Source organism: Lynx rufus, unplaced genomic scaffold (genome assembly GCF_022079265.1).
Source record: "Lynx rufus isolate CCGP_SWC_20201006 ecotype Redwood Valley unplaced genomic scaffold, mLynRuf1.p SCAF_20, whole genome shotgun sequence".
NCBI classification, from domain to species: Eukaryota; Metazoa; Chordata; class Mammalia; order Carnivora; family Felidae; genus Lynx; species Lynx rufus.
In genome coordinates this window covers 4,660,730-4,731,646 of record NW_025814835.1, presented here as the reverse complement: position 1 = coordinate 4,731,646, position 70,917 = coordinate 4,660,730, and the positions used below count along the sequence as shown (strand labels likewise).

Genomic DNA, 70,917 nt, shown 5'->3' with positions numbered 1-70,917 from the left:
CGAATGTGGAAGAATGACTTGAGGCCCCACGGGACACACTTGGTGCACAATTGGTGGTCTTGTCGTACTCAGCAGATGGCTAAGCTAGAGTGTTTAGGTTGACGAAACTTTGAGGGTGGGCTGGGGAAGAGAGGGGCTGATTAAGCTTAAAGGATTTGGAGGGAGTGAGAGAATAAATAGGGATGAAACAGCAGCTGTAGGGAAAAGAATCTTGAAGAAGGAACAGAAATGTTTTAAAGGGGATTTTAGGAATTCATGTGATTTGCAATATAACATCCTTCTCCAGCATTCAGTAAAAGGAACATCACTCATCCATCCTTCTGGAATTTGTGGGAGAATTTTGAGGTGCAAAGATGTGCAGGTTAACCACCTAACACTCATTTGGGCAGCGCAGAATGGAAATACCCAAGATAATAGTGGCTTAAATGAAATACATATGTATTCTTCTCTCATGTAAAGGAAGTCCGTAAGCTGTCCAAGGCTGGTCCGTGATGGTCCATGATGATAAGATCCAAGGACCTTGCAATCTTCTGCTCCATTTTTCAAGTGGTGGCTTCCATACTCAAGAACACTTTGTTATCCAAAATAGCTGCTGGAACTCCGTTCATCACATCAGCCTTCCAGGCAGCTGGAACCTGGGAGGTGCGAAGGGCCAAAAAAATGTACCAGTTCTTTTCAATAAAATTAGGATTCTATTATTAAGGAAGAAGAGAATGGCCGTTGCACACCAGCGGAGCAGTCTCTCACACACTTACTCTGGCCCGAGGTCGGGAGTGGAGTGAAAAACAAGAATCTCTGTGAGTTCCTAATGTGACAAAGCTGCCGTGAGGAGATACAGAAAGGTCCATGAGCCATAGCGGTAAGTGGGCTGGATTCTGTCTGGGCAAGCGCCGAGGGGTTCCCCAGGGGCTCCCATTGGAATTGAGTCTTGACGCATGAACAAGAGTGTGCGGGCAAGAGGGGGGTGGCACTGCGGCAGGGAAAACGGGACGCCCCCACTGTTCAGACTGGCATCCCTCCGGCTCTGACTCCACCTCTGTCCTCTTCCTCCCGGCACATTTCCGGGAGGGGAGACTCGTGCACCACCGGCCCCTGCCCCAGCGCCCTCAGAAGCGACCACAGCTTTCTCCGTCCAGCTCTGCAGGCGCCGGGGTGCGTGCTGCCCTCCCATCCTCTCCCCACCTCCATCACTGCTGCCTCTCCTTCTGAAGAGGGGCCAACTCCCATTTTTCACTCCCAGACGCTTCTGGAAATTCCGCCCCAAGTGATCAAGGATTCGAACCAACCTGCTCAGTGGAACCCACGGACCCTTGGCTACCCAAGAGCTCTCACTTAGAAAATTAGGCTCTACGTGTATGAAATAAAGCTTTGGTTTCTGTTTTGGGGTGGTGGGGGTTGTATTTTTTGTTTGGTTTTGTTTGGCATGAGGCACAGCAGCAGGGTCTCTGCGCTCTGGTCCAGAAGTTGTAGCCGGATTCTCGCACAGGGAGTCGTGACATGAGGCTTTTCTTTCCGGGAAGCGACTTTATTCCCGCCGGTAATGCCCAGATGGGTTCGTACCCAAAGAGCTGAGCCCCGAATGCCACCTGGCGTAGTTTTTCAATATATTTTTTACTTCTTTGTCTCCCATATCTGGTAACACGCAAACATGGAGTCTGATTAAGTGGTCTCATGTTACAAGGTCATGAGGGATGTTGTCACGTGGGCATATAGCCAGGTTGCCTTGAGGTTTGTTTTTATTTCTTTCCTTAAGGAGGGGATCCTACCACATTCCCCCCTTTGATGCTCGGACCCCTCTATTTAGGGTCCAAGAGCATGATCTTGGTTTAGAGGTTTATATTTCTATAACATCATTACACGAGTGGCCCTCTTTTTTTAAATTATGGCCTCAGTGAGACTGGAGGCAGACCGTACCACCAGAGGACCAAAGGAGGGTGAGATTAAGCAGCCTCCTAAATGAGGAGGAGCATTGACTTCCATGAGGGTTTTGGATCCCCGGAGAGTTGAAAAACATCCTCCAGATAACTTGCCGGGGTTCCAACCGGTCCAGGTCCGGACGGGGACATGAGCAACTTTTTTCTTTGATCTGTGATCTCCTCTAGGACTCTCCCGTCATCATCTCTCTGTGGGCAACAGTTGCTCAGGTTAAGTTTTCCACAAACACCTCTCTCAGAAGCAATCAGGTAATCTAAGGCCAAGCAATCTTGATAGATGGCGTTGAACATTTGGGTTTGCTGCTTGGCTGGTAAGTTAAGGGTTCTGGCAGTTTCGTTGGTTATAATTTCTATTAACTGCTTGCAGTCTGATTACGCAGTTTAGCACGTAAATGGGGGTGCGGCCATCCTCTGCCGAGGTGGCGGGCCCATAATACTGGATTATATGCTCAGGAGGCCATTTATTATCTTTTTAATTGTTCACTTTTAAGGCACGCTGCTTTCTTTGAGTCTCCCTGTGCCCATACATTTGGACTCCCAGATGTTTCCCTCTGGCAAGTGGGAGCAGGAAGAAAGATGGACGAAGAGTTCCCAGCACATATGACCCTGACCAGACTGAGGGAAGTACCGCATAGACTGTCCTTTCATACATCCAGCATAGTTCACCTGGGACCCGCCATTTGATGGCTGCATTGACATTGTCTCAGGCCTCTCGGAGATGATAGAAGTCAGACAAGGAGTGGGGATCTGGTTCAAGGTGATCTGGGGGTCCCCCACCATTGGGTTTTCTGGGCAGTCGAGTTATAAAATCTTTGGCCTAGGCATGTTAAGTTTTTAACAAAGGCGACGATGAACTTTTTCCCCACAAGGCAAGACGGTTTTTCCCAACAATTGAGTTTTTGAGAAGCCAAACCCCGGTAGTAGAACTGGGGTATTTTGCTTTAGTATAAGGTTTGTGGGAATCTAATTTTCTAGTCTCTTATTGCCACTGTTTCCCCGTGTTGGTACCAACAAAGCATCCTGTCCACAAAAGGAGGGTGAGTGTTAACAGCCAAGGCGGTCTCGGCCAATCCTATGACAAAGAGTAGAGCAAGAATCACAATAATAGTGGTCAACAAGGCGTGACAGCGCCTCACAGCAAGGAAACCTATAAAAATACGGACCGTCTTTTGTTTCATTGGACCGTCCGTTCCTCAAGCTTCTGCCGTGCGTAGATCAGTCAGCTTCCGGAGGGACTGAAGCAGGGCTGTGGTCTCCTGGAGCCTCTGGAGTTGCAGAACCTTCCGTGTGGTCAGCTTGCACGGCGTGGATGGATCAGGAAGGCACTCCCAGTTTCGAAATGCCGGCTTCACTCTGCCGTAGTGAACCCAGGGACCCGCTTCGGCTACTTTCCTGCATAGGGGTGGACAAAATGACAGTGAACGGTCCTCTCCAGAGGGGTTTTAGGGGTTGGACACTCCGCTCCTTCACCCATACAGCATCTCCTGGTTTAAAGGGGTGAGCGTCTGTGGTCAGACTCACAGGTAATCGCTCCCTGACCCAGCGGTATAAGGTGGTTAGGGTAGAGGCAAGGGCTCACATCTGTTGTGTTAGGGTTAGATTGCCTGTCTCATTTAGATCCCCCCCCTTATGCCCTTGATAATGGGGGGAGGGTGCCCATAAAGGATCTCATAAGGGGAGAACCCCATCTGCTTCTTCAGCCTCCCACCTGCAGCTGTAGTCTGCCTCCCTGAAGGCCCCTTGTCTCTCCCTGCCTAATGTTCACCCTTTCCCTATTTATTTCTCCCCTGGAACAGGGCCTGTGTCTGCTGTTAGGGAACAGGGACGAAGAAGCCCTCTTCTGGCTTCTTCAAGCTGATAAGGGACGGTGTAAGGGTACAGCAGTTAGAGTCTACCCAGGGGTCGGTCGAGTGGTCCCCCATGTGGTTTTACAGGAAGGCTGGCGGGCATGAGGCGGCATAAACATCAGCAGACACAAAGGGAAAAACACAAAGTGAAGATTATACTGACCAACAAGATGGCATCTTAAGATAATGTCTACAGTTTGCAAACCTGTCAAACAACCTAGGAGAGACCCTGACTTCGCAAACAACATATGTCAAGGAATCTCTCGTTAACCCAGGTGATGGAGAAGCAGGCGAGCAGTAAGTAATCAATGGTGGCTCTATTTCTGAGAGTTTGGCCCTAACTTAATTAAAAAAAATTTTTTAAGCATCTGATGTTTGTGAGGTGTTATTTAGAGTTTTGATGAGTATAAGCAGACAGTCTGCTTTATTTTGATGTATAAAACTTTTAGGTAAATTTTTAGCAAGCCAAACCTGGGTATTATTTTACAAAGCAGCATTTGTGTTACGTTTTGTGCCTTTTCTGTCTTGTAGAGGAAGGCCTTTACCCAATTAGTAAAAGTATTAACCCCTACAGATGTTGGAATGTTTTGTTTTGTTTTGTTTTTTTACCTTGGCATCTGAGTGAGACCTAATTGTTAGTCTTTCCTGGATAGTCTCCAGTTTCTTGATTGTCTGGGAGAGCAAGTTTGTGGTTGGAAGGATTATTTCTAAGACATACTTCACAGCCTGATTACTACGTGCAGAACTGTCCTTGACGAATTTTTTTAGTAAACATCCTTTGGGCCATTTGATAAATTTTGTCCCTCCCTAAATGAAAGGCCTGATGCTGTGTTTTAACAATCTTTTAGCTCTGTGAGCTTGGTAATGGTAATTGCCCTGCTCTGTTTGTAACCATTCCAGGGGCTGGAGACAGTGTCTAGAAGTCAGACCCCAGTTTATTTGGGGGGAGAGAGTAGGTGGGATTGAGTCTCCTTTAATAATTGATATAGCAGCAACTATTTTCCTGAGCCCAGGTACCTATAGCCTACAATGTCCAGTAATTTTCAAAAATTCATATAGGGGCGCCTGGGTGGCGCAGTTGGTTAAGCGTCCGACTTCAGCCAGGTCACGATCTCGCGGTCCGGGAGTTCGAGCCCCGCGTCAGGCTCTGGGCTGATGGCTCAGAGCCTGGAGCCTGTTTCCGATTCTGTGTCTCCCTCTCTCTCTGCCCCTCCCCCGTTCGTGCTCTGTCTCTCTCTGTCCCAAAAATAAATAAACGTTGAAAAAAAAAATTAAAAAAAAAAAACTCATATAATTGTTTATCTGTCCTGGAGTTAGTAGCACCATAGTCCTCATTTCATTATACTGTTCCTTTCTAGCAAGGGCGTAAGGCTCTCTGGCATTATCAGGAAAGAACGAGAAAAAATTAGGTTTCCCCATATACATCCCAAGGGCTGAGAGAAAAATTTAGTTAGAAGTTTTTCGAAGATGCCTCTAATCATCATGCTGGATTTGGATAGTTGGCTTGGAGTGGAAAGGGTGACAGAAAAGGTAGCTCTGGTGTTAAGAAGGAAATCAGCCAGTTTTCCTTCTATATTTAGAGTTACCCGAGGCTCTGGGTTTGATATACAGTTGGTTTAGGGGTGGTTTAACCATGCAGAGGCCCAGGCCCCAGTTAGTCCCTTCCAGGGACATTGGTTATCTGAGCCGTGGCAGATAGAGGTCCCCGAGGGCATTCAGATCTCCAGCGATTGTCTCCACAAAAGGGGCAGGGTTTACGCGGTTTTCATTTTGGTTGTCCCCTCTGAGGAAGTTCTCATTTTAGTGCTCTGAATGGCCATATAAATGGCACTTGGTGCCAGGACCTCGGGAAGTCCCATCTGAAATGGTATATATATAAGGCCACAGCTGAGGCCTCAGATTTTTTTTTAAGCTTCCTTTTCTGTTTTGTTTGTAATATACCCAACTGGCAGCTCGAAAGCTCTCCTCCAGGGTCCCTTCAAGGCCAACAGCCAAGTTTTGCATTTTCTCTTAGTGTCTAGGGCTGATTGACAAATTTGTCCTTTAAAATCATCTCAGGGGCGCCTGGGTGGCGCAGTCGGTTAAGCGTCCGACTTCAGCCAGGTCACGATCTCGCGGTCCGTGAGTTCGAGCCCCGCGTCGGGCTCTGGGCTGATGGCTCGGAGCCTGGAGCCTGTTTCCGATTCTGTGTCGCCCTCTCTCTCTGCCCCTCCCCCGTTCATGCTCTGTCTCTCTCTGTCCCAAAAATAAATACAAAACGTTGAAAAAAAAATTAAAAAAAAAAATCATCTCAGCCGTAGGGGTGCCAGGGTAGTAGCCATATATTTAATGAGAACCTCCCTCAACCTCTCCAGCAAGGCCATTGGGCTTTCATTTTGTGTTTGTAAAATAGTGGCTAATTTGGCATAATTTAAGGGTTAAATCTTAGATGTCCTTAATTTTTTTTTTAAATATATAGATTGAGGACCCAAGGAGGAAGAGGTTGTGGTGGGAGACTTCCTTTCCTCCTTTTCTAGGTCTGTTTTGGGTACAGGTATGGGGCCCTTAATTTCATCCCCTCCTGATTCCTGGACTTTAGAAAGGGTTGCCATTAAATTAGGATCCACCTTACATTGCTCACATATATCTCGCTTTTTTTTCTTAAGGCCCCAAAACAACGAACAGAGGGGAATTCTCCCCCATTTCCCTTCACATTTGCAAAACACGTCCAATTGTAGGATAGTACTGTCGTTGATAATTTCCTCTGGCAGTCAGGTTCCCTCTTCCAATTTGTATTGGGGCCAAGCCTTTGGGCAAAAGCAGATGAATTATAATGCATTCCAAAGGAGTAATGGCCTTGGCTGGGGAATTACCCATCTATAGGAAAAAGGAAGAAATTGTCCCTTATCTCAGTTTCCTATAGCTGGCCAGGAGAAACCTCATCTCCTAGCCCTTCATTTTGGCTGGCTATGTGACTGGCAGCCAGAAGCCCTGTCAGTCTCATGAGGTGCTGGGAGCAGTCATTCTTACCCAGGCTTCACCTACCTCTGAGAGCTGGCCTGGTCTTTCCTGTTTTTTCTTCTTACCCCTTCTTTTCTGGCCTGTAGGACCTTGGGGGTATGGACTGTGACCAAGCAAGATTTTCCTGGTTGTCGTAGGATGCACTAATTTTATTTTGGTCCAACAGAAACTTACATATTGATCATTGGCTGTTGAGGGAGGGGGTTAAAGAGCCAGAGTCAAGGTCTATTCTATTCCCCTGCCTTTCTCAACAATGCCCACATAAATATGTTTCATCTATGTGGGTATCCATTTTTGGCATACAGTGGGCTAAGTTTAGTAAAATGGCTCCCATGTATCTTAGTAAAAGCTCTTTATATATTATCTATCCCTCCTACGGCAGAGGCATCCAGTCCTCTGCTGAACAGGAACAACACAAAAGTCAAGGATTTGGAGGCCAGCACCAAGGGTATTGCCATCATTTTCCCAGCCTTTGGACCAAAGGGTGAGGAATTTTAATCTTAACCCCGTGTATTTTTAAAATCCATTTATTTTAACCTTAGTCCGCCCTGACTACACATAAAATTTCTTTTTAAAGATTTTCCTTCACGAACCTTCCACAGCTTTTCTTTGCATTTAGATTTGGTCCCAAGCCATTTCTCTCCAAATAACTAGTCTCATTTAGGACAAAATTACTTTCTTTTACCTTCAACAAAAATATATCTCCAGTTCTTATACCGTTCATATATCCTACTTTTTTACATACAGAGTTATTTTTCTTATTTTTATCAGTTTTAACTATAGTTAGCAGAATTTTAACTCTTAGAAGCCTTAGTCTCCTGTGAAAACTAAGTAGTAACCAGTTGTGAACTCTATGTTACTTTAGAATTTTTTAAATGGCAAACTTATGAATCCATTAAGCACAAAGCATGTTTTTCAACAGTTCCAAATATTCTTAGTTTTTTGCAACAAATCAAAAGCACAGACCCACATCTAGTAATTAGTGCTTTAGCCTCTTATCTCATTAGATACCCAATGAATTTAATCTCAATTTATCATGCAGGCAAAACTTTAACCTTTTAGGTTACCAAGGACTTTGAAAGCTATCTGAACAATTACCCATGACTTTGAGACAGACACAATTAGCCATCACTTTAAGTCCTCCTTTCGTTAACAAATTGAAACGGAGGTAACTTGAGCTCATTTGACCTTCAGCAAATCTAGGTAGAATAAAAGGGTTTTTTTTCAATGTTGATAAACATTGTCTATCTCAAATCAGCAAACTTAAATTAGCTTAAATACGTTTTACTTGAGTCCACCTAAGACCGTTTGTTCCCCATGATTAATTTTTACCTGGAACATTGGTGGGTAAATCTGACTTTGGGGGACTTCACTCCTCAACATCTAGGGGGCAAGGAGGAGCTGGTTCTGCAGGCCGCCCCCCAGGTGGTGCAGAAACAGGAGGGAGGGAAGGAAAGGCAGAAGAGACGAGGTACCAGCAGAAGGCAGAGAAAGAGAATTCCCAGTTTTAAATCTTGTCAGCTCAGACAAAGGAGCAGACTCCAGGTTTCCTTTGTTTTGTTCTCCACTGGTGCAATTAGGCAGTGCATGTCAGTCTGGAGAAGACAGGGAATTTCCCCGAAACAAAAGGAGTTTTGGCACCTGCTTGGGAATGCTGCTTATAGTCCCCGTTCTGAAATAGAGTAACCAGAGACAGTGGCTCTAATTATCATAGTCATTGACCCAGGAAATGAAGGAGAGACAAGTCCCCACACAGTCACATGGCGACTCCAACCTGCTGCCCAGTGCCCAACGCTTTAGAGATGCAGCTTCATCCCTCATCCCTTGTGGAATTACTACGGCAACTCAGGGAGGTGATCAGGCTCCCCTTCTGCCTCTCATGGGCAGGTCCGCCAAAATGAACCGGGTTCTTACCAGTCTGATGGCAGCTCCCTGAGCTGATTCCTGGGCCACACAGGTCCTCGCCCCATGTGCCTGAAGGGTTAATCTCTTGCAGATCAAGCGGTCCACCTCTCCCAGGGCCCTGCAGTTTGAATCCCTGGTGGCAAAGGAGGTGTAAATGCACTGTCTCTGAATCCCGGACGAGCCCCCAAGTAATGTAGCAGGATTCTCACACACAGAGTCGTGACCCTGAGACTTTTCTTTCTAGGAAGCAACTTTATTCATGTTGGCATTGCTCAGTTGGTTTTGTACCCAAAGAACTGAGCCCCGAATGCCATGTGGCATAGTTTTTTTTATATGTTTTTAACTTCTGTGTCTCCCATATAGGGTAACACACAAACATGTAGTCTGATTAAGTGATCTCGTGTTACAAGGTTGTGAGGGATGTTGTCTCATACACATATAGCCAGGTTACCTTGAAGTTTCTTTTTTTCTTTCCTTAGGAAGGGGACTCTACCACAAAGTAGTCCAGTGTCCCATGCCTAGCCAGAGGGCAACCGTCTCCAGGGGAAGCCTGCCCAGGGAACTTTGTCTACCCTGAGTTGCCTAATGGAAAAATACTGCATCTCTGCTTTCTGATCTGCAATTATTTTATTGTAGCAAAATACACACTACATAAAATGTACCCTCTGAACCACTTAAAGTGTATAATTCGGTGGCATTCAGGGCACTCACTACCTAGTTCCAGAACGTCTTCGTCACCCCACAACAAAACCCCTACCCATTCAGCAGTCACTCCCCTTCTCCCTGTCACACCCCCCTCACCCCCAACTGCAGCTACTGGTCTGTTCTCTGTCTCCCCGGATCTGCTGGCTCTGGACATATCCCAAAGGAGGAATCACTACAGCATGTGGCCATTGGGATCTGGTGGGATCTGGCTTCTTTCACGTAGCAGAGTGGCTTTGAGATTCATCCACATGGTAGCGTACGTCAGTGTCTCATTCCCTTTTCATGGCTGAGTGATATTCCGCTTTTGGAGAGACCACACTGGGTTTACCTACCCACCCGCTGATGGACATTTTGGTTGTTTCTGCCTCCGGGAGATTGTTCACAGAGCTGCTAAGAACATCTGTGTGCAAGTGTTTGTTTGAACACCTGTTTCCAATTCTTTTCAGTACATACCTAGGAGTGGAATGGCTGGAGCATATGTTAAGTCTTGTTTCATTTTGTGACGAGCTGCCAAACCATTTTACACAGAAGCTGCCCATTTGCAGTCCCCCCAGCAGTGTTATGAGGGGGCCAGGTTTTCCACATCCTTGCCAGCGTTTGTTATTTTCCACTGTGTTGGTGTAAAGTGTATCTCACTGTGCGTGTAAAGTGGTACCTCGCTGTGGTGGTTTGTTTTTTTCTTAAGTAGCCTCCACATGTAACGTGGGGCTTGAGACCCTGAGCTTCAGAGTCGTGTGCTCTACTGACTAAGCCAGGTGGCTGCCCCTCACTGTAGTTTTGACTTGCATTTCCTCACGGCCAGAAGATGTTCCACAACTTCTCCTGTGCTTCTCAGCAATTTTGAAAAGCTGCTGTTTCATCACATTTAAAGGTCATCTGAGAGAAAATTAATTTAATTTGTGCCACTGTTTCTTTTCACTATTTTTTTTCTAAAAGACAAGAAGCGAAGTCCTTTCATGTTGAGGACTTTTTCTCAAAGCAGATACGTATTTATTGTAACCATGAAGGAAAGGTAAGAGAATGCCTTCCACTGAGCAATAGCCAATTTTGTAAAAACCCTGGACATTTTATTACCCGAATAGTTGACTACACATTTTCTCAATTTCCAGGAAAGGAGCAGAAAGGCTTTCTTTTATCGTGTGTTTTCCAGCCTTGTCCTGTGTAGTACCTTCCCCTGCAAGAGAGCAATCAGCAGATCTATAAACTTGTAGTCTATAAACCTGTAATTAGCATGCACGGAAGTCGTCTCTGCCATTCTAGAAATGCCACTGGCATTTTCTCTCCGGTGGCTTCATGCCGTGCCTGTTCTCTGTTTTCCAAGGCAGGGAATAAATGCGCAATTTTACCTTAAATAATAATTGAACAAATCAAGAAGATAAACAGGCCACTTAGGTTTACAACACGCACACATCCACTCATGCTCATCTCTCCCACAATGGAGAGATTGCAGGTGGTACCTGAGCGTGGGTGACCAACCGCCTCGTTGCAGTGCACACGTGTGTGTTATTAATAGGACATTTGCTTTTGCTCCCTAGGACCGCTTCGTTTTTCTTTGAACACTATGGAAGGGATATCAGTAAGAAGAACGTTCTTGCACCAGGAAGACCAAGAACTTTCTACCTTGGGATGAAATGCCACCTGCAGGCTTCTGCTCAGAACACAGTGCAGCTAGGAGAAGGCCAAACCCCGACAAGACCACGTGCAGGTGCCCAGGGCCACACTGAGACCAGGACCAGACCCTGAGCGATGGGGCCAGCTAGGAAGTGGGTCGTCCCGCCTCACAGAAGGCGGGCTTTCCAGATGGTAACGCCCAAGATCTGTGAGTGGGCAGCAGGGTGTGGGGGAGGAGGCAATGGCTCCTTTTTATGCCACCAAGTTCAAGGAGTTTCTAACACACCAGTAGCAACTATGAGGGGAAATTGACATATTTATAATGTCTTTGAATACACAGTCTTTGTAGGTCTTTACACCAAAGTTTTCTTTATGCCCCTAAAATGGTATTTTCTTCATAAAGGATCTACACGTCTCTTACTAAATTTATTGCTAAGTATTTTGTTGCTAGTTTGCTATTATAAACACCATTTCTATCAATTACATTTTCTAATCATTTGTTGCTTCTTGCAAAATGGCTAAATTTTATATTAATTATAATTAATTCTTGATTCTTTTTTGTTCTTTAATCCTCTTGGTTTTCTAAATCCTAAATTCTTTCCAGTTTTCTACATATGTGATCATATTACTAAAAAATAATGACTGTTTTATTACTTGCTTCCCATTTTTACCATTTTTTATTTGTCCCTCTTACATGGTGGCATTGTCTCTGACCTCCGTGCAGTTCGGCGGGGACTCCTTCCGGCCTGGCGTCCTATTCCCCGTTAGCCTGCTGTTTTATTTGGTTCCCTTTTCCTGCATTTCTATTTTCTGTTGGATTTATCAAATTCTCTTCAGTTCCCCTGTCTTTTCTCTCCTGGTTGGGAAGTTACAGTTAGTATTTCTATTCCAGTTTATTATGCATTCTTAAAAAACAGGTTCTTATAAAAGCTCAGAGTGTGAATTCACAATTTATCTGCCCCCCTGGGCCACCCAGCGCCCCACAATACTCTGCTTGGACGGCTCTGGATCAAGCCATTCTGAACTGCAGCTCGTCATGGGTAGCTTCAGCCTTTTCCAATCCAGGGAATTCTGGTTTCAGGGAGCTTTCCACACAGTGACACCACAGACAGCAAATGAGACAGTGGGGAGTCACAGCACCCTGACTGGGGATCTAAGGCTTGCCAGGCGGTTCTGGAAGCTGCCCCTCCCTCTCTCAGTGGTCCCATCTTCCCCAGGAGAGTGAAGGGATTGGCGTCTGGTTAGCCACTGCAAAACTCCACCAAAAAGTCTGTGACACATTCCATTCCCCCCCCCCCACCCCCGGCTTCCACGAAAATCCTGGCGAGTGTGAACACTGATGCTGCAGCCTTCCTAGCTGAGCTAAACCAACACAACTCACATTTCCCTCCAGTTGCCTCCAGGTGGCCAACATCCACTTGAATGTTATTGCCCAAACAGAAGACTGGAATTCTAATTTTCATAACAGGGTGAAGCTTGGCTTTTCTCCCCAGAAAGTCTGGTTGACTTGAACTTCCTGATTTAAGTCCTATAAATTTCAGTAGCTAAAGTAAACGCCACTCTCTCCCCCTCCCTCCTCTCCCCCTCCCCCTCCCTCCTTTCTCCCAAACCTCCCCCTTACTCCCCTCCCTTCTAGCCCTCCTCCCTCCATCCTCCTCGACACCTCCTTCTCTCTCTCTCTTTCTCTCTCTCTCCGCCCCCCTCTCCTAACACAATAGGGTTTTCCATGAAATCTCCCTGCAATTCCTTCTTCACATTCAAAATTAAATTTAGTTCAAATTCCTATTCTTTTCTGGAACAAAATCACTCCCTCTGAATGTCTTCATTCCCCATTCCTTCTCATTTTCCACATTGTTTTTAATTTATTTTAATCCCACCTTGTTTTTAAGTTTCCCCAAATTTGTCCTTTTAACAAATGGTCCCATCGTCCTTCAGGGGGTCCATTCCCTTCTCATCGGACACACCCTTTAGTACTTTTTTCAGAAAGGGCTTGGCCTGGCAAATGCCATAGGGAGAGGTGCTATTTCATGGTTGTTCTTGACAGAGAAAGTCAGCTGAGGCTGACAATTACTTTCTTTCAAAATGGTTGATTGGCATTTATTATTACCGATGAAAAATCTGGGTTTTTTTAGTTTTTTTAAATGTTCATTTATTTTTGAGAAAGAGAGAGAGAGAGAGAGAGAGAGACAGAGCACGAGCGGGGGAGGGGCAGAGAGAGAGAGGGAGACACAGAATCCGAAGCAGGCCCCAGGCTCCAAGCTGTCAGCACAGAGCCCGACGCGGGGCTCGAACTCCTGAACTGTGAGGTCATAACCTGAGCCAAAGTCAGACGCTTAACCAACTGAGCCACCCAGGCACCCCTGAAAAATCTGTTTTTAGTCAAATTGTCATCCCTTTGTAAGGGGATGTTACCTCTCTCTAAAGTTTGTCTTTATCTTTAATATTCACAGTTTCATTGTGATGAATCTGAAAGAGGAGTTGTATTTATTTTTCCTATTTGGGACATTGTGTGCTTCATCAACCTCAAAACTTATCTTCCTTAAATTCTAAAAATGCTCAGGCTTCATTTCTTCAAGTAGTTCACCTTCCCCATACTCTGCACGCCTTCCTTCTGAAGGAAGGGATCCTCACTTGCGGGCCAGTTGACATACCCCGTAGGCGTGCGTTGAAAGTCTTTGTTTTGCCTTGTGGGACGCTCCATTTCCCTCACATTTTCCCTCTCTTTGGCTCTCTGTGCCGGCAGGGGACTTCCCCAGCTCACTCTTCCATTCACCAATGCTCTCTTCCGTGGCATCTAGCTCATTGTGCTGCCATCTGGTGACTCTTCATTAGAATAACCATCCGTCCCATTCCTAGAGTTTCTTCTCATTCCTTGCTAGGTCTTCCTGCGCGTGTTTCAGCGCCTCCTGTGTTGTGAGACGTTGAGCACCCTTACACTGACGTCTCTTCTGGATTTTTCTGTCACTGGTGCTCCCGGGGAGGTTCTCTGTCTTCGCCACTGCATCTGTTTGCTCTCACGCGGCACCTTGTTTCTTTGCGTGCTGCATACTACTTGGCTATGAGGTCAGTTTAGTGTGAGCTGTCTCCACATGCAGTCCTGCACCTGCCCCAGGATGTGGGGGTACTCTTTGGGGCTCCCCGGGTTTCACTATTTCCGGACCAGGCTCACATGCTGATTTCTGCCCCTCACAGGTGGTATGATTCGAACCCTACCTGCAAGTGGCCCAGAACTCTGCTCTTTTCCCCCTTGTGACCCAGAGTGAGAGGCATGCTTCTGAGCCACATCCCCAGGCAGATGGGCAGAATTTTCTTAACTCCTGCTCACAGATGGGACAGCCTTCCCTGGCTCCCCAGGAATGTCAAATTCCAACTCGGCGCTGTACTTGGCGGATGGGGCAGCAGAGAGAGGGCACCTGCGGTCTCATCTCCTTCCTTCCTGCAGGTGAGGCAGATTCAGAGAGCCCGTCAGGCCTCTAAGTTGCCATCCTGCTTCTCAGCTGTATCTTTGAGTTCCCCTGTCTTTGGCCCTGGAGAATTTTCCGCTTGGATCTGCATTTCCAACTGTGTTGTTATGTTATCAAGCATTTCTCTGTGTTTGGAGAGGGGCCACCATTTGGGGGAGAGGGGGTCTCTCATATCAGCTCCACCCACATGTCATGTCGACCAGAAGTCTGAGATCATGGGGCAGAGTTGGAATCTTCAATTAATAAAACAACCAAGTCCAGCTCGAAAAACAAAAACCCAAAGATGCTGTCTGAGTGCCAGCAGCCTACTCGTCAAGCCTGAAGCCAGCTGTGCCCCCCTGGCTGGGAAGGAAATCAGCCTCTGTGCCTCCTTTGAACCCCAGGATCCAACACACCAGGCCCCCCGGGGGCTCAACCGATGGGCAGCTGCTTCCTGCAGGTGCCTCACAGACGCCTCCCACGATTCTCAGAGCTTCTGCAAGGAGGCATGTCTTTAAACCCCACTTAGAAATGCAGAGTAAAAAAAGTCACTTGCCCAGGTCATTCGCTAGAAAACGGCAAAGCTGGGAATTCTGTCTGAGGTCCATCCGGGTCCAAAGTCCACGTTCTCGGCCACTACGGAAGGCACTCTGGGGCCTTCCGAATGTTTGCTGGGCAAACGAGTATGGAAGCAGGAGAATTAGTCTGCGTGGCTTCAGGGGTAAAATAAGATTCACGGGCAGAAGCTAAGGGCAAACGGATTTTGACTCGTGAGAAATTTTTATACCACTTAGAACACCCTTACGGGCCTGCTTGGACGGTATTGAGCTCCGGGCACTAGGAAAGCTCAGGTGGATGGGGCAACCTGGCAGGGGTCCTGCGGACAGAATTCCAACAAGTAGCTGATCTGAGCGATTAGACAGATGGCTTTAGGTCCTTCCGACCCTGGATTCTGGAACGCTGGGACTCTAGCAAAAGCTATTTTCACATCTATTCAGAGCCTGCCATTCACCGGACTATAATGCCTCCTTTGATCTAATTGATGACCCAAATAGCTTGAAGCGGCTCTCGGCGGGTGGCCTATCATGGTGTGGGGTATCCAGTTCCCAGAGCCTCGTACACTGGGTGTGTTTTCTCTCCACCGTGGGCACCGCGATCGGGATAAAGGCGATCTCTCCGGGTGGGCCCCCAGCCGGTCCCCACGTGACAGTCTCACGGCCTCGCTAGGGAGGAAAGGGGAGCAGAACTGAGAAGGGGAGGAGGAGAGAGAAGAAAGGACAGAGGGGTGGGGTAGAGGGTGCGGGGGCCCAGGAAGGAGGGAGAGACAGAGCTTTTTGAACTGTTTCCCAGCAATTGATTTTGATTACCTTCTGCCTCCACCACTGCAGAGGGGAGCTCCATATGCCTGTGCTGACTCAGGGGCTCAGGTGACAGGATTGATGCCCACTCGGTCCCCAATCCAAGGAGACTGATTAGCTCCCTGCTCTGGGGTCCACGAAGCAGGACGTGAGTCACCAGGGTGAGAGGGGGCGAAGCCGCGAGTGTGAATGTCCACGGGGATCATCAGTGAGTAGGGTCGCTACATCAGCTCCAGCAGCCCCTTTCAGCCTTCCAGAGATTTCTGCTCCCGTGTCCACATCGTGCGCGAGCCTGTGGCTGAGCCCAACGGCCAGGGCCCTGGTGGGAACCAGTCCCCCACCAGGCCCGTTGTCCTGTGCTGGCTGTTGCCTTCACCTCCACAGCCCTGCCTTCCCAAGGGCCCTGGGCTCTGTCCCTCCCCCACCCACCAAGGGGCCTCAGCTCTGGGAAAGCACTTCTTCTGCCCTCTCAGAACCCCCAGCTTGGTAACCCCAACACATGGGCACCCTGACCCGCCCCCAGAGGGCTGTGGGTGAAGAACAAGAAAAAAGTAACAGCCACCACCAACAGGTGACAGCACCAAAAGGGCCTCTTCTGCTGGTTATCCATAAAGGAAGAGGACAGATCAGGAATTATTACTAAATCCCTCCTGGGGCTGTTGTTTTCACTATCATGCCCTCCCCCCGCCCAATGCACAGTTCACCCTAGAAGCCGACCGGGAAGCCTGCACTTGAGAGGCCCGGTGGTGACCCCAGGAGCAGTCCTGCTAAACACCCAGCCTCCCAGGGCAGACGGGTGTTCCCTGCTGGGGAGGGGGGAAGGCTGTAAATGGTGCCGCTGTTTCTGTCTTAGGGAGGGGCCTGCACAGGATGGAAGCTTTTTTTTTTTTTTTTTTTTAATTTTTTTTTTTTTCAACGTTTATTTATTTTTGGGACAGAGAGAGACAGAGCATGAACGGGGGAGGGGCAGAGAGAGAGGGAGACACAGAATCGGAAACAGGCTCCAGGCTCTGAGCCATCAGCCCAGAGCCCGACGCGGGGCTCGAACTCACGGACCGCGAGATCGTGACCTGGCTGAAGTCGGACGTGGATGGAAGCTTTGAGCGTTAGCGTTTTAGGGAGGATATCACTACGGTCTGAATGTTCACGTTGGCATTTTGTTTTTATTTTATTTTATTTTATTTTATTTTATTTTATTTTATGGGGGGAGGGGCAGAGGGAAAGGGAGAGAGAGAATCCCAAGCAGGCTCCACACTCAGCGTGGTGCCTGATGTAGGCCTCGATCCCACAATCCCAAGGTTATGACCTGAGCTGAAATCAGGTTGGACACTTAACCGACTGAGCCACCCAGGTGCCCAGTGTCCATTGAGGATTAGCATGTTAACAATTTCTTTTTTTTTTTTTTTTAATGTTTATTCTTTAGAGAGAGACCGAGAGACAGACAGAGCACGAGCAGGGGAGGGGTCGAGAGAGAGGGGGACACAGAATCCGAAGCAGGCCCCAGGCTCTGAGCTGTCAGCACAGAGCCCGACACGGGGCTCGAACTCACGAACGATGAGATCACGACCTGAGCCGAAGTCGGACACCCAGCCAACTGAGCCACCCATGGGCTGTCCCCTCAGAATTCATAACTTGAAGCCTAACCCCCAAGCTGATGGCATTAGCAGCCGGTGCCTTGGGAAGGGGTGAGGCTGTGAGGGTGGAGCCCCATGAACGGATCAGTGCCTTTGCAGGAGGCCCCACAGCACCGCCTCGCCCCTGCCACCATGCGAGGACGCGGCGAGAAGACGGCCAGACGGCCACCATGAACCAGGAAGTGGGTCCTCCCCACACGGAATCTGCCAGATGGTGGGCTGCCAGCCTCCAGAACTGTGGGAAATGAGCGTCGTTTGCAGACCCCCAGCGCGAGGCGTTCTGTGCTGCAGCCCAAGTGGACGCAGACAGGTGTGGAGCCCTGGCCGAGTTTCTTGGGTGCTCATCTTCAGATCTGCGGTATCCCGAGGCCGTCCACAAACACCTAAGTATTTCCTGCTGCTCACTGAGCGCGAGGTCCTGCACAAAACCCAGCTCCTCTGTGGCATCCGATCTGAGCACCGGCCCAGACTAAACAGGAGGAAGCAGGGGACACACGGTGCCAACATGGAGCACGCCCGCCCCCCTTCTACCCTCTACCTGGGCCAACATCATCTCGGCAGAAATCACGTCTGGGCTGCAGGGTTTCCTAGAGAAAAAGGCGCAGGCCGCCCTAGGTCCCCGGGAGGCCCCCAAGGTCAGGGTCAAGGTCCTCTTGGCCTTTGCCGCCCCAGGGCTGGCACGGTGGGCGCCCAGGGGCCCCCATGTGTTGTCCGGCCAATCTGTGTGTTAGAAGAGCTGGCCCGGGTTTGAAATTTGTAGGACGTAAACCCTGTGAGCCCTGCCAGGCCGCTGGGGGCCCCAAGGGTGCGGGTTTCCTGTGTTGATGTGCCCGCTGAGCTCCTGGCAGATGGTGTCGGGCTCACGCTCACGCTCAGGGGCCGGGGGCCGGGTGGAACCCCTAGCATGTTACACACCTGTTCCCTTGCCAAGTACACACCTATGTCCTCCAGGCACGGTATTGTGAACTGCTCGCCATGCGCACTGAGCGAGGCCTTGCATTTTCGTGGGTGAAACCCGTTTGTAACCCAAGGCGGGGCCTCCCCCAAAGCTCTCCAGGCCGCCCGGCAGCTCGGATCGAGGAAGACGCCTCAGTAACGACACAGACGGGATCATCTGTTCTCACGTGTTTTCTCAGTCAGATTCTGTTGGCCCCGCAGACTTGCCTCTCTTTGACCCCACAGCCTGGCCTGTACTTTCCCCTGATTTCTGCCGTTTGACTTGGATGAGGACCAGACCCCAGAGCGTCTCTCCACTGTTGTCATTGGTGTCCAGCCACAGGGCCACTCTCTAGATAAAACCTCCGGAGCACGGAGCCAGGACGTGGAAGGTTCCAGATGGAGTCATTTCACACGGACACAAGAATCTGGGCGACGTCAGCTGTGGGGCCACAGCAGCTTTTCCTCTGGCCAGGGCCCCCTTGCAGGTGCTCTGCAGACAGGAGCCGGCAACTAGAGGAAGGGGCCCCCGGCCCACTTCCCCAGTTTCAGAGCTGGGATCGGCTGGGAGCGTGTCCTACACGATGGCCACATTGAAATGATGGCCTTCACGTTGCCATGTTGGATAAAGACAATAACCATCAATGCAGGCAGGAAACAAGTTGGAGAGGCCATTCCCAAATGGCAAGGTCAAGTCCTGGGATGCTAGGAGCTACCCAAACTGCGGGCCTCACATCAACACTGTCTCTCTGTTCACGGGGGCTCCAGTCTGGAAAACGCTGTTCTCCAAAGCCGCTCAGCATTCATTCGAGTCCCACCTCCATCCGTGCCAGGCTCTGTGTCGTCCTGAGGTGTAGACGGCCGCAAGCCCTGGGGGCCCTGGCTGCGTGACGGGCTCTGTGCTGAGTGCCTCTCGTGGGGACGGCATCTGTAGCCAGACGGAGAGACTGGGGCTCGCATGCATGAGTGGTGACGCGATCTGAATCCACCCGTGTATTTCAGCACGTGCTTTGTTGCCTTCAGGCCCCAGTGAAGTCTGGGAGCGCTAGATCCCATCTCTGTTTGGTTCAAGGGAAACCACCTAGGCAACAGTGGTCTGGGTGTCCTGATCTGCTCCGTGGGCCTCTCATGTGGACACCAGTGCGTGGTCCGGACCCCGAGCCGGCAGCCTCCTTAAGTACTCCGTGCAACGTAGGGTGAATCGTCTCCAGCTGAGAGCAGCTGGAGGAACCGGGATTGTGTTAGCGAGGACTAGGGGCTGCTCCAGGGGCCCAGGGACACACGTCATCATTCCTGCATTTTCCGTTCCGACACAAACACAGACGGCTCCTTGAGAGTCTGCGCCGTCTCCAGAGGCCCTGATGGCGATAACCTCCCTAGGGGTCTCCTCTTGGCTTCATGCCGGTCCCACAGCTTTGCAAAGCTCGCGGAGAAGGAACGCGTTCCCACACACTCAGAGTAGGGGCTACAGACACCCATTTTTAAGCCAGTTCCAAGCATTAGCTGCTCAGAGGAACTTTCCAGCTCAAGTGACTTTATTTGGTCTCGGAGACAAAAACATTATTCACTTCTTGCTTTAAGGAAAAAAAAAATGCTTCTCTTTTTTTAGTTATTTAAGGTCAATGACTTGCTGTTCATAATCTTGAGGTACTTTTAAAAGATACCGCCCTTCTTTCAACCTCACCAACGAGACCTTGCGGAAAGCCTCTTGCTGGGACTTGCCATCTGCTAGTCTCGCTTCGGATCCCTCCCTGCCCGATCACCTTCATGAAATCTGGCTTCGCAGAAGAATGCAGTTTCTCAGGGCAGTGGGGCTTTAGGTGAAAAGGACAACATCGACCAAGTGAAAATCGAGGATTCCCTTTTGGGAACTCACGAGCTCAGCAGAGAACCGACTTCTGTGGACAGGTTGAAGCAATGATGACAGCTGGCGTGGGGCTGCACGTCCCTGTGCCCCCAGCGCTCGCCACCGTCCGTGCCCTTCAGCCTCGCAGTCACTCACAGAGGGGGGCAGGCATGCATGGCGCACTCGCCTCTCCCTCAGACACATCCCTGCAGAAGCAGGTGACGCTTCTCCCTGGAGCTTTCCTGCCCTTGTCCCCCCCCCTCCCCCCACTGCCCTCCCTGGGCTTTGCTTTCTCACACCGGTGGCCCTCGCTTGCATACCCAGTCCTATCCTCCGCTCCAAAGTTCACTTGCTCGTCAAACAGAATGGTCACCACTCTGTGCAGCTGATTTTAGTCACACTTAGGAGGTTAGTGAATTTGTTAAATGCCTGCATTTAGACTGGCGTTATGTTGGGCTGGCTGGTGACCCCCTCGGATGTCCGGGTCTTAACTCCCAGAAGCTGTGAACGCTTCCTTATATGACGGGAGGGGCTTTGCAGGTGTGACCAGACCTTGAGATGGGGAGGTGACCCTGGAGGTTCGGTGGCCTGTAGAGCATCACAGGTGTCCTTCCTTATAAGGGAGGCAGGTCAGCCTGTGGAAGAGAAGGAGGTGCTGTGACCAGGGGAACAGAGGCAGGAGTGGAGAGGCCACAAGCCAAGGGACCCAGCAGCCACCGGAAGCTGGAGGGGGTGAGGAAGGGGCTCCCCCCGGGAACCTCAGGAGGAACCAGCCAACACCTTGACTCCAGCCCAGTGAGGCTGGTTTGGCACCTGTTACAGCGGCCACAGGAGACTAAAGCAGGGTGACATGATGTGTGAGCTCCCTGAAACGAGTGTTTACTTCTCCGGAGGCCAGTCCTTGGGACTGGGAATTAATCTGCACCTTGCGGGGTGTAGAATGCAAGGCAGATTCGTGAGGGGCCCCTCACCCATGCCCAGCAGACCCCGCGTTGGCTGACTTACACAAACGTCACTTCACACTGATTAGCATTAGTCCGTTTCTAAGACGTCCTACTTGATTATCTTCCTGTACCAGCATTTGGCAAACCAACCAGCTGATCGTCAGAATCATGTGGGGAAGTTTTTGTGGGTTTTTTTAGCAGATTCCGGAGTCACCCCTAGGGATCTGATTTGGAAGGTTCGGGGCCTGTGCACTTGCTCTCCGGGGAAGTCTCACGCTGAGCCAGCCTGGGGAAACTCAGCTGCACACGCTTCCGTGGTTACTCACTTCTGACCACCCTGCTCCCTCTGTGTTTAAAGCTAACTGTGTATCTGCTGCTTTCCTAGATTGGATAATATAAGAAACCATTTGTTTACTTCCAAACACCCTGCATTTATAGCTCTGATGAAATCTGTGTTGAATTGGGCCCAGCTCGAGACTTGATTCCCTCCAGAGGTAGGATTTCGTGACCAGTTCCAGAGGCTGGTAACGATCCCGGCTGAGAAAGCCTTCATCACCCTCAACTTAAAGTCCCTGTTCTTTAGGTTAAGTCTGGCTCGTCATCTGACATGTTTATTGAGCACCTACTGTGTGCCAGGCACTGGAATATGAAAGAGAACTCAACACATAAAAAGCCCTGGCCTTTGAATCTACATTTGGCCATCCCATCCTGTCACCCACCAATCTGAAAGGCTCCCGAAAGGTGCCGACCACTGTGTATCGGATTTGTCCTCTCAGGGATGGGGAAATAGAACCCACCCTATCCTCTCCAGTCATTTCTAGCCCACCTCTGACCCTGACCCGCTCGTCAGCCTTTGGCCCTTCTCTGCCTTCCCTGGGAGCTGCCCTCTTCCTACTGGACCAGGCGGCACACGGACGATTTCTGGGGCAGCAAAACTACTACGTGGCTGCATGTCGTTATATATCTGTCCAGACCCGCAGAGTGAACCCTAATACAGCAGCTGGTGGGGGTGTTGATAGCAGTGGGGCTGTGCATGTGTGGGGCAGGGAGTCTTGGAAACTCTGGACTTTCAGTTTTGCTGTGAACCTAAAACTACTCCTAAAAAATAGTCTTTTCTTAAATATTTTTATTTTATTTTATTTTATTTTTTTATTTTTAGAGACAGAGAGAGAGTCAGAGGGAGAGAGAGAGAGAGAGAATCCCAAGCAGGCTCCACACTCAGCTTGGAGCCCAACCTGCGGCTTCATCCCACGACCCTGGGATCATGACCTGAGTTGAAATCAAGAGTCTGGTGCTCAACTGACTGAGCCCCTGACGTGCCCCCCAAAATAGTCTTTCTTTTATTTTTTAATAACATGGCTTGGTGCAGAGCTAAGAGGATTCAATTCAACACAGACTAACTCTAAAATCTCACACAAACTTGTATAGACAATGGGGATTTTATTTTATTTTTTATTTTTTATTTTAGAGAGAGAGAGAGAGAGAGACAGAGAGAGAGAGTGAATGGAGGAAAGGCAGAGAGGGGGGGAGAGAGAGAGAGGATCCCAAGCAGGCTCTGTGCTGTCAGTGCAAAGCCCAACACAGGGCTTGATCTCACGAACTGTGAGATCGTGACCTGAGCCACAATCAAGTCTGACGCTCAACAGACTGAGCCTCACAGGCTCCTGACAAAGGGGATTTTAAAGTAGGAAGCTGGTGAGATCTTTGGTGGGTGTTGGGAAGACGGCTGGGTGGGGGTTCGTTGAGCCAGCATGGAATTGTGGGACCCGTTAGGACCCTGTGGAGACAGCACCCCCTCCGGCCTCACTGCTTCCAAATCATCTACCTTCAGAAAGTGCAGGACCAGCAAATTCCTTCACAGACCTGCGGAAAGCATCAGTCCACCTCCTCTTACCACTGAGTTTTGCCGAGACAGGTTCCAGGCACCGCCCTTCTGGGCTTGGAGGGGGGAGCAGCTCAGCAGTCCGCCGGTGACCCCCCCACCCCGCCGGGAGGCAGGGAACTCTACCCAGAGGCCTTCCGGGCAGACTGCACAGAACACAGCCTCTCCGGGGGCAGATAGTTTGCCTTGCCTTACGAATGACCAGTAGGCTCCAGCCGCTGCGTTAGGCACCCAGACGGGGTCTCGTATGCTGTGCGTCTCTCTCCTTGACTCTTGTCCACTCACACATCCATAGACACCATTTCCATTTGCTGTTTTCACTTTCCTTTCCCGGCCAGTTTCTTTGTTTAGGCCCCGACGAGCCTTCTTTTATTGACTCCCATGTATTTCTTGCAAGGAATCAGAAGGCTCACCGTCAATTTCAATTTCCAAAGCTGGTAGCAATTGAGATAAGTGCTCTCTTCAGATCAATACTTCCTCCTGTCTTGACATCGAGCTATTAATAATTACTTGGTGTATGATTTCACTGGGAAAAAAAATAGAAGCCAGTGGGACTACAACATGTGGCTATAAATCTAGCTGGTTTTCTCTGAGATGGGTTTTATGGAGAAGCCACAAACGCTCAAAAGAAGCAGAAGAGATACTCCAGTTTCCTGCATCCCCATTAGCCACTGGGCTTATTATCACATTGCCCGAAATTAGGTCCCTTTTGCGAGAATCCCTTGAGTGACTCTTTCTGCCACCTATGGAAAACGAAACGCCCATTTTTCTCTCCACGGTTTCAAGTGGTTGGTTTTTCTGGCCTTCAGCAATTTATCCAGCATTATATGTTATTTACGATCGCTAATTGACTGTTGGGGTCCCTTCCTACTTGACTGAAAGGTTTTCTTCATGTGAATGAAGAATGAGGAATGAATTCCACTCTTCAGTTATCCCTCCAGGGGCTGCCCCGGTGCCCCTGCAGCCACTCCTCTGTTGGGCCCCCCACATCAGGATTGTCCCCCAAAACCCCAGTCCCAGCCATGGGGACACCAGGCACCCCTCTCCCAGGCCTGCCCCAGCCCTCCATTCTCCACACGGCCACCTCATGAAAGAGCCTCCCAAGGTTTTAGAACAACAACGAAGGGGAATCACCAGGTAGTGAGGGACATTTGTCAACGGGGCAAGGTGGCGCCACTGCGAAGGTCCAAGGGGAAGAGGGCACCAGAAGATGCTGGGATCCTCACAAAGCTACCTGCCCAGCAGCAGGCTGGCTTGCGAGCCCAGTGGCCGGGACGGGTCCCCCCTGCTGGAGCTGGCCTTCAGAATCCGTCCCGAGGGTGCTGGCAGACCAGGCGAGGCCGGTGTGGGCTCCCCTCAGTGGCCCCCTCAGTGCCTCCCCAACCTTTTCCCCCAAACATGGAGCTGCCAGAAACTGGTGCGATTCACGCACGCACACGCGCACACACGCTCCCATCTCAGCCCCAACGAGGAGCGGCCGTCAAACCCGAACGAAAGATGCCAACTTTTCCCCAAGGACGACTCACGAGGTCATGATGTGTAGGGAGCTGGGAGTGCGTCCCCACACCATGGGCAGAGCTGTGCAAGACACCCGGATTCTGCTTCCTCGCACCTGCCGAGGATAAGAAACGGACCCATTTCTAAGGCATCTCCCTCTGAAGGGTGGCTGTGTTGACCTCACAAAACCCAGGTAAAGCTTTAAAACTGTGCTTACATCCTCTCAGCTCATGGGTGGAGGTGGGGGGGGTGCTGGGGGAATGTGATTTGCCCCTTTCACTCCCACACAAAAGGTCTGCAGTTTAAAAGGAAACTCCCCTGATGGGAAGAGGGTTGGGGAGGACCCCACGTCAGCCCACACACCCCGCCCCCGACTCCTGACTGTCTCACTCCCAGCACTGAATGTTCTGCAAATTTTGGCTGATGGGCTCTGCTGCTGTGGCTGTGATAATGTGGCAGCCCACTGGGAATGGTCCCCAATTCCCACGCGAACCTGTGTCATTTGTACGTGCAGCACCTCCATGAACGTCATTTTCCAGAACAGTGCTGTGAACTTGAAACTGTCTTCTCAACCTCTATGCAAGCTATTTCTTTTTTGAGGAAATACTATCTATCTATCTATCTATCTATCTAGATAGATAGATGATAGATATACAGACAGACAGGGATAGATGATAGATGGGTCCATGGATGGATAAGTGAATAGCTAAGATAACAGATCCTTCCCCAAACCAAACACATTCCAGCTATTTGCTTACAGCAGACACCTAAAGTTCTGTTTTGTTAGTTTATTAGTTAAAACCGAGCCTCCTATCTTAATCTTCAGACTCAGCTGCTCAGTCGAGTTGTGCTGACAACCTCATCAGAGATCCCAGGCCTAGATGTTCCAAGGAAAACCCACATCAGAATTTATTATGAGCCCACATGGACCCTGGGAAGCAGCAGCGAGAACAGCTGTCTTCTGACGTCCTTGCCGACGGATCTGAAAATGAGTTGCACCGTTGACCTTGAGTCACCCATTTCCAAGTCACCGTATGGTGCTTCCTGTCCTCCCGTGAGCCCCTCCCATTGTGGCCCCCCTGTGGGGAGGTTACAGTCCCAGGGAGCTCTTAAGAATAGCTTCTCGAAGGTGGATCCAAGAACAGAGGTATGGCTGAGACACAGATGTGCGTATGAACATTTCCAGCCGACTCTCGCACACCAGCTAACGTTGGGCCCAAACACACGGGCTTCGTCGTACCTCTCCTCCGTCCAGAAAGGATTTCAGATACATCACCATAGCCTTTGCTTGTGGTTCTAGAGTTAATATGTTTTCTCAAGTATCCACAAGCGGAAAAACCAAAAACCGAACTGAAGCAAAATAAAATAGCGAAGACGCCAAATTGGCGAATCACTGTCCTAAGTTTTACCAACCTGCTTTCTTTATCTGCTTTCATCTGCTTTTGTTTTTCTTTTTTAACTGTGTCTTGAAAGCCTTAAGAAAACGCTTCACAACTGCAATGTCCTTGGTCCATTACGCTCTCATGACAGCCAGAAACTTGCCCCATCTTTGTGGAGAGAGAAAAGGATTTTAAAGACACATAATTTGTCTCTATATTTAGGTATATAGCTTACTTACAAAAAATAAAATAGGAGATTAATTACTTCGGAAAACTACAAAACAAAAAAAGAAGCCGTATCAAGGGTAAAGTCAAATTTCATCTAGTACGCGTTTTGGAGTTCAGTGCTTTAAATCTTGAAGCATTTCAAGAATGAAAGGTAGGTTCAAATAGAGTTGACTCTTGAACAATGCAGGGCTCAGGGACTCCAACGTCCTGTGCAGTTGAAAATCCACGTTTAACTTTTGACTCCCCTGAAGCATAACCTACTGTTGACCAGAAGCCTTCCCGATGACAGCTAACACATATTCTGTACATTGTATGTGTCGTATACTGTATCCTTACAATAAGCTAGAGGAGAGAAAGTGTTATTAAAAATATCATGAGGAAGGGGGCGCCTAGGTGGCTCAGTCGATTAAATTTCCAGCTCTTGATTTCAGCTCAGGTATTAATCTCAGGGTCGAGAGTTCAAGCCCCACATTGGGCTCCGCCCTGGGGGTGACGCCTATTAAATATATGTGTATGTATATCATGAGGAAGAGAAAATACATTTACAGTACTGTCTGTATTTATAGAAAAACATCCACGTATAAGTGGACCCATGCGGTTCGAGCCCTTGTTGTTCAAGGGTCCTCGGTACTACGGTTTTCTCCCCAAAGGAGCACAGTCCACCACAGAAGGGCCCTATTCACAAGCATGATTGTCAGTTTCGGGAAACATGACATCAAACCTCTCGCGTGAAAACAAATAGCGATGCCCCGCCGGTGCCATATGAAGGCAGGTAGCACGCACTCTGAGCGTGAGAGCCGAACTGCTTTGCTTCCCGACTCATGGAACTGCACTAAGGATTCGGGCAAAAATAACCTTGATTTTTATAGACGTATTTTTTTCCAAGGCCTTGGCCCATAATCTTATTAAATTCAACAGTTCAAAATAAGTTTCCCTGGGAAACTGAAAACCGAGTCTTGGAAAACTTTGAAAACCTCTACTTTTAAAATACGTTGTCACCCATTTTCAATGGCCAAAATGACTATTATGGAACATCAGAAACAGGCAACGTAGCAGAATATAATTTATGAAGTAAATATCCATCCTTCCCCACCCTCTCTGAGATAATCACAATCAGTAGTTTTGTGTATATACTGTCAGAGTTTTAAATATATGTATTTGTGTATGCACACACACAGACACACACACAGACACACAGACAGATAAGGGTTTTGTCCCCTTTAATAAAAATTGAATTGTATGCTAAAAGACTAGGTCTTAATTGTTCCCACCGCAAAAAAGAAATGATAATTGTGTAACACAACAGGGGTGTTAGCCAAGGCTGTGATGGTAGCCATGTGGCAAAATATGCAACATAGAAATGTAATGTATCAACGTGCCGTGTACCTTAAACCCACACAATGTTACATGCCAATCACACTTCAATTTTTAGAAATGGAAAAAGAATTGAGTTGTAATAGACCATTTTGTCCTGCAGCTTGCTGTTTGCATTGAAGGATTTATCAAGGACATGTTTCCGGGGTGATGGAGTATAAGACACTGATATCATCGAGGGCAGGGTGAGCACCTAGGGCTCTGACCCTGGCGGGAACAGAGCGGTGGGGGTGGGGAGATGAGAGTCATTGCTGCAGACGCAGGCCTGAGGATGTCCTTAACAGAGATGCTTCTGGAAGTGGTCATGCCTTGAATGAGGCAGAAAGCCTCCCCCAGGTGGGAGGCCAGGCGAGCAGGTCTGCTCCTGGATACCAGTGGAAGTAACCCCCTCAAGGTGCACACTCTTGCCCTTAGCAAACCGGATTGTAAATACTCCAAAATGGCCAGATGACTTGTAAAGTTGTGTCTTGTTATGCTATTAAAGATAATTGGCCATTCTCCATCCAAGAGGCTGCATAAATTATTGTGGAGAGCAAAGTGGTGTAATCGTTTTTTTTTTTTACAGGCTACGAAGTGTTCTCGTGAAGAGGCTGCATTCGTAAGGTGCTCCCGTCTTCTGGGGTGTCGGCAGCTCTTACAACACAGGTAAACCATGCCTCGGGTTTTCATACAGGGCTTTGCCCCTTTGCCCTTTCCCGGCTCTCCGGTCGCTGAAGCCTCACGCTCTAAATGACTGTGATGCCCTCGCTACTGGGTCGGAGGGTATTGAGGTTTCCTTGCACAGAAGGTATCTCCTCCAGAATTAGAGCTTCACCCCCGCTGGGAGCTCCCCCCTCCGTGTCTCTCAGACTCTTCCAGACAGAGCCCAGGGAGTGGTGGGCCCACCATGGTGGGCAAGGGGCCTCCCGCGCGGACCCCTGCGTTCCCCCCACACCACTCCCTCCCGGCCAAGCTCTCCTGTTCCCATCACTGGTCTAGGAACACCTTTGAAACCGGCTTGGAGGGTCCCAGGACAAACTGGCACCCCGACCGATACCACCTCCCTCTTTTTGTGCTCTCAAGGAGCCCAGGGCAGGTCCGAGCTTCACCCTGGAACCTTCTGCCGCAGCTCCTGGCTACGTGCTTCGTCATACACTGCGAGCTCTGAGGCCACAGCTGTGTCATACCGGCCTGATGCCCAGATCCCCGTGCGATGCTGTGTCCTGTCCCCAGTGCTCCCATCCCAACCAGAGCAACGGGGCGAGGGCAGCTGGAGCCTGGGGGGTTGGGGTGGGGGGCGGTGAGAGGGGCTGCCGTGGGGGGGGATGAGAGGGACCACAGTTGGGGGAGGTGAGAGGGCCACGGTGGGGGGGGGGGTGAGGAGGGCAGCGGGGGTGGGGAAGGAGGCCCATGGGGGAGGGGGACAGTGAGAGGGGCCGAGGGGGCGGGCGTGGTGGGCAGCCGCAGCAGGAGACCGCACAGCCTCCAGAGAGTGTGGGGGGGACACCCAGGACCCAGCTTCTGAGGGAGGGGACTCAGAAGGGAAGTGACTTGTCGCAGTCTCTACAGTTAGCCACACTGCCTCCTTTCCTCGTGTCAGTGGGGGGGCAAGTGCTGCCCAGGTAGTGCTCCCGGGCCCTGGTGCAGACTATGCAATGAGTCACGTTTGGAGCCTGTCCTTGGTTTCCTGGGGGGGGGGGGGGGTTGGTGCTGAGCCCACGTCCTCAGGAACGGCCTGTGGCTACTGCTGCTCAGACCGATGGCTGCGAAGCCGGCTGGGCCCCCACCACCCTGCGCGACTTGGGTGAGTTCAGGCTCGTGGGGGGCCCTTCGGTGCCCCGGACTGCAGCCTTGGGTCACCTGCACAGGGCGAGCCCTCCTTGCCGGAATCGGGAGGATTCAATGGCACAAGACACAGCATGTTTGCTGAGTGCGTGACCCCCCCCCCCCCCACTCGGTGCTCAGTCAGTACCGCTGGCCCTGCGTCCCCAGCTGAGAACCATGAGCTGGGCAAACGGGACGAAACGGGAGCAAGTCCCTCGTGCTCCTAGCAAGCACGCCAAGGCACCGGCACCCTGCGGACAGGCCCCGGGGGAGCACCGGCACCCTGCGGACAGGCCCCGGGGGAGCACCGGCACCCTGCGGACTCGCCCCGGGGGAGCACCGGCACCCTGCGGACACGCCCCGCGGGAGCACCGGCACCCTGCGGACACGCCCCGGGGGAGCAACGGGAGCACCGGCACCCTGCGGACACGCCCCGGGGGAGCACCGGCACCCTGCGGACACGCCCCGGGGGAGCACCGGCACCCTGCGGACACGCCCCGGGGGAGCAACGGCACCCTGCGGACAGGCCCCGGGGGAGCACCGGCACCCTGCGGACTCGCCCCGGGGGAGCACCGGCACCCTGCGGACACGCCCCGCGGGAGCACCGGCACCCTGCGGACACGCCCCGGGGGAGCAACGGGAGCACCGGCACCCTGCGGACACGCCCCGGGGGAGCACCGGCACCCTGCGGACACGCCCCGGGGGAGCACCGGCACCCTGCCGACACGTCTCGGGGGAGCACCGGCACCCTGCCGACACGCCCCGAGGGAGCACCGGCACCCTGCGGACACGCCCCGCGGGAGCACCGGCACCCTGCGGACACGCCCTGGGGGAGCACCGGCACCCTGCGGACACGCCCCGGGGGAGCACCGGCACCCTGCCGACACGCCCCGGGGGAGCACCGGCACCCTGCGGACTCGCCCCGGGGGAGCACCGGCACCCTGCCGACACGTCTCGGGGGAGCACCGGCACCCTGCCGACACGCCCCGGGGGAGCACCGACACCCTGCGGACACGCCCCGGGGGAGCACCGGCACCCTGCGGACTCGCCCCGGGGGAGCACCGGCACCCTGCCGACACGTCTCGGGGGAGCACCGGCACCCTGCCGACACGCCCCGAGGGAGCACCGGCACCCTGCCGACACGCCCCGGGGGAGCACCGGCACCCTGCGGACACATCTCGGGGGAGCACCGGCACCCTGCCGACACGCCCCGAGGGAGCACCGGCACCCTGCCGACACGCCCCGGGGGAGCACCGGCACCCTGCGGACTCGCCCCGGGGGAGCACCGGCACCCTGCGGACACGCCCCGGGGGAGCAACGGGAGCACCGGCACCCTGCGGACACGCCCCAGGGGAGCACCGGCACCCTGCCGACACGCCCCGGGGGAGCACCGGCACCCTGCGGACACGCCCCGGGGGAGCACCGGCACCCTGCGGACACGCCCCGGGGGAGCAACGGGAGCACCGACACCCTGCGGACACGCCCCGGGGGAGCAACGGGAGCACCGGCACCCTGCGGACACGCCCCGGGGGAGCACCGGCACCCTGCCGACACGCCCCGGGGGAGCACCGGCACCCTGCCGACACGCATCGGCCATCAGGTCCCCTGGATCATCCCCCTCTCCCTCCCAGCGCAGCCTGGACCCCCCGGGATTTGGGATTCGTCAGCAGTGCCCCTACCCCCCTCTTAGTGCCCACAGCATCGTGGAGCCCGCGGAGGGAGCCTGCTGTGGAGACGCTTGTGGGCAGGCAGCACAGAGGCGCCTGGAGCTCTCTGAGCGCTGGAACCGTGGCCACCGCGGACCCCACACATGACGTGTAGGTGGATTTTGGTGAAGCATTTTTCATCTCGGGCCAGTGCAGGCGCAGGTCAAAGCAGGCTGGGGAGCCAGGCTCTGACGCACGGTTGGACCTGACACGTCGTTTTCTCATCTCCAATATGGGCTCGTTCCCGCCCCAGGGGTGCGATGCGAATTAAAGAAGCCACACCTATGCTGCACACTCCTGTGTGACGGTAAGCGTCAGGACACCGTGACTGCGGTCACCCTCGTGGGCGGGGCCCCCCCTGCCAGCCCAGAGCAGCAGCCCCTCGGTCTGCAGGCGGGGAAAGAGGACCCCCCCGTGTAACTCATGCGTGTGTCACTGGAGGCAAAAGTGACAGACATGTGGGGACGGCCCTTCCCCTCATCGCCACACTGCCGTGCCACCAGGGTCCCCACCCCTGGTTCAGTGGTACCATCACTCGTCTCTCAAACAAAAGCAACTTGAATCCTGGAAAGACTCAGGTGTTCGTTTTCTGTTCCCTCTTTTACGGAGTCACTCATCATATGTGTTTGAAATGGAATAAATAAGTGCTACAAATTAAGTAGTGTGTTACGTGACTCAACCTACGCGGCCTTTGAAGGCCACCCCGGTCTTGTCCCTGTTCTGGCTGCGACTAGCTTGAGACTTGGGACAAGCTCCTTCACTTCGTGGGCCCCTCACCTAGGAAGTGGAGAGAATAAAATACTTGCCTCCCTACCTTCTTAATTTCGTGATGCTTTCGTGGCCTCAACATCCAGTCTCTGTCACTGCAGACAAAAAAGGCAAATTCCTTCGTTCCTCTTTCTGTTCTCAGGGAGCCATCCTGACACCATACACGTGTGTGTGTGGCCACACGTACGCATGGGGTCTTTGTTTTTTTTTTTAATGTTTATTTATTTTTGAGAGAGACAGTGACAGAATGCGAGTGGGTTAGGGGCAGAGAGAGAGGGAGACACAGAATCTGAAGCAGGCTCCAGGCTCCGAGCCGTCAGCACAGAGCCCGACACAGGGCTAGAACTCACGGACTGTGAGATCGTGACCTGAGCTGAAGTCGGAGGCTTAACCGACTGAGCCACCCAGGTGCCCCAGATGGGGTCTTTCTTTGAGCTGCCCTGTGCCCTCTGCTTTTGACAGGCACACTTGGCTGGGATGTCAAAAGCCCTTCTGGTACTTTCTGCGATTACTGCCGGATGCCCAGTTGCTCACGACGGTGCTGAGCTCTCACTCAGTAGAAGCTTCTCTCCTGAAAGAGAAGCGCCTTACCAACCTCGGGGAGTATTTTCGGTCCCCTCCCCTCCCCCCGCTTGCCCGTCCAAGGGGCAGGAAGCTCACGCTGTATTTCCTTTACCTTTTGCGCTCTGTGTGGATTCCCTCTGCCCGGGCACACTCAGCCCATCAAGCTCAGAAGATCCAACCCGAAATCCTCCGGCCCCTCCAGGACCACCACACTGGCCGCTCGTCTCCTGCCCCCTCATCATGAACCCCAGGACACGGACCCTGTTGTATGTGGGGCTCCCAAACACTGAGCCCAGCCCTCACCAAACAGGCCACCAAATCCCACCCATCCTCCATTCCGTGTGACTCAAGAACAGCCTCCTTCCTGCACCCGCAAGGCCGCCTCCCGGACTCTCAGGGGCCTCCTTCCTGACTCGGCCCGGAGGGTGTCCGCACAGTCAGACCCTGCGATGGTCCCCAAAGACTTCAGCCCCCGGCCCCCGCCTCACTGCCGGGCCCCTGGGCCCAGGGTCGGTTCCTTTTCTGTCCTTGTTGTCATAGAGGAAGCACCCGTATCTGCGTGAAGTGGGAATTATAGCTTAAAAAGAGCTTTCCCACGTGTCGCCCCGATCCGCCTCAGGGCCGAGGAAAGTGGGGGAGCACAGGACACGCAGGGCCGAGGAAAGTGGGGGGAGCACCGGAGGCCCACCTCAGAGGTCTCGCGGGCCGGGCTCCCGGACCACGGCAATAAAGCTAGGATCACAATAAAGCAGGTCAAGGGAACGCTGTGGTCTTGCAGAGCATACAAGAGTTATGTTCACACTGTTCTGTGACCTAGTAAGTGTGAGGTAGTGTTATGTCTAAAAATACAATGTACATACCCTAACTAAAAAAATACTTGATTGCTGGGGCGCCTGGGTGGCTCAGTCGGTTGAGCGTCTGACTTTGGCTCGAGTCATGATCTCGAGGTTTGTGGGTTTGGGCCCCTTGTCAGGCTCTCTCTCTCTCTCTCTCTCTCTCTCAAATAAAGTAAAAAAATTTTTTTAAATACTTTATTGCTAAAAAATTCTAACTATCATCTGAGCTTTCAGTGGGTGCTAATCACTGGTCACAAGTCATTGTAACGAATGTAAAATGATAATTAAAATTTGTGAAATATTGGGAGAATTACCAAAATGTGACACAGAGACAGGGAGTGAACAAATGCTGTTGGATGAATGGCACCGACAGATGTGCTCGATGCAGGCCCGTCACAAACCTTCAATTTGTAAAAAAAATTAAAAATGCACTATCTGCCAAGGGCAATAATTAAGGCACGACTGCATTGGGCTTGGGGTTCTGGAAGGGACCGGGGAGAACCCTGTGTGATTTGTTGTTCTCCCACACGCTAACAGGCCATGCGGCCCAATGCCGACCTGGGATTATTTTCCCGGGTGGGTAGGGAGGTTGGGGGACCTGCGTAGCTCACATGCACTAGGCCCACGGTGGAGTCCGACTTCGGCACGGACCTTTGACCCCGAGCCCACTGAAGTGAATTCCAACCAGATTGGAAACAACAATCTGAGGATAGCGGTGCGTCCACACGAGGGAGATCTATTCTGCCGTAAACAGTAAGAGAATCCCGATACGTTACGACATGGAGGAGCCTCCGGGACGTTACGCTGAGTGAAGTAAGCCAGACAGAAAAAGACAACAGTGTAGGAATCCACCTCTTTGAGGTCTCGAGCGTAGGCTGGTCCACAGAGACAGGGAGTAGTGGTTGCCAGAGGCCGGGGGAGGCGAAAGGGGGATGTCGTGTTTGGCGGGTCCAGAGATTGAGTTTGGGATAACACAAAAGGTCTGGGAGTGGATAGTGGTGATGGTTGTACAACACGGTGAGTGTGCATCATGCCGCTGAATTGCACACTTAAACTAGTAAATGTGATGTTGTGTGTACCGAACCACAAGGGGAGAAAAGCATGAATCGCATTGACTTTCCTCTTCAAGTACAAGCTACGCGTCTTCTGCTCTTTGCCTCTTTTTCCTCAAGCCTTGCTGTAGAAATTGGCCCCTTTGTAGAAAACCGTGTGGGTGTGAGGCATGGTCCCAGCTGCACAGAGTTCTGCAAAACAAGTGCTCAAGAAGCACGATACATCGGGATTGCTTTTAAAGGACGCGTATACTTTGCCTTCCTAGAACGAAAGTCTATGCGTTAACACACTTGGACTAAGACACTCCCAGGAAAGGGGAGACTCTGGGGGCCCATCCAAACCCTCAGCTGCAGGCGGTGCAGGCCCGGCAAAAACGCTCTGGACTTGAGGGTCTCACCGTCCACCAGAGGAAGGAGGCTGCCGGCCCCTTGCACACGGGGGGCACGCCACACACACACACACACACACACACACACACGGGGCCGGTTTGCCCTCGAGCCCCATGCCTGGGAGAGGCCGCAGCCAGAGCGAGGCCGGGATCCACATGGGGCTTGGAGAATTGCTGAACGTGCAGGTGTTTCAGCCAAATATTTTCAGAGAAAACAGCAAAGTTAAAAACGTGGCCAGAGAAGAAGTTACGCGAGGGGTTGTATAGGGAGCAGAAGCCTTGGCCCAAAGCACCGATTCGGGGAATTTTGCAGCTTCCTCAGGACGATGCCACCCTTATTCATTGCACTCGCCGCCTTCGGAGGCATGTGGGGGAGCTGGGGAGGAGAAAAGGAAAAGTGGTTAAGGAGACGCAAAACGGTAGCGGAGAAGGGAGGGTGGCCGTGCTGAGGGAGTCTGAAGAATGGAGGGTTTGGGATTAATACTGTGCCTTCCAGCCGGTGAGCTGGCGTATCTGAGACGCCGCCGAGGTCTCAGAGCCTGTCTGTGCTTCCAGGCTCGCCGAAGATTGGGCTGCCTTGAAGATCTGGTTTCAGGGAAGGCGAGGTGGTGGCCGGATCTCCGCCAGGCCAGCCAGGACGTCTCTAGACAGGAGACACTTCCGAGCGCCCACGGGGTGCCCTGCTCAGAAGCACAGACAAGGGTGTCTGTCTCATGGCCATCACTGCGAAACCGGATCCAAACACCAACAGTCTTCAGAAAGGTGAGGGATGAGACGCAGTCATGCTAGTAAGAAGAGGGGCAGAAGCCTGCACGGGACAACCCGTCTCTAGCTCCTGAAAATGGTCACACGGTTTCGTTGTGTTCTTAAATGTGACCGCCGGTAGTAAGTGCCCTGGAATTCTGCTTGCCCAGACCAGAGAGTTCTCTCAGGGTACCTCCGGCTCGGACACCGAAGGTGGAGACGGAGAGAGAAAATGACTTATTCCCCAAATCACACACCTAGGGGGGGACTGCACGTTTCTGTCCTTGTCGTGAGCTTACAGCATTCTCGTTGGACTCTGAGACCGAGGGAGCAAGGAGCTGTCAGAGGGGGGACATCCCAACTAGATGGGGACAAGATGGCATTTTCTCTGCTAAGACGGGCAGCTGAAGGCTCCGGGCAGAGATGCCCTGGGACCGCCAGTGGGGAATTTGGTAACCTGGGGCTGGTGACAGTTGGTGTTAATAGCAGGAATAGAGGGGTAAGAACAGAAACGGTACCTCCATGTCTGCCATGCAAAAGTGATTGGGCAGCAAGCCATTATCTTACTTAAACATGAGCTTTCATGCAAAAACTAAATAAATGCCCTCAGGCCAGGGGAGCATGCTTGAGGAGTGGCTATAGCTGGAAGCCCAGCCCGAGTTCCCGGGCCACCTGATGACAGCCTCCGCGGTTATAGTCACAGGATGAAGGGTGTGGACAGATGTGGGGAAAAGCTATACTCCAGCTTTTGGGGTGCACCAGAAATCTTGGGGACGGGGGCAGCCTCGGCCCCAGAGGCCCTGATTCCAGACTCTGGAATGTGCATTCTGAAGAAGCTTCTTGAGGATTCTGAGGCAGGCGTCTCAGACAATTCGGGGAAAACACCGTTCCACGGTTTTCCGTACCAAGCAATCTTTTTTTTTTTTTATTTTTTTTTTTAACGTTTATTTATTTTCGAGACAGAGAGAGACAGAGCATGAACAGGGGAGGAGCAGAGAGAGAGGGACACACAGAATCTGAATCAGGCTCCAGGCTCTGAGCTGTCAGCACAGAGCCCGACGTGGGGCTCGAACTCACAGACCGTGAGATCATGACCTGAGCCGAAGTCAGACGCTTAACCGACCAAGCCACCCAGGCGCCCTCCGTACCAAGCAATCTTGTTCAGACAGAGACCATGATGCCAAGGTCACAACGTCTGACCCTCCAGCTCCAGCAGTTGTTATCAGGACCCTGCTTTGTGCGGACTGGAGCATCCTTCCCTTAGGACTGGGTCTAGGGCCAATTCCCAGCCATAGTGACAGCCTAAGCTGCTCGTGTAGAAGTATAATCATAACCATAATCTCGAATCGTGACCAGCTAAACTGTTCGCCGTGTGTTCTGTGGCCGGACCTTGTTCTTGACACAAGAGACAGGGTTCCTTCAGTTGTACATTGAGAAGACGAGAGAAAACTGACTCTGGGGAGTTAAAAATAACAATGAGCAGAGATGCCTTGTACACCCGTCGTGGAATGCCTCCCTCGGCTCTGTCCTAGCCTGCCCCCCAACGGGCCCCGCCAGCCCCCCTTTCCGCTCTGTCCTTCGTCTTCAGGAGCCCCCTTCAGCTGCATGCGCCAAGATGGGGCGGCTTTCAATGGTTAGTGTGGATTAAAATCATGCATTTCAGAGGGAAACTTCTGATCTGTGCATTAACCCTTGCCAAGTTCCAGACTCTTTAAGCCTATTTAGCTCATTCAATTCCCTGGAGGACATTTATCTCCCATTTTGCAAGAGAGAAAATGGAGGTAATTGCCTCCTGCAGTGATCCAGCTAGTTAACATGAGAAGCAGAACCTTAGCCCCAGCCTCTGGCTTGGGGTTCAGAAACCTTCCATGAGCACAGCTGACTTCAGTTCACACGCCAGGTCAATCTGCACGTCCTGACACACAGCAGTGAAAGGAAGCTGGGACTAGCGAGAGAAAATAATTGAAGGCGGCCATGAGAAAGCTCACCCCTCTTGTGAAAACCTACCCACGTGACAAGCTGCTTTGGAACAACATAAAGGTGAAGACTGGGGTGTTTCTCATGGCGCTTTTCTCCAGAAAGTTCTCTAAATGTGTTTTGTTTCATTGTTAGCCAGAACTATGCTGACCAAACACCTTGCACTTGCCAAGGCGGCTGTAATTTCCAGTAAGTGTGTTTCTTTCCATAAAAGGACTCTGCAAATGCTATAATTGCACACTTTTCATGTTAATTGATGTTAAGAATCCGAACGGCTCATTTGTCCTGGGTCTTGCTTGATGGCTACGGAGGCATCTTGCCCCTCTCCTGTTTCTCTTACAGAAAAATGACAGAGCGTCCAGGGTGGGGCTGCGAGCCCAAGTGCCCCCGTGGGGTTGTCCACCACGGCTGAGCGCCACCCTGGCCCCTCACACAGCCCGTGGCCGAAACGCCTCACGGAGGCACGAACAAGCTCAGGGCACTGAGGGCGGATGGACCCTCCAGGAGAAGGAGCGTGTACATGGCGGCCTCTGCAGGGTGAGAGCCCGGGTGCTAGCTGGGTGTCGTGTGCTGCCTTTGAGAGGGGCCAGGGGGTGAGGGGGGGCTGTCCCTGCAGGCAGCCCCCCTCCCCCACCATGCTCCGATTTCCGGGGGCAGCTGGCTCTTTCCCTCGTGGCCGATGACGTTGACAGCAAGTTGCTGCCCCCCACCCCCACTCAGGAGGCACCTTGGGTGCCCAGGGCCAAGTGGGGGCAGGGGCTCTGCTGGGAACACGGCGCTGGGGCAGCACCAAGAGCTGGGGAGCCCCCCGGTCAGCCTGGGCTGCTGTAGCGACATGCCACGGACGACACACATCTACTTCTCACGGTTCTGGGGCTAAACGTCCCAAATCAAGGGGCCGGCCAGTTCCGTTCCTGGCGGGAGCTTTCTTTGTGGTTTGGAGATGGCTGCCTTCTCACTGTGTCCTCACAGGGCAGAGAGAGGGAGGGACAGAGAGGGACAGGAAGGAGGGGGGAGAGGAGGAGAGGGGAGGGTGGAAAGGAGGGGAGGGCAGAGCAGGGAGACCTAGACCTCAGCAGCCCCTTCTTATAAGGCCACTAATCCCCTGACTTGAGCCCCACCCTCATGACCTGTCTCCCAAAGGCCCTGCCTCCTAACAGCGGCACCCCAGCGGAATTGGGTTTCAGCACAAGAATTCTGGTGCGGGGGGGGGGGGGGGGGGGCAGGGAGGCCCAAACAGTGGCTCACAGAAGCTCTCTACCAGCCTGCAGGCATGTGATGTGTGTGTGTCAGCACCTGCTGTGGACTTCATGAAAGGACCCACACCTGGGCCCCCCCGAGCTCGGGTTCCCCTAGACGTGAGGCGAGGCCGAGAAGACCCAGGTTAGGATTAACCCGTGACCGGGTCTCAGGAGGCGCCCAGCTGGAGACTGTCCTCCCAGTTCGGTGTTAGATCGCTAGACAAAGAGGGGGGGAGCCTCTGCAGAGAAGGAGACAGGGAGGAGGTGGGCAGGAGAAGCACGAGACGTCAATGTTTATTTATTTTTGGGACAGAGAGAGACAGAGCATGAACGGGGGAGGGGCAGAGAGAGAGGGAGACACAGAATCGGAAACAGGCTCCAGGCTCTGAGCCATCAGCCCAGAGCCTGACGCGGGGCTCGAACTCCCGGACCGCGAGATCGTGACCTGGCTGAAGTCGGACGCTTAACCGACTGCGCCACCCAGGCGCCCACGAGACGTCATATCCCTCCCCAAGCCAGCCTCGCAGCTTCAAATGGCCGAAAATAACCACAGTGCTCTCCAGGAGTGCCCACACGCCCCTGCACAGCACGGTTCTCACAGCAGCCCTGAGCCAAGGGATTGTAACCATCAATGCACTCACAGATGGGGAAAGTGAGGCAGAGAGGTGAAATACCCTGCCCAATGTCACGACACTGATAAATGGTGTTACTGAGATGAAACTTCAGATGGTCTGATCTCAGAGTTCCCGCCTGGGACCGCTAGAGCAGGGGAGCACAAGAGGAGAGAGGTACAGGCAGGCCCGGAGCCCCTGCAGAAGCGGAGGGAAGGCTGGGCATGTTCGGAAGCTGAAGCCGTCTCCTAAAGCCACGAAGCAAAGCTCCCAGAGCTCCCGCTCGGGTCGGTTGCCCCTCCAAGACACTCAAAGAGGGCCCAGCAAATGCATCTGCTCCAGGGGTCACATCTGCCCGCGGGAACCTCTCCTGAAGGCCAGTGCCAGCGCTCAGCAGCAGAACGCAGTAGGCTCCAGCGAAGACACGAGTTGGGGAGGGAAGGCCAACACCGGGCTCGAAGACTTCTACGGGTTTCAGAATCCGGAAGGTGGGGCAAGCTACGTGAGTTCCCGTCGGGGTGGCTCTGGTTTTCCCGCAGCCAGATGCCCGTGCAGTGTAGGTGACAGCTCTTTCACGCGGTCCTTGGTTTCGGAAACTCGCAGCCAAACTGCCCCACCCCCCAGCTGCTCAAAGAACAGCTTCCAGATCAAAGTCTAAAAAAACTAGCGGCCCTCCCAATGATTGAACATGCTGGGCATCCATCCCGAGCACTCCTGGGTGGCTGGACAGGCCAGCGGTGAGCGTGGTGCTGAGGCAGGCCCAGGGGACTTCCCGGAGGCGGCACCTCTGGGAACTGCCAGCTTTTCCCTCCCTGTGAGATGAGAACGGGTGGGTTTGGAAAGGTTTGCAGCCGGGTGACGTCAGCGGCCTGTCCAACCCCTTCTTGACCACCGGGTATCACGAGGCCAGTAGCCCCCACAATTTCCGGGCAGTTAGGACACGGCAGCTGTAACCCACCATGGCTTCAAAGCTGGAGTCGTGTCATTATAACCCTAATCTATCAAGATACATGGTGAAAACTGACCTCTGACGAGGGACCGGAGGTGAGTGCAGTGCACCACGTGCATTAATTCGGGTAAAACTTAAAAAGGAGCAGCCTACACCCGGTGAATGTCCTCCTCTGTGAGGACACAGCTCACAGAGTTTTCTCTCCTCCGAGTGTTATTCAAACACAGAAACCACATATGGAGCCCCCTTCTCTGCAAGGGGGGTGGTTGCTCAACCAGATAAGCAACACAGTCTCACTTGGCACATTAAAAACATCAAACCCTGGGGGCCCCTGGGTGGCTCCATCGGTGAACAGCCAACTCTAGATTTCGGCTCAAGTCGTGATCCCAGGGTTGCGAGATGAAGCCCTGCGTCGGGCTCTGCACGAGCCTGGAGCCTGCTCGAGATTCTCCCCCCAAGCCCCGGCTCCCTCTGCCCCTCCCCCGCTCGCATGGGCTCTCTCTACAATATAAAAATATATATTAAATATAGTGTTTGTTCATTGTGTTCTATAAAAGTGTTATTTTGCAAGGGTTTGAGGTTTTTTTAAAAAACCAAAACAAAATCCACCACAGATAGTTTAAGACATGCTGGCATTTTATGGAATTCTCCAGGCAGGATGGGAAAGGGGCATTTGTGTGTGTGTGTGTGTGTGTGTGTGTGTGTGTGTGTGTGTGAGGGGGGGGGAAGGGAGAGACACCGAGTGGTCAGACACAGGGGAAACAGGTGAAACTGCTCCTTTTCAGCAATAACAACCCCATTGTGTTGGGAAATTACACGTTGCGTAGTCTCCATGATAAACAAAAACATGTGCTTCCATTTTGGTCGAGATGAAAACGAACATTTTCCCTTTCCCGAGCCAGCTCTGCTGCCCAGCCAGGTGGCTCGGAGCCAACGCTAATGAAGGGCTGTGATGCCAGGGTCAACCCGCGGGAGACCCCTCTGCTGTCACAGTGCGAAAGCCAACTGTTTTAGGAGCACGGCCTGCAAGCCCCCTGCCCCTCCCTCGCCCTTTATCTCACACCCAGTTTCACGGAAGCCTCGCTCAGAGACAGACCCTGAGCCTCCGGTTGGCACGGTTCAGTGAGACCCTCACGGCTGCAGGAAGCCACTGCACAGAGCACAGCCCTGGAGAGACAGGAGCCTCTGTTCCGTAGACAAACTCTCTTTTCCTTTAGAAACTGCTAGCTCAAGGCCCGCGCATCAAACTTTAGTTTTAATGTATTTCTGCCACGGAGGTGACAGCCATGGGGTGTTCCTTCCTGCCAAAGGCTACGAAGGCAGAGTGAGTCGTTCACATGGACGATTAGAGGGCCCTTGAGGAAACTGAGTCATGTGAGAAAATGCCAGGGGTGACGGATGGGGGGCAGGACTGCAGGTGACCATGGCGACCAGACAGAAGTGCTCAGAGGTGGGAACCCAGACCCGGTGGGGCCTGCGCTGTCTCCGCCCCGCCCCCCACACCGTTCCATGAGCCCGGGGTGCAGCCTGGAGAAATGCATCCAAATGAACACAAGCAGGAAATTCCCCTTGGTCTGGACCAGGAAGGCACCGGGCAAGGAAAAGAGAAAGAGCTTGAAATTTGTGCAGTTTGTGATTTTTTTTAAATTTCAGATTAATCCGTCCTCTTTGATTTGTAAGCCATCAATAGAATTTCCTTTTCCTCTCTCAGCGTCTTTCTTCATTTACCTTTAGGGACACCAGCTGGTCACTTGCAGAGCACCTGCTGTGTCCCAGGTGTCCAGTAGAAAGGAGTTCCCTCCCGGTGGCTGCCTGGCTGGCCCCCCGCGGGTTCACCTGCCTGCCCAGCGAAGGACCACGGTGTGGTTCCCTCCGTCTCTCGTCTCTCAGGAAAGTCTCCCCGGGACTCTGCTGGAGGCACCTGCCAGCGTGCGGCATGGTGCCCGGGCCTCGGCGTTCGTGCCCTTGAGAGCAAGGCGCCTGCCTCTGACCCTGCCCGACGCCGACCGCGGCACTCGCTGTCCCCCACGCTCTCGGGGACAACACGACGCAGTCCAACCAGCCTGCATCTCCCGCGCCAAAGGCAGATGCCCCGCGGCGGGCGGTAACGTGCTCCCTAACACAGGCTCCATAAAATCGACGGGCCCCTCAGGAGGAAAACGGCTATACGCTGTCCTGACACGCCCTCTCCTGACGGATGACGTTTGCGTTACAGATGCAACTTCTGTTTTGATTGTATTTTATTCCAAAACAAAGGCAGCCCTCTTGTCCCAGAGGGGACACCCCTTCCCCTGCCCCGGAGCCTCCCGCGCTCCCTGCTCAAGCTCGTTCAGGCAGGCACGTCCTCACGCACGCGTGCACACACTCACACGAGCACTCCCGTGTGAACACGCACACTGGCTCGTGTGCACGCACGTGCACTTCTTTAAATGCGGGCACGTGTGCAGGCAGGACAGCTCGAAGCCCTGGCTCTCAGGTGAGCACAAGCACGATCCTCAGAGTGGGATTTGTGCTGTTTCCCGGCGAAGAGAGGCCTCCAAGAGGAAACCGCTGTACCTGCCTCCCTCGTGTCACTTTTAAAGGGTGGCAGGTCAGAGGCCAGCGCGGTGGCGAATCAAGCCAGGATGGGACAGAAGGACGCACATGAGGGCAGCTGGCGTGCGGTGGGAAGGGCATCAGCGATTTCACATTTCAGAAGGACCACAGCGACACCTGCGCGTGCACTCATTTGCATAGAGGAAACGTCCCGTCCTTGAACCAACATAGAGGGAAGGGACCCAAGGCCACGGGAGTGGCTACTTCTCTGCCTCCCGCAGTTCCCTCTGTGTGGCTTGAAGGAGGCGCTGAAGCTTCCAGAACACGTCAGGGGCGGCTCCCGGGGCGCTGCCGGAGGTGCCCCGAGGGTCTGCGCATTCCTGGACCGCGTCCCGCAATTGTAGCTGAAGCGGGACGGAGACGGCCGAGGTCCTGAGACTGGAGGAGAACCAGTGGCGGAATATCTTGTCACAGACGACCTGAGGGGCAGGGGACAGAGTGGTTACTGCAGGCTGCGAACCAACCACGGAGGCTCCGCAGGCCCAAACAGACCGTGGCTCCTCCCATACAACCCCACCTGCCGAGGGAGGCGTCTTCCCACACAGACGGTCTGATTCTAAAACTGCCTTCCCTTCTGGAACTTGAACCACTCGGCACCGGGAACAAGGTCCCCCTCCCAGCCTCAACGCAGACGGGGAAGGGTCCCTGTCATCGAGTACACTTCCGAAGACAAAGGGGAGCAGAAAGTCCTGGGCGGCCAGTGCTGCGTAAGGAGCATCCCCTCGGCTGTGTGGCCGCATCGCTGAGGTTGGGCTTTCTCGTGCATATTTGGTCACCATGACAAGCGACGACCCTCGGGTTGTCCCGAGGGTCCAGTGACACGTGGGGAGAAGTAGTCAGCAAACATGATAGACTCACGGAGAAAAGTCTGTACTAGAAGGGACTTTGAATCATTTTACTTCAGAAGCAGAAATGAAAATCAAGCCACCATCCCGTAGGGTATGAAATTCACTGATGCCGGAGATCTCCTCCAACCTTCCACTTACACATGCTCCTGTTTCTAGAGCTTTCACAGGCTCCTCCTGCTGGGAGGGCTCCACCGAGAGGGGCGGGATTAATGTGCTTTATCTTTCCGTATCACACCGTTTGGGACTCATTGAGCAGAGGCCTCAGTGTTGTAGTTCTACTTTTCATAGAAGACACGGAACTTTAACTTCTGAGGAATCTTTTTTTTTAATTTTCTTTATTTTTTTATTGTTTCTTTATTTTATTTATCTTGAGAGAGCATGCAGGGAAGGGGCAGAGAGAGAGGGAGAGAGAGAATCCCAAGTAGGCTCTGTGCTGTCAGCACAGAGTCCCACATGGGGCTCGAACCCATAAACCGTGAGATCATGACCTGAGTCTAAATTGGACGCTTAACCAACTGAGCCACCCAGGTGCCCCAGGAATATTTTTAAAAGCAAATCACCTTATTTCTGTTTTAAATTGAGAATACGTGTGCAAAAATGTTAAATGTTCCCAAGGACAGACCGGTGTGCCTCCTGCGAGTGTCCAACGTTCTGTTCCCAGCTCTGCGAGGGGACCCCTTCCTTCTAGAGAGAGTATGCACACACAAGCTGATACATGCTTTTCCTTTCTGTTCTACTTTGCACGAATGGCAGTATATTACACACCCTCTTCCACACCTTCCACTCCCACCTAACAGAATACCAGGCAGAGCCTTCTAAGGATTTCCTGTTTACTTTAACGGCTGCACCTCAAATGTGTGGATAGATCATAAATTATTTAACTAGTTTCCTACTGATGGAAATGAGATTGTTTACTAATTTTTGCTATTAGAACAAAGTTGCAGTAAATATCTTGCCTGTATGTCATTTTCATTTTGCACCTATGACAATTTCTAGAAATGGAATTTCTGGGCCAAAAGATATGTGTGTTTTTTGTTTTGGTAGATATTGCCAAATTGACCCTGTGGAAGGTTGTGCTGAGATACACTCTCATGGCAATGTGTGATGAGAACGCTGGGCTCCCCCCCCCCAACACGCGTGTTGTCTTTCATATTCGCCAACTGGTGGGTGAAAATGGTGTAATTTGCGTTGTTCCTAGCAGTCAGGGTGATGATGTGACATTGTACTTCCTTTCCAGCGAATGGCCTAGTTGATATCCTCTGCTCACACTTCCATCACGTTGTTGACCTTTTCCATATTAATTTGCAGACACTCTTTATACACTGAGGACATTATCCCCTTGCTTTGGTTGGCTTCCTAGAGAGCAGATTGTGAGATGGAGATCTGCAGGCAGGGATTTACTGAGACGCATTCCTGAGAACCACGGTCCAAGGACCTGAGGGAGGAGGAAAACTGTTCCTTACTGAGGCCGGGACTGGGTTTTGCGTACGGCCCCTCTCCCACTGACCGATCCCTGGATGCTACCCCCGGCATGTGGAGGGGCCATGGCAAAGACTCTGCTGGGCAAGCGCGTTCCCGGGGGACGCTCCCTGGGCCTCGGCAGCAGCCGGCGGATAAGGAACCCTCTGTCCTCTATGCTCCTGGTCTGTACGAGCAATTGCAAATATTTGCCTGTATTTTGGGGGATTTTGTTTTATGTCGTGTTTGCTATGTGGATTTCTTAAAGATAGTTAAATTTCTCCTTCCTGTGGCCTTCTGAGCTCAGAAAGACCTTCTTTACTCTCAGATAATATTTTAAATTCTCCCAGTTTTACTCTGGCACGCTTAGGATTGTATTTTTTATGAGTAAGTACATGAGCCTCTGGAATGGGGTCCGGTGAGGAGTGAAGTAGGAGTTAATGTGGTCCTTTGTTACGCCCCATCACCCAGCTGACCGACACCATTCGCTGCATAACCCAGCTTTCCTTCCGCCGGCCTGAGAGCGACCTTTGCCACTTATGAAACGCCCATGTGTCATTATGTCTATCTCTGAAATTTTAAAAAATTCTATTCTTTTGCTCTGTGTATCAGGGCAGGGATAATTTTTTGAGTAAAACCGCAAGTTAGAAAAGTAATACGTTAGGAGGAAACGGGGAGCTGAATAATGGGCTCCGCTGGCCGCCCCGTCCATCAGACCCCCAAGGGTCATTCGGCCAACAACCCCATGGGACAGACAAGACAAATGACCACCCCAACTCCTGATGTCCCTGTCCCCGCTGAGCACATCAAGCCCAGGTGGCGTGGAAGAGGGGACCTGGGCCATGTGAATGGGGTGCCGTGGCATGGTGGGCAGCGACAGCCAGAGAGGACAATGTCCCCCAGCCCACGCGGTGGCGGCTGCTTACCTGCAGGTTGCTGTTGACTCTTTCTGCTCCACACTTGTGGGCTCGCAGATCACACTTTGAAAAACAGTCAAAGAAATTGCAGTCCTCATCCCCCGTGCAATTCTGCTCGAGAATTTCCCTCATTTTGGGTTCAAAAAAGGCCATGTCCACGTCGATGGCCACCACCTGTAACGAAGCAGCACATGGCCATGACAAGGACTCTTGGGGCCCAGCACGTGGTTGTCACAAGGACTCTTGGGACCCAGAGCATGGCCATCAAAAGGACTCTTGGGGCTGTCACTAGGATGCCGGGGGCCCAGCACATGGCCATCACAAGGACTCTTGGGGTCCAGCACATGGTTGTCACAAGGACTCTTGGGGCCCAGAGCATGGCCATCAAAAGGATTCTTGGGGCCCAGCTCATGGCCATCACAAGGACTCTTGGGGTCCAGCACATGGTTGTCACAAGGACTCATGGGGCTCAGAGCATGGCCATCAAAAGGACTCTTGGGGCCCAGCTCATGGCCATCACAAGGACTCTTGGGGTCCAGCACATGGTTGTCACAAGGACTCTTGGGGCCCAGAGCATGGCTATTATAAGGACTCTTGGGGCCCAGCTCATGGCCATCACAAGGACTCTTGGGGTCCAGCACGTGGTTGTCACAAGGACTCTTGGGGCCCAGAGCATGGCCATCAAAAGGACTCTTGGGGCTGTCACAAGGACTCTTGGGGCCCAGCACATGGCCATCACAAGGACTCTTGGGGTCCAGCACATGGTTGTCACAAGGACTCATGGGGCCCAGAGCATGGCCATCAAAAGGACTCTTGGGGCCCAGCTCATGGTTGTCACAAGGACTCTTGGGGCCCAGAGCATGGCTATTATAAGGACTCTTGGGGCCCAGCTCATGGCCATCACAAGGACTCTTGGGGTCCAGCACGTGGTTGTCACAAGGACTCTTGGGGCCCAGAGCATGGCCATCAAAAGGACTCTTGGGGCCCAGCTCATGGCCATCACAAGGACTCTTGGGGCCCAGCACATGGTTGTCACAAGGACTCTTGGGGCCCAGAGCATGGCCATCAAAAGGACTCTTGGGGCTGTCACTAGGATGCCGGGGGCCCAGCACATGGCCATCACAAGGACTCTTGGGGTCCAGCACATGGTTGTCACAAGGACTCTTGGGGCCCAGAGCATGGCCATCAAAAGGACTCTTGAGGCTGTCACTAGGATGCCGGGGGCCCAGCACATGGCCATCACAAGGACTCTTGGGGTCCAGCACATGGTTGTCACAAGGACTCTTGGGGCCCAGCTCATGGCCATCACAAGGACTCTTGGGGCCCAGCACATGGTTGTCACAAGGACTCTTGGGGTCCAGCACGTGGTTGTCACAAGTACTCTTGGGGCCCAGAGCATGGCTATTATAAGGACTCTTGGGGCCCAGCTCATGGCCATCACAAGGACTCTTGGGGTCCAGCACGTGGTTGTCACAAGTACTCTTGGGGCCCAGCCCATGGCCATCACAAGGACTCTTGGGGTCCAGCACATGGTTGTCACAAGGACTCTTGGGGCCCAGCTCATGGCCATGACAAGGACTCTTGGGGCCCAGCACATGGTTGTCACAAGGACTCTTGGGGCCCAGAGCATGGCTATTATAAGGACTCTTGGGGCCCAGAACATGGCCATCAAAAGGACTCTTGGGGCCCAGCTCATGGCCATCACAAGGACTCTTGGGGTCCAGCACATGGTTGTCACAAGGACTCTTGGGGCCCAGAGCATGGCCATCAAAAGGACTCTTGGGGCTGTCACTAGGATGCCGGGGGCCCAGCACATGGCCATCACAAGGACTCTTGGGGTCCAGCACATGGTTGTCACAAGGACTCTTGGGGCCCAGCTCATGGCCATCACAAGGACTCTTGGGGTCCAGCACATGGTTGTCACAAGGACTCTTGGGGCCCAGGGCATGGCCATCAAAAGGACTCTTGGGGCTGTCACTAGGATGCCGGGGGCCCAGCACATGGCCATCACAAGGACTCTTGGGGTCCAGCACATGGTTGTCACAAGGACTCTTGGGGCCCAGCTCATGGCCATCACAAGGACTCTTGGGGCCCAGCACATGGTTGTCACAAGGACTCTTGGGGTCCAGCACGTGGTTGTCACAAGTACTCTTGGGGCCCAGAGCATGGCTATTATAAGGACTCTTGGGGCCCAGCTCATGGCCATCACAAGGACTCTTGGGGTCCAGCACGTGGTTGTCACAAGTACTCTTGGGGCCTAGCCCATGGCCATCACAAGGACTCTTGGGGTCCAGCACATGGTTGTCACAAGGACTCTTGGGGCCCAGCTCATGGCCATCACAAGGACTCTTGGGGTCCAGCACATGGTTGTCACAAGGACTCTTGGGGCCCAGAGCATGGCCATCAAAAGGACTCTTGGGGCTGTCACAAGGACTCTTGGGGCCCAGCACATGGCCATCACAAGGACTCTTGGGGTCCAGCACATGGTTGTCACAAGGACTCATGGGGCCCAGAGCATGGCCATCAAAAGGATTCTTGGGGCCCAGCTCATGGCCATCACAAGGACTCTTAGGGTCCAGCACGTGGTTGTCACAAGGACTCTTGGGGCCCAGCTCATGGCCATCACAAGGACTCTTGGGGTCCAGCACATGGTTGTCACAAGGACTCTTGGGGCCCAGCTCATGGCCATCACAAGGACTCTTGGGGTCCAGCACATGGTTGTCACAAGGACTCATGGGGCCCAGAGCATGGCCATCAAAAGGACTCTTGGGGCCCAGCTCATGGCCATCACAAGGACTCTTGGGGTCCAGCACGTGGTTGTCACAAGGACTCTTGGGGCCCAGCTCATGGCCATCAAAAGGACTCTTGGGGCTGTCACTAGGATGCCGGGGGCCCAGCACATGGCCATCACAAGTACTCTTGGGGCCCAGCCCATGGCCATCACGAGGACCCCCCGGGGGGCCAACGCAGAGGGAGCCAGTGTGCCTCTGCTCTCTGAGGTGCAGGCTCCTACGGATTGCAGGATTGCAGAACGCTGCCTGCCAGAAAGAGGGGCCCTGGCCAGGCTGGGGGCCGCAGGCTTCACTCACACAAGGGCCCGACATAGACCACATCGCAAGGCTTTCCCTGCCAAAAGGACATTTGCCATCACTCGTGAAAGCCTGACTACAAGTATCGCTTTTCAACTTGAAACATTTTTTCAGCTGTAAAAGTCGAATGTCTGCAATTTCTTAAAAATAAATGAATTCCCCCTCCATTGCTTTATCACTTTTGGTCTCTGACCTTCAAGGGTCAGAATTATGAAAGCCATGAATACAGATAATTTATCCCCATGAATAGAAGCTACAGAAGAAAACTGCCTTCAAGGGGCAGGTCCGTGGGGGTGCCGGTGAATGTGGAGGGCAGGACGTAGGTTGTCTATTTCCGGCGTATGTGTGACCTACGCCAACTGGTTTCCTCCTGACTGGCTGGATCGAAACATGTCTGGGAAAGGCAGTGTGAAAGCTCCTGAATTAGGTTTGATGCCCGTGGACCCTCATCCAACAGCATCAAATACAAAACGCCACTGTCAGCCCGAGAACAGGGTGGAGCCCCCGGAATTTCAGATTTATCTTCCTGGCTTCAAACCAAATAGGCTTCAAAACCAGAAAAAGAAATAACATCTACATGATGCGGATTTTCTTCCACAACCTGAATGTATTAAAAAAAAAAAAAAAAAAAGCTGATCTCAAACTTGATAAAACCTGGAGTCTGCCCAAATCATGCAGTTCATAGCTTCAAGGTGTTAACAAAGAGCTTTTGGAAGATTTGACGAATTCGTTGGAGTCTGCGACATTTCACAAGCCTTCACAGGTCACCCTCCAAATACCAGCCCTTCCTCCGGCCTTTGGTAGCATCTCAAAAGACGCATTGGTTGGGGTTCGTGTCCTCCTCAACTTGGTGGTGTTGGGAGCTACGCTCCCCAGTTTGGGTTTTTGTTTTTCACTCTGGAGTGATGCCAAGAGGCAGTAAACTTTCTTGGCGATGATTCGGTAAAACAGAAGAGGAAAAATACGCTCTTTCAAAATATATGGAGAATAATGAAAATAAAAAATACAGAACTTTTCCCTACTCAAGAGCTTTGCCTAATTACTAATTCAGGCACAGCAAGCAGAAATTATAATTTTACTCAATTTTTCCTGTCTCATTATTTCACTGTGTACCCTAGTTAATACACGAAAATATATATTACGCTGTGCTCACACATCTATCGTCTCGGTAATTTATTATAGGGACTACATGGTCTCTCTTCTTTCTATACTTTCCGACATTCTCCCCGGCTTCCCCTGGGCCCCTACCTGCGATCTCACCTCTTTACAACTTCTCTCTCCCATCTCTGATTGCTCCCTTCTCACCTCGCAGGGAGAGCCAGATTTGGTTTTCAGGGCATAATGGAGAATGGATTATAGCTATTGTGAGCATAACTGTACGCGCCTAGAATAAGAACAGCAACCAAGCCAACAGAGAAACCTGAGTAAGTTTTCTTAACCAGAATCGAGAGAATCATAACATTCTTCCTGCACGGAATTACTTCACTTGCGTCCGGGCATCAGATTAGAAAGGGTTGGGGATTATTTCATTCTCCACTGAAAAGTGTGGCTCTGGGGCAGGAAACGTATCTGTTCGAAAGGAGCATTTGCGGGCAGTGGTTCGGGGGGCACAGAGCGATGGATGGTGTTTCCCAGTTGTTCCTTGGCAACCAGTGGATAAATTCTCAGGATCTGTAAGTGGGGGACCCAGAGAAAGTGAGTGACTGTATGTGTTGGTCACCACGTCCCACCCCCCCAGAGGGTCAGACCCAGCAGGTCTTGGCGGGGGGGGGGGGGGGAGAGGCAGAGAATTCGCATTTCTAACAAGTTCCCTGGTGATGCTGATACTGCTGGGTTTCATTAAAGTTGTAAAATCACAGGGAAAGTTAACTTCTTGAGACTCAGCATGTAAGGAGGTGAATAATGCCAGGGTTAGCCAAACGGGACCCTCTGTCCTTCTTTCCCTTTCTCCCCTGAGCAAGAACTCAGGCAGAGGTGAGGGTCTGTGCACCCCAGCACAGTCCACAGGGCACAGCCTGGGCTTGAAAGTGTCGCCGTTATCTCATCGAACAAATATCTCCTGCCTATTGTGCACAAGATACTGGAAGGCACAACTCTGATGCAGTGCGCAAGCCAGCAACATGCCATGCTTCCCTTTCCCCCGGAGAAGACCCGTCAGCCCTGCCTCCTTCCTACGGCCTTTTCTGGGAACCTAGCCCAGACAGCCTCTCAGTTCCCTCAACTGTTACCGCCCCTGTTGAGTTCCACTCACTGACACTCCACGACACTCACTGGATGAATAAACGGGTGTCAGATGAGATAACTGCCAAAGCCAGGGGTTGTGAGTGGACACCCCACACCTCCTTTCCCAGGGCCTTGGGGTGTCTGCGTTCCCAGGATTTCTCTGGGAAAGAGAACGGCGGTCCTACACGTCTAGTACACAAACCTTCTGCTCACGAACTGGGGAAGCCTTGGCTGGGAGTTCAACTCCAAAAATACCCTGGCAGAGTCCTGGGCTGTCCCTCCCCCTCACAACCACGTCTAGAGGTCTCATGGAGCCCAGGGTATTGCAGACGGACCCTCCAGGAACCTCCCAGAGCCTTCTGGAACCTCTCAGCTCCTTCCCTTCCACACTTTGAGCCACTCCCAGCTCATCAGTCCCTCTGGGGCAGTCAGAGGGACTGCATTAGTTTTGTAGGTTTCAGGCTGTCGTAGGAAGGCACTCCCATGTCACCTGCCACGGAAGCCCTTGGCCGGCAGTAAGAGTACCCTCTCTGCGTCCCTTTCTGTTTTTCACCAGGATGCAGAGCACCGTTCCGCCATGAGCCGGCACGCTCAGCGGCCAGCTCTCTGGTGTGGCTCCCGCGAAGTCGGCCTGGCCGTTCGCTCACCAGCACTGGCAGCGGACAAGCTAACTGACCGCAGCTTGTGGAGGAGGGGGCCCGGGACACGGCCCCCTCCCCAGCGCCCATCCCACACCACACCTACTTCTTGGGAAGTGGTCCCAGCGCTTGCCCGGGCACGGGGCAAGGACGCATCAATCCCACACGCGGGTGTAGCCTAGGTGGGGGGAAGCGGGAGGGGATTATCTTCTCGTGAAACACCGAGTCCCTCCTGCCATTGCTTCTCCAGCACCTTGAATTCCATGAACGCCTGCATTGCCCAGAGCGGGAAACGGACTTCACCTGCTGCAACAGAGCAGCACAGAGCCAGATGCTTCCCCCCGGCAGGATTTTCCCTCATAGGAGCCGCCAAAACTCCACTTGTCCCTCTAGAAGCCCTGCCCATGGAAGGGAGACTAGCTAGGACCTCTCCAGGAAGAAAGGCCCAGAAAACGTCTCCCGTTATCTCAGAGCATGGGCAGGCAGAAAGCGGCAGCCCCAACTGGCTGTTGTACCAAAGCTCCCAAAAGCCACCTTGTCATCCTCGGTGGCTCCTGCTCTCCTGAAGACTGTTTCCTGACTCAGCGAGAGCTCGCTTTCGAATTAGTCTACGATGCGGCGAAGCTGCTTTGGAGAAGCCAGAACGGACGCACCTTCCCCTGCCGGGCCCTCCGCCCCCTACCAGGCGCCTTTCCTTCTAGTTCCCGTTCCTGGAGGACGGGGGTGCAAGGTGCACGCGTTGTTAAAATTCTCTCATTAACACCCCAAAAGGAGGTGGCGTGGCAGGTCTGGCTTGTCCAGGCTAGAAGGTTCCAGAAGCTTCCAGGGGTCCCCCGTGACTTCCGAAACCTCTCCTAGATTCTCGGTCCTCCACATGACACACACCCCCTCCCCGAGCCACTCACCGTGAAGTCACTCCTGATGGCAAAGTTTTCGGGCTTGATGTCGCAGAGGTGGAGGCGGTGGGAGAAGTCGTCGTCGAAATGGCTCACCATGTCCAGGAAGCTGAGCGCCATGTCGCTGATGGCCTTGGCCTGGCCCCGGCCGCCCCGGGGGGCGCCTGCGGCCCCGTCCAGGGGGAAGAGGGCCCTGTGGCGGGGGCTGCCCGCGGCCAGGTACTCCACCGCGTAGAAGTGGCCGCAGGAGCCCAGCACGGGCGGGGCGTGCCGGCTCAGGTCCTGCAGCAGGCTGAACAGGACGAACTCCTCCTGCTGGACCAGGGACCACAGGGTGGCCAGCTGGCCCAGCCGGCGACGGCCGCGCCTCCGGGGCCACAGCGGCCCCAGGCTGCCGTTGGGCAGCTCCAGGCCCAGGGCGTTCCTGACCTCACCGGCCACCACCAGCAGCAGCTCGGCCTCCGGGAAGTCCTGGCCGCCGTCCTCGGCCGCGTCGTCCGGCAGGCTGAGCGGCTGGAAGCTGGAGAAGGCCTCCTCCTTGGACTTGAGGACGACGGGCCGGCCGCGCCAGTCGGCCTGCAGCACCTTCTTGCCTCTCTCGTAGTACAGACAGCGCTGGTAGCTCAGTGTCCCCGCCACGCACAGGTCCTCGCAGAGGTCCCCCACCAGCACCCCGCCCCGGTACTCCTGGCACTGGAAGGAAGGGGACAGTCGGTCACGGGGCGGGCAGGGGGAGCAACGAGGCCCGGCCCCGCGCTCAGGGCGCTTCTAGTCAGCTGTTGAGGGAAACCTGTCAGGTGTGAGCCACGCGGGCTATTTGGGTCCCTGAGTTAAGGAAGCGAGGGAGTTAAAGGAGCCGCTCGTATTTGTCACGTGATTCAACCAGGCCCAGGCCTCGAGAGTCAGGACAGCGGAGGTGAGAAGCAGGCCTCCCCCATCCAGCCCCGTGATGCTGGGAAAAGCCTTTCGCCTGCTGGCTCTCGCTTCCCTGAACTGTGCCAGACCCTGGCCACATATCTGGGCTGCCCCGGGGAACTCTGACCTCCTCCGCCATCAGAGAATGGCAGAGTCAGAGCCCAGAAGGCGGGTCCCCGGCGAGCCTCACCTGGTACCCAGGGCCGGCCACAGGAAGGACCTCTCCTGCAGGCGTGTTCCCTCAGCCTGCTGTTTCTGACACCAAGGAGGGTGGCCTATAGGGCCGGCAGCTCTGGAAGGATTACAGGGGTGCGGAGGAGAACCCACCACAGGAAGCGGGAGTTGGAAGGGGCCTCGTGGATGATGGTGTCAGCACAACCGGAGAGGACAGGCACCGGGGACACAGGAGCTGCTTGGGATACATTCTAGAAGTGTCGGGTATGTTTGGTTCCTGGCGGTGGTGAGTCCGGGAGCCCTCAGATGGGCGTTTCTCCTAAAGTCGAGCAGCTCTGAGGATGGGTTCCACACGAGGGGACCCGGTGACCCCACCACCACATTACAAACATCCCTCAGAAGACGGTCCCGTGGGCCCTGGCCGGTGGTCCCGCTGGGACGAGGTAGAAGGGGGAGGACAGAGCTGGTGCGGAACAGAGTAAAATGAAGGACCGTTTCTCGGTTCCCTTCTTTGTTTTATCTTTCAGGAAACCTACAGGCCTAGACACTTTATTAGGAGCTGAGCCTACGTTCTAACTCCACCTGCTCTCCCCCACCCCCTCCAGATGCATCCTCCCTCCACGTGGGCACACGCAGGCCTCACCTGCTGCACCTTAAGCAAAGGGGCCACCCAGTCCTCATCAGGTGATGAGACAAGGGCAGGACCACCACGTCACCTTCTTCACTCTGTCTCCTGCACGACCAAGTGCCCAGAGTGACAAGCTGGAGCTCAGCACGGTGCAGCTCAGCCACGCCCGGCTGTGCCACGGCATCCCTGGTGGCTGCCCCACCGCCCTGAGCCTCGTCTCCCCTCCCTGCATCTCACCGGTCTGCCCCCCTTGGTCGGTTTTCGGGCAGACTGTGAGAAGAGTGTGTGGAAACCATTCATTCGTTCAAGTGCAAGACATCACGAGATGCCCTTGAACGGTGGCCGGGTACCTAATTCCAGGCCCTTCAGAGGCTGTGGTCGTCCACGCTCTCGGCTTTGTACTGTAAGTGGCTCAAAGTCAATGTACTTCCAATGCCTGGATGTGTGAACAATTCCAAAATGCAAAAAACCCTGAAAAGACAACCTTTTCGTGACTCTCTGAGCCTCACGTGGAATCAAAACCCAGCTGAATAGTTTGTGAGGCTGTTAGTCTGCAGGTCTTTGACTTGGTGAGAATTTGCATAGATTGTGCTGCAGAATTATTAATTTGTTTGACTACTGGTTCCGCTTCATATCCAAAATATAAGGTATATGCCCCATATTATCCTTTCAATGCCCCCAAAAGTGTGAATTTGAAAACATATGCCTGGCCCCAAAGCGTGAGAAAAAGGATTGGGGACCTTCATAAATACTCTAGTTTAATTGTTCAAAGCATGCATTACCAAAATGCTTATTAAAAAGAAATATTCTGGGGTGCCTGGGTGGCTCAAGTCGGCTAAATGTCCAACTTTGGCTCAGGTCATGATCTCATGGTTTGTGAGTTCGAGCCACATGTTGGGCTCTATGCTGACAGCTCAGAGCCTGGAGCCTGCTTCGGATTCTGTGTCTTCCTCTCTGTGCCCCTCCCCTGCTTGCTCTCTCTCTCTCTCTCTCTCTCTCTTACTCTCAAAAGTAAATAAAATATTTTTAAAAATTAAAAAAAGAAAGAAACATTCTGAGATGCTTAGTGGCTCAGTTGTTAAGCGTCTGACTTCGCCCCAGGTCATGATCTCATGGCCTGTGAGTTTGAGCCCTGCCTTGGGCTCTGTGCTGACAGCTCGGAGCCTGGAGCCTGCTTCGGATTCTGTCTCCCTCTCTCTGCCCCTCCCCCGCGCACACTCTGCCTCTCTCACTCTCTCAAAAATAAACATTAAAAAAATTAAAAGAAAAAAAAGAAATATTCCCAGTTCCTGAAAGAAGTAAGTGGATTTTCGGGACCGTTTCGGGAAGTACCAGGACAAGAGCTTGGAAGACCCAGGCCACGCCATGTGACTTGACCCTGGGAGTCTCCTGGGAGCCCTTTCTGCCTTTGTGGCCTTTCCATCTCCGTGTATCATGCTGGGCGGTGGATGTGTCACACTTGCCAAACGCTAGGATTCAAGCAACGGAGTCCTGTGCCGGTCGTGAATCTGACCCCAGAGCCTGGGGATGCCCTCCCGTTGCTGGGGCAGCCTTTTTGTCTCTGGAAAACAGACACCTGTAATGAAGCTGCGTTAACAAACACCCGCACCACTGTTTCAAGCACACTCCATGCTGCAGTCACCTTTAACGTATTTAACGTTAACACAACGTTGGCAAAATGCCATCCTTCTAATTCCAAGGCTTGGGGTCAAGAACTGAGTGTTGAAAGCAGCAGGACCCTCTGAGTCACTCACTGTCTGCTTAGAATTGCTTCCATATCACCCCTGGTAAGAAAGCTGACTCAGGCTCCCCTGGGACCTTTCAGGCTCCCGTGGAGGAGAGGTGGGGATGAAAGGGTTAAGTGGTCTAGCCGACCAGGAGCAGAAAGGTTATGAAGGATGGAAATACCGTGGGGCATTCATCTGACTTGTAGTTGTTCTCCTACTCTCTCCGGAATTTACAGAGTTTCACATTTCTTCAGTAAACCTGATCAGAAAATAAAAACTTTTTTTGATTTCCTTATAAAGCCCTCAAATTCCTCTTTAAGTATGATTTCCAAAGTTATTGGATTAAATTCCAGAACGCTTTTAGAGTGCTGTCACATTTGTAACTTGATCAAAAGTGCTTTTGTATGAAGTACAGAGCAGATAAAGAGCAGGTGACGGCACCTGTCCGGTGGGAGGAGGGGAGTCCTGGGCTGATAGAAGGGAGGAGTTGGACAGAGTCCACTGGACGGTGGGTGGGGAGTGCGGAGGGCGTCAGCTACGATGGCCCGGGGCTTTACTTTCATCCAGAACTGCTCCTGGCCAGGAGAGACACCTGTGGGCCAGGAAGACCGCTCCAATCCTCTGAGGCTGTCAACGGCCACGGGCAAGGGCTTGCTGCTTCAGCCACCCCCAGCCAGCTCCAAATGAACCATGCCACTCTCTCTCCCAACTTAACCCAGCCGACCATGATCTGAGCCACTATCCACTACAGGTACCAGGCTCAGGAGTTCCCAGAACAGCGGTGGCTGCCTTCCAAACTCATAAATGACAGCAGAGTATGACCTGTGCAGGATAGGTGCGCAGCCAGGCTTGGCTCCGGGCGGACTGGGTTTGTCTGTCTCCCAGCTCGGCGCCCCCAGCAGCTGTGGCTAGTTTCCAGGTCTGTAGCATGGGGAGCTAATACGGTGTCACAGGAGACCTGCGAAGGTCAGCCAAGGTCACAGGTGCAGAGGACCTGGTCATCTCAGTGATGACCTCCCTCTCCAGCCCTGGTCATTAGACGGCCGGAGGTGGGGGAGGCTTCTTCTTGGAGAGAGGCTCCTGAGTTCAGTGTTGAAAGCCAAACGGCAGGTGCGCCTAGCAGACGAGGAGACAGAGGGCAGCTCCTTTGCCGGGAACAGCCTGTGCAAAGAGCCGGAGTTGCAAAGTGGCCTGGTATGTTCAGAGAACCAGATCCGGGTCAGCAGTGTGGGAGGCAAAGTTAGTGCCAGCACCTGTGTATGATCGAGGGGGCTGGCCTATGAAAAAATGCCACGTCTCTGCCACACAAAACTGCTTCTGGCCCCCAAGTGCCAGATCAACCTTCCCGGGGAGACAGCCCCCCTGCCCCTAGGGGTCCTCACCTCTGTCCTCTGCCCCCAGCTCTCCATCCACCACACTCACCTGCGATATCCTCTCCCCCCCCCCCCCCCGCTCCCCACCGCACAGTGTCGTCTACAAAACTGCCCTGCACAGATGAAATCGAGTTCAACTCAAATGAGAGTCTCTACGGCGTTGCCCCTACAAATCTGGTCGGCGATTCCAAACAGGAGTCGCAAGACATTTTGAACAACGGAATAATCATCGAATTGGGGGTAGAGCCCATCTGTTTTGGAGGGGAACATTAATTACTATGGGCTGTTTTCTGAAGCTTAACACGTTGGGGCGTAAGTGTGCCTCCTGCGCGGCTGGCAGCTTGCGGGGAGGCAGTGTCGGCCATCGCAAAGGCCGGGAAGTGGAACGGGGTGCCCCGAATCCCAGGGGGGCCTGCCAGCTGGCGTAGGTGAGGCCTCAGATCTGTGCCCTACCTTCTGGTGCCCCCGTCACCCAGCTCGTCCTAGGAGAGAATTTGCTTTACAACAGGGTACACACAGCGTGGGTAGTCAGAGCTACTCTTTGTCACCACCCTGTCGGAGGATGTACGTTTGCCACTTCCGTTCCCACTCTCTTACACACAGTGTGAAATTCATCCACTGTGGCTGTGCTGGTTCCAGTGATGGAGTGGTCTGCAGGATCTTTTTGCATGTCTGAGCCTCCTAAACACAGAGACAGAACTAATCTCCTATTTGAAAAACAACGAATTTAGCGGGGCGCCTGGGGGGCTCAGTCGGTTGAGCTTCCAACTCTTGGCTTACGCTCAGGTCGTGATCTCAGGGTTCAGGGGTTTGAACCCCATGTCGGGCTCTTGGCTGACAGTGTGGAGCCTGCTTGGGATTCTCCCTCTCCTCTCTGTCTCTCTCTCTGCCCCTCCCCTGCTCTCTCTCTCTCTTTCTCTCAAAAATAAACCAGCACTTAAAAAAAATAAACAAAAAATAAAAAACAGTGAACTTAAGTACAAACTACAAGTTTACAAGCTAATTAAAAATTGTCATCATGTTAGAGACAATAGTGAAATTACTTTATGTGCCACATGTCTTATTGAAGTAGCTATTTTTGAGCTCAAAAAAAAACCAGTTTATTCACTTCAACTCAATTTTTAAAATCACTTTTCTCTGCATGTGAAGGGGTGTTGCCAGCGTGGAGACAGGTACAACCCTGTGCCCAAATGAGTGCACGTATAAAATCCACAGGTATCATATTGAAAAAAAAATTAATAAACTCTCCTTGTAGTTGACTGGCATTTTGTGATTATCTGAGCTCACAGTGGGTTGGCATTTCTAGACTACGTGCGTGCATACAAATGCACACTGCCAGAATTCTCAGGTCTGGTAGGAAGCGTCTCAGAGGCTGTCGGTTAGGATCTCTCCAGCGTGTATCATGGTTCTCAGGCAAAAACAAAACCTGTCCACTCTAGTCTGGGAAACTGCTGACAGGGTCCCGGAGGTCATGCCTAAGGGCTGGGTTTTCTTTTGTGTATCTGTTCTTGTTTTCGAGGAGCATTAAGTCTCTATGTGGTTAGCAACATATCCCACCATAGAATTCCTCACCTGAGCAGTTATCTGTGCATTGCAAAATCTCAGAACACTGAGCCAGTTCACCCTCCAGCCCTTCTTGGCCCCTGGATATGCCTTAGAAGATACATATCACAAACATGGCCAAAGCACTCAGAAAAATAGAGTCCTTCTCTCCTGTAAAATCTTTCCGGATGCTGTAGTCCCACTGGGGTCATGGGGTTTCTACCACAGCAAAGAAAGATAAGCCTGCCCTATGAAGAAGCAATCTCTACTGCAGGCAACTAAATTCATCACTGGGGAACCACCTCTTGGGCTGGAGTTTCCACTACCAAAGCGTACAGGGTTACACACAGGGCTCTGTGACGCAGTGCGCCATCAGGATACTCTACCTCTGTGGGGCGCCGTTTCCCATCTCTGAAATGAGGACAGTAAAAGCCCATACCCCCCAGGGGTTGTGGAGGCGGACAGAATGAAATAATACAGGGAAAACTACTTTGCACAGGGCCTTCCCGGAGTCAGCCCAGCGGGCACCTGCAACATCTCTCTGGGCCGTGTGAAGCGCTCTGCAAGCAGAACGGGGGAGCCGGGGTTGTAAATAATCAGACACAGCATAAGGCTCACCAGCCTGGGGTGGCCCCTGTCACAGCTCGCCGGAAAAGAAGGGCTCTAGAAACCTCACGGAGAAGTGGAAGGGGGCTTACGGATGTCTTGATTATGAGATGTGCTGGAAAGCCACGGCGCAGAGGAGCGCAGCAGTCTGACTCAAAAAATGCAAAGCTAGGAGACGGAGGGCTCGACTCCTTGGAGAAATGCCAGCGGGCTCTTCCAGCCCTCCCCTCGTCCAGGGCCATGGAGCGCACTGGGCTCCCTCAGCAGGCGGGGTACCTCTCGGGGGTGCCAGCAGGCCCCACTCCCAGCCACTGGAGCTCTGCACCTTTGTCTACAGACTCCCCCGCAGGCCGGCAATGGCACCTGTCATGCCGGAGGCCTGGGACACCAGCAGGCACTCACCATCTCTGCCAGGGAGGGAGGGGGCTCCCTGTGGCTCCCCCTGAGCTTGGTATTCAGAGGGAAAGCTAATGAGGGCCTGGAGAGCAGTCAGAAAAATAACAGCCAGTTTTCTTATGAAGGACAAAAGCCAGGCAGGATGCATTGAAAGTGCCTGGGAGCCAGGAGACAGAGGGCCGATTCAGCTGGAGTCCTGGGAGGCCACAGTGCCGGCCTCTGCCCGGCAGCCAGGGCCCAGCGGAGTCTGCGGTGCGGGCCCCGCCGTGCTGTTCCAACCCTGCTCTCGTTCAGAGTGTCCTGGGGAGCTGGGAACCAGCGTGCTGAGGGGGGCTGACATGAGCACATCCAGAATGGAGAGGGTAGAAGGCGAGGAGGCAGGGAGAGAGGCAGAGAAGGCCAAGCCCCGAGCGCGTGTAAGAAATAATGGCCTTGAGTAGGGCGGCCAGGGGACGCGCCCCAAAAACTCAGTTCATTGAGACAAGGTCAGACGAACTTCAGGGAGACAGACAGAGGCGGCATTTCGATTCGTTCCTTTGGCAACAGGCAGGATTGAGAGGCTTCGGGAGCAGGATCTATCTGTCCAGCTTCGTGTTGACTAAAAGTGAGCCCAGATGGCTGCTACTGGAGACATAGCGGTAGAGCCTCTAACCAGAATCGGTTTTAATTTATGGGCTGGAATGCTGGGAAAGTTATGATTAGCTCAATTATATTAGGCCATATAATTTCCATTAGTCCTTTTCCCACTTGACCAAAGACAACTACATGAAAATAGCATTTTTATTTTAATGTAGAAGATTACTGTATTATTCTTGTGAATAGCTATTCCATCCTGGCTACACTATTTTTGTTCATTAAAAGTAGTCAGTCGATGGGGCGCCTGGGTGGCGCAGTCGGTTAAGCGTCCGACTTCAGCCAGGTCACGATCTCGCGGTCCGTGAGTTCGAGCCCCGCGTCGGGCTCTGGGCTGATGGCTCAGAGCCTGGAGCCTGTTTCCGATTCTGTGTCTCCCTCTCTCTCTGCCCCTCCCCCGTTCATGCTCTGTCTCTCTCTGTCCCAAAAATAAATAAACGTTGAAAAAAAAAAAAAAAGTAGTCAGTCGCCCTAAAAACAGCGGCGGGGCGGGGTGGGGGGGGTGAGAAGCCTTTATAAGTGAAAGGAGTTTTTATATAGGTCACTGAGAAACTCAATGATTTGTTACCAAGTTACAGAAAACTTGATAGAACTTCAGCGTCACGGTGCATACATGCCTGGTAATGGATGGATGATTGATACACAGGATGCAGGGAATCCGTGGTGAGGGTCTTACTTGCATTATTATGAGTTCATGATGACACATGTCAGATTCCATTAGAGAATACGATTTCTGTTCATTTGTATGTTTCACTCACTTTAATTTTTCCAATCTCACTTAAGAATTTTTTAAACCTTTAGGCTCTGAAGTTTTGAAAACCTACACTCTCAAAACACCCACTCATATGTCAGCAATCGGTCTGTAAACTTCCCATGCGTTTTTTTTTTTTCTTCCCCTTCGGGATTTCTTAGAAAATAATTTTTCACAGCAAATGCTTCTATGGTCACTGTTTTAGGAAGCGGACAACCGCTTAAAAAACCAACGGAACAGTAGTTGCCAGTGTCTTGGCCTTTTTGGCTTTCCTTGCGGGGATTCCTACCTTTCCTCAAGTCGCCCCATGCGCATAATCTTCCCCACCAAACCGAGACTGAGCAGCACCCAACGTTTGGACTCAGCGAAAAGAGCATCTGGGACCCAGTGCGCCAGGCAGCCTGCAAGCCGACGCTGTGTCTCTGACCGCCCGGCCCGCCTAGGGCCCCTCAGGCCCACCCCTCTTGGAGGAGACTGCGGTCTCGACCCCCGGGACCCCGGTCTGCCGGGGTCCCCTGGCCTGAGCGCGCTCCGCCGGGGGTCCCACAAGCCGCGCAGGGGAGAGCCGCGGCTTTGGGGCGCCGGGAGACAGGGGCCCTACCAGCCGCCTGCACTGGGCTCGGGAGGGACCCCCAGGTTGGAATCCCAGAACAGCCGCTGGGCGAGGCAAGCAGACCCGAGAGGCAGAGGCGTGGTCCCCGCCGCCGGCCCGCGCCCTCGCCAGCGCCCCGAGCCCGGCCGCACCACAGCGGACGCGGGCGGCGAGGCGCGGCCGGAGACTCAGAGCCGACCTGCAAACTTTCCGAGCGCGGGCTCGGGGGCGGCAGGGCAGCAGCTGGGCAGGAAGACTCTCGGGACAAAGGACCAATTTTGGCGACAAGGGAGAGACACCTCCGCGCGCCCGCAGAGGACTCCGGAGCGGAGAGACCGGGTTGTCCGCATGCATCGGGCACTCCCTCCACCCCCCCCCCCACACACACCGTGGGTGCCGCGGCCGCGCCCGGCTCCCGGGGCCCCCCGGAGGGTGTCCCGCCCCGTGCCCCCGGGGAGCGCGGCGCGGGCTCGGTGCGGCGGCGGGACCTACCAGAGCGGCCAGGATGCGCCGGCTCTTCTCGTCGGTGCAGCGCTCGGAGAGGACGCCCGGGTGCGCGCGGAGCAGCAGCGCGGCCGCCAGCACCCAGCCCGCGGTCCACGCAGCGCAGGCCAGCAGCGCGCCCCGCCCGCACCGCCCGCACCGCCCGCGCCGCCCGCGCCGCCCCGGCCCGCTCCGCGCCATGACCCGCAGCCCGCGCCCCGCGCTCTCCCCGCGGCTCCGCCGCTCGGCCCGGCTCGGCGGGGGAGGGGGCGCGGGGGAGAGGCAGCGCGAGGGGAGGGGGAGGCCCGGCGGCCCGGCCCGGCCCGGGGGTGGCGGTGGGGGGTGGAGTGTCCGCCGGCCCCCGCCTGCGCGCCACCCGCGCGCCGGGCGAAGGGGGCGTCCGCTCGCCGCTCCCGGGGTCTGCGCGCTGCGCGCCCTGCTCCGCCCGCCACACCCTGCCACCTTTTCCACTTTTTTTTTTTTTTGCACCTTTTCCCCAAGAAGACCAGTTCCCCTGTGAAACAGAATCCGCAGAACCCGCGTGGATTCAAACACACACACACACCGGATCAGGCTCCTAGTTCCTCCGTTAACACATCTTTAATTCAGACAAGATCTCCCCTCTTCTTCTCGGGGTGGCTGCTCGGTGCCCCGCACCTTATCTTTCTACAGACCACCCCCCCCCCCGCCACGGTCCCTGGTTGCTCTTGGCTGCAGCTCTGTCCCCCCACCCCAACCCCGCATTTACCACTCGGCTACATTCCTCTCTCCCCTGAATCTGCCCCAACTTGGGTTTCCTACGTTGCCTCCCGGGGTGAGCCCCCGTCGGGGGTCTGGGACCTTCGGGACGTCTTGGCGACCCCCGCCCGCGCGCCTTTCCCAAGGAGCCAACTGCACCCCACCGCTGTGGCCCAGGATGCCGAAACACGCCCGAGTGTGCTTTCCAGGGATAAAGAGCGCCACACTCTTTAAACGCTTACCCCTTGGCCAGGAGACAGTGTTCCCTAAATGCGTCTAAATCCGTATTTATGTATGTTTGTAACATCATCTGGGGAGCACGCCTCCACATTCAAATCCCAGTCGTTATATCAAATAGGGGGCGCCCTGGCCAACAGAGCTGCCTCCGGTTCTTGCCAGCCCTCTCCACCCCTCCCTGCGCGGCTGCTCCTCCTTCCCTAAAAGCCTTGCTCCCCCAAGAAGAGAGGCCCAGGTGGGTGTCCCAGGAGGTGACCTGTCACAGCTGACGGCCTCCGAAGGCTGCCGGCCCCAGGAATGCCCCTCTCTTGCATTCACTTTAAAAAGTTTGTTCCCCGGTGTCCTGGGCCAGCCCAGGGCGGATCACTCTCCTGCCTGCTCTGTGCCTCAATGTCCATTCCTGAGTGTAGGAAAAACAGGAACTACGCCGGCCCTGGTAAAGCCCGCTCTGATTATCCCTGGGGAACTGGCTTCTTAACCTTGCCTATTCTGCCACTCACCCATTTAACCTTCATGGCTCCGAGGGTAGGAGTCTCTAGAAATTGCGAAACATCAAATTAACAAATACCACCAAAGGAGCCCTTTGGGTACAGGGCAAATATTCCTTAATGCAGCAGACGCTGGGATCTGGGAATCCATCGCTCCCCAGCAGTGCTGGGGTTCCTTCTGTATGGCCAGTACCCCCATTTCTGTCCTACTCCCAAACAGAGTAGGGCACACCCAAACAGAAGCAATGCTGCGAATGTTCTGCTAAACTGGCCGTATCAGAATTTGGTTGTCTCATTTCAAAATAGCTGTGGAGCCCAGAAGACATCCCAGAATATTGCTTCAAAATCCTGACTTGATGGTGTAAAGCTCATTCCTTTTCCCAAGAATTTGGGAGCCGGGGCTGGAATAGGAAGAAGAAATGAGGTAAAGACACGTGAGCACTTACCCTTTACGACGTATGAATAAAAATCACAGACAGGAAGCAGAACTTGCAAATAGGATCTGCAGGGCAGCTTCTACTTCTCGGTAAGTTTTTAAAAATGTCAGTCACACTTCTTTTGGCATTTTATAAAGAAAAAAAACACAGGAACAAAATTATAACCCCACAATAAAGAGATCCTTTACATATTCAGCATTGTTTTAACACAAAAATTACAGTACTCTCTAGACCAAAATAAAATCCTCAGAATGCAGGACCTATGCGGGCTGCTATCCTGCTGGGCAGTTTGCACACTGCACAAAGCCAAGGGAGAGGTGGATGGGACTGAAGTCCACCAGAGCTCAGCTCACCAAACCCTTTCCCTAGGGGGCCCCATGGAGGGGGCTTTTTTGAATCACCTGTCCCAAGGGGGCTTTTTTGGGTAGTCACATGAAGGTCGCTTCCAGGCCAGCTGTGCCCTTGAGACTGAAGGTATTCCCCCTAGAGCTGCAAACAAACAAGTAATGGCATTAACAACAGAATGTGAAGCTTTGGCTTTATGAACAAAGAAAAACAAGTTGGGTCTCATCTCCCAGGAGCCCTGCCTGCTACACATTGGTGCTCTTGCAATCGTGCTTCGTGATTCAGGATGACCGACAGCCTTCGGGGGCGGGGGAGGGGGTGGCCAGGGGTCTGCGGGTCAGGAGTAGGGCAACAGGCAGAGCTGGGGAGTGGCTTGGCCCAGTGCCTGCTTCCCATCAGGTTGATTTGAATAGGCTTTGACTCCTTAGGAAAATGGTATGAAACCCAAGAACTCCTTCCCCCTGCTCCCTTAGCCAAACTATGAAAACGAGTCCTCATATTAGAAACGGCCAGGCACAGAGGCTCCCCCAATACTGCTGCAGTCATGCAGAAATCCACAAGGCGGTTTTCCTCTGTCTTGAAGGAGATGGATATTTTGCTCTGCATACCACCCAGGCGAAAGTCCGCAAGCAGAAGGAAGGCCCCCGTGTTCCCGAGTCCAGGACCCGTGTCCTGTGCCCAGACCTCCAGGACCCTCCACAACAGAGTGGAGGAAACACACTATGTGAACAGGCTTTGCTTGCTTTATCGAGCACTTAGACTGGCCTGTATTTATTCATTTATTTCTTCCATCGGACTAGAGGCTACTTGAGGCTAGGCACTGTCTTATTTTATGTTGTAACCCCAGCACCTGATTATTATTATTATTATTGCACCTGCAATCTGGTCCCTGATGTAAAGAGGTATCTGCTGAAGAAATGAGTGGAATAGGCAATTCTAGCATTTCCCCTGAAAGGGTAGAAAACGTTGAGCACCCTGTGGAATTTTTCTTGAGAAAGTGCTTTTCACACATAAATATTTCTTTCTGATTTCCTGAGGCTAAATTGAGCAATCCAGACACATCACAGGGTTAGGAATATGTTTGAACATATCCTTTGGGTTCTGAACTCCTCTATTGACAGTTGAACTTGTCACTGAGAAGAGCGTGCACGTTTTGCTTTTAGGTCATTGCTAGAAAAAAAGGTAAAGTTCTGCAGTGTTCTGACTCTGATTATACTAGATAAATAGGTTTATGAGTGCATGACTCTGCTTCTTTCCACATACATTGAGCTTATAAAAATATCTTTCTTCCTAAAAGGGCTTGGGTAACAACAGCTATGCCTGTTTTTGTATAGTTCTTGATACATTCACAGGCATTAGCTCGTGTGATTCTCTGAGCGACCCGGCAGGGTGGACTGAGTGAATGCCACTATTTAAGATCTCACAGAAGAGGGCATGACCTGTTTTATAGGATCTGCTAGTGGCAGTGGCTGTGCTAGAGGCCCACACACCTGCTTCTGGGTGTGACCTTCTAATTCCTGTTTCGAATCTGGCGTAGCACTCTCCAGAAGTGAGAGTGCAAAAGGGTCTATACCTGTCACGATCATCTGTTGAAGTATCTGCCACAGGCCAAGAACATTTCGAACGTTTGTCGTCTTCACCAGTCATTTGCAGAAGTTATCGTCGGAACAGGATTTTAACTCATGCTTTCCTCCGATCTGTCTCTGTTTCCCATCCCAGCAGTGGCTGCCATATTGGCCTGACAGTGAAATACACAGAAGAGGAGGCCACCTTTCAGAAGGGGCCGTGGTTCTGGTCACTTGTTATGGGGTTATGGGGTGAGGGAGGGTAAGCCTGAAGAAACTAAGAGACAGTCCAACTTCCCACCCCGCTCAAAAAACATCTCTCCTCAAACACATTCCACACTTCAGAAAGTAAACTATACCATCGTTTGGATTTTACTATGTCCGAGTACTTACCTTGCTTTTGTCTGAAGTGAGATCAGCCCTACTTCTTTTTTTTTTTAAGTTTATTTATTTATTTTGAGAGAGTGAGGGGGGAGGGGCAGAGAGAGAGAGAGAGAGAGAGAGAGAGAGAGAATCCCAAGCAGGCTCCACACTGTCAGTGCAGAGCCAAATGTGGGGCGTGAACTCACAAACCGTGAGATGATGACCTGAGCCGAAATCAAGAGTCTGATGCTTAACCGACCGAGCCACCTGGGTATCCTGAGATCAGCCGTACTTCTAAAATACGAGTTTTGTTTGGAGAGGAAGGAGATGCGATTCTGGGTCTGGGCCAGCCTGGGTGGGAGACCGGGGGTAGGTCTCTCTGGGAATCCTTTACAACCAGAGGCCAGAGTTCTGGGATGTGAACAGACGGAGGTTTTGCAATCTTGCCAAGAGTCCTGGGATCATCTAGTTTATAAACTCAGTAACCGTTTTACCCTGACTTAGGAGAATTAAGCGTCCTTGAAGGATCTGGGCAAAGCTGAAGCATCAGGATGTCCCTTACAATACACTTTAGAACAATAAGTTGGAAAGGATCGTGGGGATTGGTTAGTAAACCTCCATCATGCATACATGGAAAAGGTATCATGTCAGCAGAAACTGGGATGGGAAGTCTATGTTGACACAAGAGGTATCACAGGAGAAGGTGTCATTTTTCCCCTCCTTTGTCATCACACACCCCACGTTTCCTTGGGGAATCATGCCCTCTCCCACTCAGTCTCTGGAGTTGGTCTCCACCAATGGGGATGGGCTTGAGACAAAGCCTGCTACGGAAAGCAGCACCTTCCCCCACAAGAGGGGTGAAGTCCCAAGGGGCCACTGAGAGCCAAGGGGACCCCGTTATTGTTGGATCGGTGGGGAAGAGAGAGCTTCTTTCCCCTGAGGTGGCCAGGGTCTGCAGATGCAGGCACCAGGGACCACCACAGGGAGAATCTGCTGGAGAATAAGGCAGCCTCCGGGAAGGATTGCTGAGGACTTCATCTGAGCCCCTGACTTTTCAGTTACCCAGTGCATAAATTCCCTTTGTGACTCAACCAGCTTGGGTTGCGTTTCTGTTATTTACAATGGAAAGAGTCTTGACCAGTACAGACACTCATGATATGTTACTGAGTGAAGAAGCAGATTTTAAAACATTTTGTCCCATCTGAAGCTGTTTTTCTAAACGCATACCATATATTTTTGCATGTACATAAAAATGTATGGAAAGAGACATCGAATTGTTTACACCATTACCTCCAGATGGAGGAAGGACAGGTGATTTTTTAAAAATCTTTATTGTCAAGTTTTTAACTTGATTTAAGATAACCATGTATTATTTGTGTAGTAAAAAAAAATTGTTTAAAGAGATGAATTACTTGAGGAGAAGCAAACATCAGAGCTTCTGGAATCCATAGCTTCTGGTCTCATCAGCTGCTGTAATGCTGGGTGTCTGACAGATACAGCCCTGGGCCACCCTGAATCACCTTCTAAGTGCTATTTCTTCATCTTCTGTGGTTGCCCAACCTTGCTCATTTTTCTATAATACTGCTTAACATAGTAGGAGTTCATTTTCATCCATCCATCCACCCATCCATCCATCCACCCATCCACCCACCCACCCATCCATCCATCCACCCATCCATCCATCCATCCACCCATCCATCCATCCATCCACCCATCCGTCCATCCATCCATCCACCCATCCATCCATCCATCCATCCACCCACCCACCCATCCATCCATCCATCCACCCATCCATCCATCCATCCATCCATCCACCCATCCATCCATCCACCCATCCATCCACCCATTCATCCATCCATCCATCCACCCACCCATCCTATAAGCACCACTACTTTGGTGTCAAAGATGTCGAGCTGAAAGGAACAGAGTCTTAGCCCTCCTTTGGCGGGAACAGATGCTCTACAACATGGGATTCTCTGCAGAAGGATATGCTGCATCTCTGCTCCTTTTTGTGCCCTCCTGCTGCCCAGGACCCCCGAGGGACCCTGCCAGAAGACAGGTCTTCAGCTTTAGTCGCCAAACCTATGCCGATCCCAGGATCACCTGCTAGGTCTTGCACTCCGAGCTTCCTCAAGGATCCTGAAAGGACTTGATTGTGAACCATGGTGTTGGAGGGGCTGCTGGCTAAGCCATGGGATTATATCATTTTTTCTTTCTTTCATCTTTGTCATCTTCCAGGGGTCAGAGAAAATCTCTCATCATCTGCCCAGAAACAAGACAGTGGCTCTTGCCCCTCTCGATTCTTGCCCATCTAAACAGAGAATGTAATTTCCTCCTTTCTAATGGCAGGCAGCCTCCTAGAGCAGGCATCCTGCACCCCATATATTCTCAGATTGCTGGGTTATAGTCAGCATCCTTATTTTTTAACAGATTTATTGCAGCGTAATTTACATACCATAAAATTTCCTCAGTTTCAGGTGTATAATTCAATGACTTTTGGTAAATTTACAGTTGTGCAATGATCACTGCATCCAGTTTGGAACATTTCTGTCACCCCAGAAAGATCTCTCTTGCCTGTCTACATTCGCTGCCTGTTCCCATCCCCAGCCCCAGGTGATCACTAATCTGCCTCCACAGATTTTTTTTTTCCTAAATATTTCATATAAATAGGATCACAGGTGTCTTTCCCACCGAGCTTCTTTCACTTAACTCAGTGTTTCTCAAGTTCATTTATGTTGTGAATATATTAGTCCTTTACTCCCTTTGTGTTACTGGATAGCATCCCGTTCTCTGGATGTGCCACAAACTGTTTATTCATTCATCGGCTGACGGACATCTGGGTTGTTACCGCCTTTGGGCTCTTGTGAATAGTGCTGTTCTGAACATTTATGTACATGTCCTTATGTGGACATATGTTTTCATTTTACTGGAATGCCTAAGAATGGAATTGGTGGGTCTTATGGTAAATTTATGTTTACCTTAGGAAACTGCCAAATGGTTTTTGAAAGTGGTGGTGTCATTCTACATTCCTATCAGCAATACACGAGGATTCCAGTTTGTCCGTGTCCTCGCCGACACTTGTTACGTTGGTGAGGGGCCATGGCAGTAGATGTAAAGTGGCATTTATTGTGATTTTAAAGTTGATCAGGCATTCACCTAATCAAGAATCTTCATTTTTATTTTCAATGACCAGAAGTGGCCTACGATGTACGTAGCCTTCACTCTCCTGTAAGTAGGACCTTTTAGTAGGACTCACATTTTAGAACCTAGAGCCCAGGCTCTCTCTTCTTCATGGCACTGCCTGGTTTGAGGTCATGGAAAGAGTCTGCCTGCGCGAGGAAACCATGGCTTGTCATGGATTTGTCAGCGGAGCTGAAGCACGAGAAGGTGGAGCACTGTGTCCTCTGTAGGTGCTACAGGGATTCAGTACCACAGAACATACACATGGTGTTCGTTGATCTTGGAACACCAGCGATATTGGTTAGGGGCAGTGAATTGAGAAACTACAGGCACTCAGCATTATTTTCTATACCCTTTTGAATGTAATACATCCAGAGCCACTCACTGCAGTCTCCGCTGTGCGATTTTGCTGATGTCTTTGTTGTTTGTTAAGGTTGGCCAGAAATCTTCGCACAGAATGAATCACTGTGTTCCTTACAGGGCTCGCCTTGGTTTATAAGTCTCTGGGGTTTCCTAACCACCTACAGTTGCACCACATTGTTTAGAACAAACTTTAGGAAATTTCTAACCTTTTTTTGGCCTCTCTTCTCGTATTTTCATTTCAACTCAAGACACAGCTGCTGGTTGGGATCTCCCTCCGGTGCGGGAGGAGGGATGGGAACGGCCCCACGGATGCTGGTCCTTCTTCGTCCCGCCCTGCACCCTTTTGCAGCTGACACTTTGCACACAGGGCTGTCTTCATGTGAGCACATGTGAAAGATCCATATCAAGCCCATTCTAGTCATGTGGAAGCACCTCCCAGGCTAAAATATGTATCATGCTCTTTGGCAGTGAGGCTCTTACACCAGGGTCCTTAGGAAAGGGGGACATTCCAGAATCTACTTCCCTTTTGGCAAATGACATGCAACTCTTCGCCG

At 52.5% G+C, this 70,917-nt stretch overlaps 1 protein-coding gene across 1 annotated transcript; it reads right to left on the bottom strand.

Moving 5' to 3' along the window:
- Positions 1–42,418: 42,418 nt before the first annotated feature.
- On the bottom strand, positions 42,419–62,848 carry DIPK1C (divergent protein kinase domain 1C). The gene is made up of 4 exons (XM_047086140.1): positions 62,657–62,848; positions 52,837–53,595; positions 45,991–46,155; positions 42,419–43,177 (listed from the first exon to the last, which is right to left on the bottom strand). The coding sequence occupies exons 1-4, from the start codon at positions 62,846–62,848 to the stop codon at positions 42,959–42,961; spliced, it is 1,335 nt and encodes a 444-aa protein (XP_046942096.1). The 3' UTR covers positions 42,419–42,958.
- Positions 62,849–70,917: the final 8,069 nt, after the last annotated feature.

Coding starts and splice junctions, on each gene's coding strand:
- DIPK1C (XM_047086140.1), bottom strand. CDS start 62,848: ATGGCGCGGAGCGGGCCGGGGCGGCGCGGGCGGCGCGGGCGGTGCGGG. Junction 46,156..52,836: donor CCATCAGGAGTGACTTCACG/GTGAGTGGCTCG, acceptor GCTTCGTTACAG/GTGGTGGCCATCGACGTGGA. Junction 43,178..45,990: donor GAGTCAACAGCAACCTGCAG/GTAAGCAGCCGC, acceptor CCTGCCCCTCAG/GTCGTCTGTGACAAGATATT.